Raw genomic sequence first — 72089 nt, 5'->3', positions numbered from 1 at the left:
GAGCTTTTACATATATAAGAATATACATGCCTTTGAATAACATGATCCCCTATAGCACATGCATCCCCTTAACTTATAACATTCTAAAAGGTGGGAAGTTCCTTTCTTTGTGTTATAGTCCAAAACTCCAAATCTATGTCGTTTGTACAGAATAAAACTATAAAAGTGATTTTGTTTGGTTCAGACTGAATATAGCAACTCTTCTTAAAAACAGCTGAAAAGGTATTGTTGGAAAAAAAAAGTTGGTTCGAGAAAACAAAATATCCCTAAAATTCTTGACGTTATACTAATCCCTTATATATTAATAGAAGAATATTTGAAAATTAAGTTATAACATGTAGTTTGTATTAATTAAAAAAATGTTCAGCTTAGTTGTCAGTTAATTAGTATAAGAATTAGTACGACGTGGCAGCTCCGTATTCAATTGAAAAAAAGTTGGTCCAAAAGATATGCAATGATTTTTTTAGGATATATTAAAAACTAGAGGCACATTACGCCAGCTTACGGTTTTGATACCGAGCGTGAGAAAAAAAACCATTTAATGCTGTAACTGTCAATATTAATGTGAGATTGGTTAAGTAAAAGAAACAACCCAGGAATTCTTAAGTTAATGCAATAAATAAAGAATAAATCTTTATATATAAAATAGACTTTTCTCTCTTCTTATGACATGTGGAAAGGGAGTTTGTTGACATGTGTCCACTTTTTTGTCTTTTTACATTTTAGATCCTTCTTCTTTTAGATTATTGCAATTTGGTTCACTATTTTCTAATTATACACTATATAATCCTTCTCACACTAACCATCATCATTTGAAGTTTGATAATCTATTTTAATCTATTTTATTGTTCAAAAAATTGCAAAAAAATAAAGAAATAAGTAAAAAAATATAAATGTATTTTAAATATTTAATTTATTCACAGCTAAAAATAGCATAAACTTTCGCGATTTTATTATTTTTTACTATTTTCTATTATTTCATTTACAACTATATATTTATCTTAATATAACACATAATCTAAATATAAAACTTCCATAATCACAAAGAAAAAAAATGTCAAAGTAATACTAACTCAATAAAGGTCCAGAACTCAAAGGCGATCAAGAACGAAAACTAGCTTACCCCACTTTATCATAGAGTGTCTTGGCCAGAACAATCAAAAGTCAGTAAAATGTAGAAATATAATCTTGAGATAAAACAATCCCTCAAACACAAATGAGCGTGATCAATGACCAATGCAAAGAATCAAGAAAGCGGGTTAGAGGAAGAATAATCAACAGAAGGCCAAAATCACCACAAAGCAGGAAGAGACATACATAACGAACGATAAGTACAACCACCAGCTAAGAGGTAAGAAGCACCTCACAAACTAAACAAGCACAAACAAGACGCCTATGCCGGTGAAGAACCACAAAGCTCGGGATAGAAGGGACCAAATCTCCAAGAGACTAATACTGCACACTTATACTAAGGGGAGCAAAGGAAGAAGAGAACAACATGAGTGAGGGAGAACATAAGCCAACCCCCGAGAAACATGAGCCCAGACTTGAGACCAGAAACAATTTTCCAAATCTACAGAGCATACTCGGAGGAGAACATTATCCAAACCTGGAGTGGCAAACATGGCGAAAGAGAAAGTCACAGAGACGCAAGCAGCGATGAAAGCTGCAACGAGATGAGGGAACATAAATGGAAGGGTAGACAAAACGAAATCATCAAATCGTGGAGTCGTCCTCGAGCTATAGAAGTCAAATCACCAAAAACCATATCTTGAAAACCAAGACGAGAAGGGAGTATCAATGGTAAGCCAACGACGAGGAAAATAACTTTAAAGACGACTAAACTCTGACCCAACCCAAAGAGATGCAGTTCATAACATCAGCTAAAATCTAAGGAAGAAGAGGAGCATCCAATATTGAATGGAGCAGCCTAAAATGACGCTAGAAACAACTGCACAACTGGGAACTCCTAAACCCGATTTACAACAAATACCAGAAATCTCAAAGTGAAGAAGGCGATAAAGAACAAGAGCATGAGGTAAGTCTTTTCGGTGATGATGAGAAACACTGCATACCAGAAAGGTAAACAAAATACATAGATGTTGAAGGCTCAATTTCAAAATATGGGAAAAAGACAAAAACATCTTGAAAGTTATAATGTTCAAAAATATGAAAAAAATAAAAGATAATTTTGACGCTGAAACTGTTAATCTTAAAATCAACAAATGCATAAATGCAAATTTAAGTTATTGAAATTTATTATATTTTTATATTAGAGACTCACTTCACTACTATACAGAAAAAACACATTATTGAAAAAACAAAGACAAAATATATTAACATATCACTATTACTACTACATAACACAATAAAAACACCAAATAACGTTCTTAACAAATAAAAGTGATCATCTAATTACATTATCCAAAAAATCATACTTTTAACAACAATAAAACAATATTCCGCGCGAAGCGCGGACACCCATCTAGTATCAAATATACTAAACTTGATAGACACTTCGATAATAGGGGATTAAGGAAAAGATTTATCACCAAAGCAAAAATTAATTACATTTATTTGGGAATTAAAGTAAATTATAATAAATGAAAATCTTAGTAGTTAATGGTGAAATATAATAGTTTAATAATAAAAATCGCAAATAATAAATTACATGGGTTTCTTTCAAAAATGACTCAAAATTTCATGTCAAACACAAAAATAATCTATGTTTTTTTTTGAAACTTTGTTTTTCCCTATTCACCCTAGAAGTTCTAGTTATTCACGAAAATGCCATTATTTTTTTTTCGAAAATAATGCTTTTACCTTACCATCCTCATCTTCACCAAATATTTACAACTTTGCCATTGACATCAATGCCTCAACCACCATGAACTACCAAATTGAGAGTGTTAATGACCTAAAGTTTTGATTTTTTCTCTTCCTTTCTCATTTCCTATCCACACAAACCCTATACCTTACATTTTCTTTCAAAATTCATCAAAAAACTGAAGATTTTGATTACAAATTATGTAACGTTCATAAGCTCACGATTATTGGTGATTAACGAGTAGGTAGCTGTTCTGGTGAAGTTCCGGGTGATTGGAGAAACCATGCAAGTCATCTCACGAGTTCAAGGTATGAAAGCACGAACCATATTTTATTTTTCAGATCTGTTCGACGAAGAAGACTTTTTTAGAAGTCTTATGGTCAATGCATAGGTTAGTTTTGCAATTGACCTTTTGTGTGTTTTTAATAGAAGACTTCCCTAAAAGTCTTCTAACTTTCATTTTTAAACAAACAATTTTGAAATTCCCAGAGAAGACTTCCTTAGAAGTCTTTTAAATGTTAGAAAATTTCTCGGATAAACATGTTACTTTTAAATTTGACCGAAGTTGGTCAGAAATTTGACTTTTTGTAGAAGACTTCCTTAAAAGTCTTCCTGGAGAAAACTTCTACAGAAGTCTTCTGAAAATCTTCCCTAAGTCTCCTCAATGCCGGAAGATGTCTGCGTAAGTTACTTTTGCAATTGAAAAATAATAGTAAAAGATTTAATATCAATGAAAATATTTCTTTAGTTTTGGGTTTTGGTCAAACCTTTGCCCGCGAGAGAAGACTTCTAGAGAAGTCATCCGACGGAAGACTTCTAAAGAGGTCCTCTCTCGAAAAGTCAAATATAGTCAATTGCAAAAGTAACCCAACAGACTTCTTGCGACATTGAGAAGACTTCTGGAAGACTTAGAGAAGACTTCTTTTGAAGTATTCTCCAGGTAGTCTTCCCTAGAAGTCTTCTACAAAAAGTCAAAATTCTGACCAACTCGGTCAAATTCAAAAGTAACATGTTTATCCGAGAAGACTTCTATAGAAGTCTTCTCTGGGAATTCCGAAAAAAATTCAATTTCAAAAGTAAGCCAATATTTATAAAGGAAGACTTCTGAAGATGTCTTTTGTTGAGTAGGCTTCTTAGGAAGTCTTCCTTCGTAAATTTCCAATTGCAAAAATGACCTAAACAGAAGACTTTTTTTGAATTTTACACAGAGTAGACTTGTTTTAAAGTCTTCCGTGGATGACCTACAAAGAAGTCTTCTTCGTAAATCCTTACTAAACTTCCAATTTATCCAAAATTAAAATGAATTTTTAATATTTTCTTGCTAATTCATGTTTATTAATCAATATTGGGACTAATGAGTCGAATTTATAACTTAAATGGTGATAATTATGAAGTTACAAACATTGATGTTTAATAATGTTTCTAGCTAAACGGAGAAGTCTTCTGTAAGTCTTCCTCATAAGTGTTAAGTAACTTCAAGAATATCAAGTCATGTGGTTTAATGTGTCTTTTTATATCATAAGATATAATTTTTAACTTACCTGAAATATACAAAATTTTGAACTTTCACTTAAAATTCAAGTTTGATCTTTTGTGAATTTGACTAGATTTTTTTTTAAGTCTTCTCTCTTAGTTTTAGTAATTTGACTACGTTTTCGTGTTGTTGTATTTTTGTTATGAGTGGGTAGAATAGTTAAAAAAAACTTGTGGTATGTTGTATCAATAACTTCAATAATATCAAGTACTTTTGGCAAAACATGAATATATTTAGAAAATTCGTTTGATTAACATTTCTTTAAGTTTACAAAAGAATTCACAACTAAATAGTGCACATACAAATCATAAAACAGACGATAAACAAAACTATTACACATAGAACTAGATATCATTCCTCAACATAGATCAGCTTGGACTCCACTTGACATCATTCATTTGTACCACTCTGGACATAAGACTTTGGAAGACTTCCCGAATACTTCGTGGGAAGTCTTCTAGCATAAAATACATTAGAAGACTTCTCAAGAAGTCTGCGAAGAGTCTTCCGATAGTTTATGAGTCTGCCAGGAGTCTTCCGAGATTTTCTGAGAGTCTTCCAAGAGTCTTCTGAGAAATCTTCCAAAGTCTAACTCATTTCTGAAAAAAACTGCATATTCAAACTTTGGAAGACTTCCTGGAGACTTCGTGGGACGTCTTCTAGCATTTAATGCATTAGAAGACTTCCCAAGAAGTCTTTCGAGAGTCTTCCAAGAGTCTTCTGAGAAGTCTTCGGAGAGTTTTCCAAGAGTTTTCCAAGAGCCTTCCGAGAAGTTGTGGGACATAGTCTTTTCCTAAATAATACAATCAACAACGCAATAATAGCTTAATAATAAATTGAATATCACATATAAATATGGTTAAACTTGGTTATTGAAAGATATAAGAAAATATCGCAAAACATATATTTGGCAACAGTGAAAAAAAACATACTTCCAAAAATCTCTATCACCAAGGCAAAAATTAATTACATTTATCAGGGAATTAAGGTAAATTATAATAAATGCAAATTTTAGTAGTTCATGGTGAAATATAATAGTTTAATAATAAATATCACATATAAATACATTTATTTGGGAACAGTTTTTAACGATTAATGATATCTTGTGTATTTACATAGTTTTAGCAATCATTTTAGTTCTCAATTTGTCCATTTAGATGCATTTAGAGTAGATTTAGGTGCATTGCATATACATTTGTCTCTATTAGGTGATGGAGATGCTATTTGGTGAGTTTGGAACCTTTGGAGATGGTTTAGAGACAAGAAAGGTGTTTTTGGTTCATAACACGAGTTCCCAACTGTCCCAGCGGCCAAATGCAGCGGCCAAGACAAGCCGCTGGAGAAATCCACTACTCCCTGCCTGATATCTGGAAGATGCAGTGGCCAAACGACAAGAAACATGCCGCTGGAGTGTGCAGCGGCCAAATGACATGTCAAAAACCAGCTGCGACACTTAGAAAAATCTGCACTTCTGTTTTTACCAACTTTTTACCCAAATTATCTTGGGTCAACCTATGCTTGTTGGGTCGACCCAGCTCATTTTTAGGCCACTATAAATACTTTTTAGACCTTATCTTAGGACTTATCTTGTTTTCTATCTAATCAAAAGCCACTTTTTGGTGAAAGATCTAATCTTGATCATAATTTCTTATCTTTGCTTGATTACTTTAACCATTAATCATGTTTAGATTTGGATCAACTAATGATCTAGTGTCTACCATGATTATGAGTGAGTAGTCTTCTTTGGATTCATGGGTTAGGATGATTTAGGATGATTAAGTGATTATCTAGAATGTTTAGAGTAGATTAATGTGTTTCCTTGCTTGATTGAATGATCTTAATGCTAAGCTTGAGTTGGCCATTCTGCTTTAGAACTCTAGACATTTCATTGCCCGGAAGGTGTTCGATGAAATGTCTGAGCCAACTCATCAAGCTCTTAGCTTACCCTACCAAAGGGATTTGATGTTAGGGGAGTTAGGAAAGTTGAATGATCTTTCCTTAATGATTGCTTGATTGACACAAACCAAAGGAATTAGATGTATGATCATGAGACTAAATGAGCTTTTATCTTGGAAGAGAACTTGCTTAGAATTGATATCTAGACTTAGGGGAACGTGTTGATTGAAACCTTGCCATTTTAGATTTAATCTTAGTCATCTGAAATCAAAATCCTATGCCCATGATTCCTCCTTATTCCAATTGATTGAAAATTGCTGTTTAGTTGCTTTAGAAACCTGTTAGATTGATTGAAACCACTCATCTTATTGATTGCATTTAGCTTAATTGAAAACATGAATTCTTTTTTATTCAAAACTCTTAGAAATGGATTGACATCTTAATTACTATGATGATTTGATTATTGGACCCTTGAAAAGTCCATTTCAAATTTGGCGCCGTTGCCAATACTAAGTTGATTTTGACATTGAGATTTGGTTCTTGCTTGAGACTAAATCTTATTTTCTTATATCTAATTACATATTCTCTTTCCTAGCCTTTTGTATCTCAGGTGCATGAACTTGTGGAGCAGAGGCCCAACAGACCTAGTTCCAAAAGTTGAAGACATTAAAGCACTTGAAAGGGAGATTGCAAGGAGGAGAAGAGAAGAAAAGCAACAAGCTCACTTAGACAGATTGGGGTTTGTGATGCATCAACATCAGAAACAGCCTCAAGATGGAGAGGGCATTGGCCAAGGAGCTGCCAACCTTAGGCCACAACACCCACAGCGCCAAGCTAGAGCTATTGGCACACATGATGAGCCCAATATCCATGGGCATAGAGCTGGCATCAGAGCACCAGCTGTGGAAAACAACAACTTTGAGATCAAGTCAAGCTTGATAAACATGATCCAGAGCAACAAGTACCATGGTCTTGCCTTGGAGGATCCACTAGAACACTTGGATAACTTTGATAAGCTGTGTGGAACAACAAAGATCAATGGTGTCTCTGAAGATGCATTCAAGCTAAGGCTGTTTCCATTCTCTTTGGGAGACAAAGCTCACACATGGAAGAAGAGCCTTTCAAGAGATTCAATCACCACATGGGATGAGTGCAAGAAAGTTTTACTCACCAAGTTCTTCTCTACTTCAAGAACTGCTAAGCTAAGGAATGAAATCTCAGGATTTCATCAAAGGAATCTTGAAGGCTTTGGAGAAGCATGGGAAAGGTTCAACAGCTACATCTCTCAATGTCCTCATCATGGCTTCAATATGGAGAGTTTGCTTAGTACTTTCTACAGAGGTGTTTTGCCTAAATTTAGAAGCCAGCTTGATACTGCTAGCAATGGTTTCTTCTTGGGGAGAACTGAAGCAGATGCTTTGGAGCTTGTAGAGAATATGGCTAAGAGTGATTCAGTCTACAGTGATGAGCATGATAGAAGCAACAGAGGCAGTGGAGGTGATGATACAAACACAAAGAGAGAGTTGAAGGCTCTACAAGATAAGATGGATTTGCTTCTTTCAGATAGAGCCAATAAGAGAAAGTAAACTTTGTTGGTGAGAAGAAACAAGAGGAGACAGTTGTGGTTCATGAAGTTGATGGTCTAGAAGGTCAAGAAGAGCTATGTTTTGTGAATGCTAAAGGGACATGGTACAAGAAGGAGCCTAATTTTCAGTACAACAACTACCAACAAAAGTCCTTCTACAACAACCAACAAGGTGGTTACCAAGCTAGGCAAAACTACTCTCAAGGCTTCTCCTCCAAAGGAAATCAGTCTACACAAGGCCAAGCCGGATCTTCTACTTCTGCTCCACAAGAGAGTAACACTGATGCAATGTTGAAACAGATCTTGGAGTCCCAAACTAGAAGTGAGAAGCACATTGGATATGAGCTGAATAACCTTCACACCAAAGTTGATGGAAGCTACAATGACCTCAACAACAAGTTCCTACAACTCTCCTCTCACTTCAAGGCTTTGGAGAATCAGTTTGCCTCTATGCCTTCAACCTCCAAGAGCCCAATGGGATCTCTACCAGGAAAATCAGAGCAGAATCCCAAAGAGTATTGCAATTTTATCCTCTCTACTACTTCTGAGATTGAGTTGAGTGATCATGAGAAAGAGAAAGATCAGATTGAAAGGCTCATGTATGGAACAGAAGTTGTTGCCAAGGCTGAAGCACAGATTGTGGAGAAGGTTGAACACAAGATTGTGGAAAGGGTTGAGATACAAACTGTAAAGAAGGTTGAGGGAAAGGTTTTGCAACTAGTTAGACACAAGGCTGAGAAACCGGTTATTGGGAAAGCTGTCACGCAATTGAAGGAGGTTCAGCTAGAAGAAGCTCATGTGGTTGAGCAATCACCTTATGACAAGTTCCCATTTCCACAAAGGTTCCTCACTAAAGCACAAAAGAAGGTGATCTCCAAGTTCAGAAAAGACATGGGAGATGTAGGAGTCAAGCTTCCACAGATATCAAATATGCATGATGCTCATGTCCAAATGATGCTCGTCAAGGACATTCTAGCTCACAAAGAAGAAGTAGGAGAGCTCTTAAACATCTCTACTATGCAGCTTGATCCATCAGTCACACCAAAGTCTATTCCAAAACTAGAAACCCAAGGGAAGTTCACCTTGTCTTGCTCCCTTGGTAAGTTCACACTTGATGATGCTCTTGTTGATTCTGGTGCAAGTGTGAATGTGATCTCAATGGAGATGGTGAAGAGTCTTGGGATTGAGAACATGGAGCCAAACACATCTTCACTCATGTTTGGAGACTCTTCTTCAACAACTCCATTAGGCTTAATCAAAGACTACCCTATGAAGATTGAAGACTGCACCATCCCTATTGATCTCACTGTTTTGAAGATGGCAACTTAGAAGAGAGTCTCATTGATCCTTGGCACACCATTTCTCACAACAGTAGGAGCTTGCATTGACTTTGCCAACAAGAAGGTGACACTCCTCAATGTGAACAAAGTTGTCTCCTACCCAATCAAATCTCCAATGATGAATGTTGAGTACTGTGGAACCATCACTTGTGGAGAACCTTCAATTGAAAAAATTAAGGATGAAATGGTTGTTAGTGGAAAAGAAGGTCTTGATGGAGAGTCTTCTAAAAAGATGTGTGATGAGCACTTGGAAAGTGCTACAAAGGAGGAGGTGAGTAGAGCCACAAAGGCTGCTCATGACAAGAAGAAGATGATGAAAGAACCTCACCCTCCACTTTTTGATATGATGCCACACACTCTCACTCTTCACCCAATGAAGTTCAAGGATGGAGCTATTGAGTACAAGATCAAATGCAAGGGGAAGTCTACACCATTCTCAAGTGAAAAGGCCATCATCACTCCACAGCTCCAAGATGATCCAATCAAGCTTCAAGAGCTTCTCTCTCAAGTCCTCACCATCACTCTTGAAAGTGGGAAGGATCCTCCTTCTCCACTCTCCGCTTGAGGTACCACTCCAACCTTTCCATTGTATATACCAGTTTTTCTTTGCATTTATTCTTTCTTTTGGGTATTTTTTTCAACTTACTAACACAGAGACTGTGTGAAGTAAGTTTGGGGGAGGTACCAAGTATTTGATCAAGTTTGCTTTGATGATATTGCATTGAGTCTTGCATTGTAAATACATATTTGCATAGAAAAACCAAAAAAATTTGAAAAATTTAAAAAACACAAAAAAAAGCATGTAGTTGCATCACTTGCATTCTTAGGATTGAGTCTAGAGCATATAAGTTGCATTCATGAATAGGGAGAAACCTTGTAAAGAACACATATCTAGAACTCAATTTGACATCCTAGCTAAACATATCAAGTAGCTTAAGCCTCTCTTGAAAAAACTTGTAAGCTTCGAGCCTTGAAAACTCTTCTTGAAACATGTTGCTTGCTTGATGATTGACATTGTTCTTGAAACCAACTCCAATGAACTAGGCTTAATGAACTTAATTTCTCTTGCATATGGACATTTGCATACTTGATCATGGATATTATACACATTTGGGTTATCTTTCTCTTTTTGTACCAATCTTTGTTAACCCAAATGGCACTCCATACCCATTAACCCTCACCATTCTTTGAAGCCAACATTAATTTGCTTGAGTGAGGCCTTTTATTGATAGCATGCCATGTGCAAAATATTGAGAGTATTAGGAGCGACAATGGGGTTGTTCTCATCTTTGGCTAGCATTAGGACTTCATTTGAGCTAGCCTGTAGGATGGTTTTTGGGTTTGTGAGCTTAAATTCTTTTTATCTTGGGAATGAGAGAGATTGAGCGAAAGAGATGAACCAATAAGAGTGTTTAAAGTAAGAAACCCCTAGGGACAAAGAAAGTTAGAAAAGAAAAGCTCTAAAGTATCATTAGAACCCCCTCCCAAATTAAAAAAAAAAAGGAATCAAAGAAACTATAGTTGAGTGGGGGAAAAGAAAAGAAGAGAGCTAAGTCTAAAAGTTTAAATTCAAAAGAACAAGTCCCTAGTTGGTTAAATCAAAGGAAAGAAAGGAGAGTACAATGGGTGAGAGATGAAAGTGGGAGTATTTTGGGTTTGAGAATGAAAGAAAAGAAGGGTAGAACTTAAAGCTACATAGGAAAGGGGTAGAATGATGAGAACAAGCATTGTATGCATGAATTACTCTTTTTCTTAGCTAAATTTTGCATAATGATCTTGCTCCTATTCTTGAGTGTGAGTCACTATAGATAATGCAATTGAAGCCCATTTTTTTCACATTAGACCATCTTCTCTCACCAAGCGAAATGATTGAGATCAAATATCCATTTGCAAGAATTCACCTTGTGTGTGTGTGTGTGTGTGTGTGAATTGTTGGGGTCGAAAACGGTTACGACGTAGTTAACGTCCAAATCCCCGAAGAAGAAAACGAAAAACCTTCCTCGACAAACACTTTTTCGAAATAGATTCTTCTTTACGAAAAGCTTTGCGGAGGAAACGCAAGTCATCGGACAAGAGCTCGAAAAGGATCGTTACGCAGCGACCGAACACGTGCTCTGCTCGGTCGCTACGTAGCGACCGAGCTTGAGTCGAAACTCGGTCGCTACGTAGCGACTGAGCTCGAACCGAAGTTTGGTCGCTACGTAGCGATCGAGCGCTCGGTCGCTACGTGGTGACCGAGCTCTTCCGAAACGTCAATACGACATTAGACCATGCATTCTCGTCTACCCTTCGATGTTATCTCGCGAAGACCGTAGCGAACCCATTTCACATTCCCCGCCATTCTAAGTTATCGATCAAACTTTACCGTAAAAACCGCGGAAATTTCGTTCTTTATCGAAAGAAGCCGTAATAAACGCTTCGAGTCGGAAGACAGCCCAAAGGGACCTAAGACATGACTCGAGACCCAACTTACGATTTCTTAACCAACAGCCCGTAAGCCGCATGACGGTTTACGCTTGGTTCGCGAGGAAAGATAAATGTCAAGTTTCCGCGGATAAATACGAAATTTTGAAGATAATTATGAAGATCGGAAAAAATGGAATATCTCCATTTTTATGCTATGGCGGCTTAAGGGCAAGAAGGGGAAAAGCGTAAACCGACCTTGGAGCCAGTATATAAGGAGTCCTAGGCGAGAGGCATTGGAGAGGAGTTTTCACAGCAAACTTAGCACTTAGAGCGATTTTAGGCAATTTTCCGTTTTTGTTATTCGAGCTGCGACTCAATTAGGTTTTTGTCGTCTTAGGGTTTTAGAACTAGGAATCTCGCCGACATCTCTCGTAGCCCAGGCAGTTACCTTGTTATAAACGCTCAAACGCAGATTCAGAATAAGAACTATCTTGCTCTCTTTTTCGATTTTTTATTTTATTATTGTTCTCGTTTCGTGTTCTGATTGCTTGCCGTGTGGTATTAGCAGATATCCGAGACCTCTGAGAAATTAGGGTTCTCCTACTTTCCTAATTTAAACGAAAATCGATAGTGCGAATTTTGGTTCCCATAGCTTGGCGCTAGAAGCAGGGGGGTACAGATCAATCTAACTCTCAACCATATCACGCTCAACCAGACATGTCAACTGACGACACAGATAACGTGCAGACTCCTCTTAACGGAGCATCACTGATCTCCACACTTCCGCAACGGGCGTATCCGCGGCCAACGCACCAGCCAACGCCGCGGCGCCCGAGGAGTTTAAAAAGATGTTCGCCACCTACGAAAAAAGGTCGGAAGAATAGGATAAGTTCGTGAGCACCTTGACCAAAAAAGTTGAAAATTTAACGGCAATGACTCGAGCAATCCGCCCCCGCGGAACCACTAAAGTCCGCGGGAAAAGACTCGACTTTGCAACCCCACTCAACAGGCCTGGAGCCGCGCAGGAACGACCTTCGGGTCAAAACCCTAGCGAGAAATCTCCCATTGAAAAGGGAAACTCTGAAAGCCCTCCGCCTCCCGCGAAGGCTTCAGAGGACAACGGAGTCGAGCAAGTTGACCTGGATCCTAGTGATGTCTCCAACAATACTGATGAGGACGTCGACAGACATCCAAGGAGGACCAGAAGCCGATTCACTCGGGAAAGCTCTCCGTTCGACAAACCAATGACAGAAGAGGAGGAAATCCTCTATTGGAACGAACAAGAAGAGCTGGTTGAAAAGCAAACTGAGCTCACTCGTAGTAAACGCCGACAAACACGGAAATCTGCTGGCGAGACGTCGGATATACGCGATCTTCGCGACTATATCACCAAGACTGAGGCAGAAGTAAGAGCCGTAAAATCCCAAATCCATCACGCTACCAGCGCGGCCCCCGAGATCGACAGGCTGCTGGAAGGGGCTCGGAAGACCCCTTTCACCACTCCCATCTCAGATACGAGGGTATCCGATCCAGGAAAAATCAAAGTACCGAAGTATGATGGTACGACCGATCCGAGAGCGCACCTTCAGGCTTTCAACATCACGATGGGAAGAGCGAGGCTGAAGGACGGCGAAAGAGACGCCGGCTACTGCCGCCTGTTCGTCGAGAATCTAGAAGGAGCAGCCCTCGAATGGTTCGCGCGCCTTAAGTGAAACTCTATCGGAAGTTTACGACAGCTCGCATCGGAATTTCTCAAGCAATACTCTATGTTCATAGATTGAGAAACTTCCGATGTCGATCTCTGGAGTCTGTCCCAGAGGGAAGACGAACCCCTCCGCGAGTTCATCAGCCGATTCAAGTTGGTAATGTCCAGGGTCAGCGGGATAAGCGACAAGGTGGCCATCGATGCGCTCAGAAAAGCGCTCTAGTACAAGTCGAAATTCAGAAAATGGATATCCTTCGAAAAACCGCGGACGATCCAAGACGCCTTCCACAAGGCGACGGACAACATCATGATCGAGGAAGAAACGAAAATCTTATCGCAAAAACATAAGTCGGCGAGATCATCCTCGAAAGATGTAGACCCAAAAACGAGGAAGAAGAACCCTCGTAACGACAAGTATGTCCATCACGAGGGGGAAGAACTTTAAGGAGCGCACAATTACGCGATCGGCTCAGACCAGGGCCAAACCACGGGTAATACGTGGACTCGCAATCAAGGATATGATGAAAACACCTTCTGCGAGTTCCACCAGTCCCGAGGACACTCCACGACTAACTGCAAGGTCTTGGGAGCAAGGCTGGCCGCGAAGCTACTAGCCGGAGAACTCTCGGAAGTGACCAGCGTGAAAGATCTCATCCTCGAGACCGATCGCCCCCCGAGGCCGGACAGAAATCTTCCCGCGGAGAGATCTCCTATAAGAAACCAATCTGGGGATAAACGCGGCAGTAGGCCAGACGACAAAGGGAACGATAACAATCGTCGTAGAGTCAACATGATCATCGAAGGATCGCAATTCTACAACGATACGGTTTTGGCCATCAAGGCTTACCAGCGGAAGGCGGAGTCAAGCGCAAACTGGCCTACATGGTCTCCTACCCGAGATGATCAGAACTACTCAATCACCTTCACAAAGGAAGAAGCCGGCAGGATCGATCAACCTCACTGCGATCCGCTCGTCATAGACCTCGTCATACGAGATCTGGAAGTCGAAAGAGTACTCATTGACACGGGAAGCACGGTCAATGTAATCTTCCACGACACTCTCAATCGGATGAGCATCAAACTCGGAGAAGTAACTCCAACTCCGAAATCGCTCACAGGCTTTTCGGACGAAGTATCGATGACCCTCGGATCGATTCAGCTACCAGTCATGGCCAAAGAGATCAGAAAAATCGTCGATTTCGCGGTAGTCGATCATCCTGCCATCTACAACGTGATCATGGGAACCCCATGGCTCAACGCTATGCAAGCCGTTCCATCGACGTACCACCTGGGTGTCAAATTCCCGACCCCAAACGGAGTCGCAGCTATCTGGGGATGCCAGAAACAGTCGCGACTGTGCTTCCTCGCGGAGCACAAGTTAAGACAGATGGCGACCTCTGCAACAGCAAATCGCAAACGCACGAAGATTGATAAATCTTCGACCGACGACGTTTCAAGAAAAGACGATTTAACATCGTCTGCTGACGCAGACGCTTCGGGTGTCGAAACTCAACATGAGTCCAAAGCTGACACTACAACTCAACCGGAACATCCGGAAGAGAACACTGACCCAGCCACGATCATCACGATCAAGGCGGTCAGCACGGTGACAACCACCGAGTGAAAACGCTCGCGGCATAAAACAGAACTACGAGATGGCTTGATCCTCGAAAGAGGTACGTAGGCAGCTCGTCGAAAGACGAGTTCAGCTATCCCCCTCTCTAAAAAGGGGGGAGTGGGTGCGTATACTCGTATACTTCCACATAGGAAAAGATGCGTTATTGTAATCGAATTCTATAGAGATTTCAAAATTTTTTACGATCAATATGCGTCACTCCTTTTTAAGACACTTGCAAAAGTCTCAGAACACGCCTAGAAAATCTACAAACGTTAATACTCTTGCCAGCAGCCTCGTACGGCCCAAAATCGCAAAGCAATCTCACTTCAGCACCGAAAATATACGTATAGTCTTCGAAATAACTACGAGACGTCGCCAAGTTAAAAATCGAGATGATACGAACAAATTGTCCGAACGCGACCAATACGAATCTTACACTCCGTTCGTCGATTGGCCCCGACAAACACATCAGCCGTCTTTAACAAACGCAATTTGATCACTCTTTTGATCTTCGAACGTCCAACACAAGGACGAAAGCGCGCTACAAAAAAAATCCGAAATTTTGGTCTAGCACTTCCAGTTGGCTTAAAAATTGTCTCTGGAAAGATGCTCGATTCGTACCATACAAGTCGTATAAGCCGAGAACCTATCGCGGACTTTAAATCGGTACGAATCAGGTATAAATCGCAACAGGAAAACTGATAGCCGGCTAGTCACCGCACTAACTTTAAAACCGAGAGTAAACCTAGATCTTTCCCTAAACCCATCGCATTGGTCTCAGACATCTCAAAGACATGATATCTAAACGATAAGAGATCCTAAAACATGTCTCTTCGTTCATATCTCAACGTTCCTGAAAGATTGTAAATAATTTTTACGAAAACTCACGTAACAAACTAACAAATTGAACGCCTCAACAAAGTTAAAAATGAGACGACAACTCATGTTTACTTCAAACCCACTCTAAACAAAGTAACTCAAACAAACATCCATTATATAAACTGCATAGCGGTAGGGGTTCAAAGCCACCAACGGCCAGTCCCGACAAAAACGGCTAAAACAAGCCCATACAAAGTTCGAAGGCCACACTCGGCCAGATATATATGAACAAAGGCCACACTCGGCCGCTAAATACTAGATAAAGGGAAAAACTCCTTCCCATCAAAACACTCACAGATCAAAGTTAAAATTCCCGGACAAGGAAGCTCCGAATGCATCCGCGGGATAGTTCACTTCCTCATCGTCACCGGCAAAATTAGTCGTGGTTTCTACAGTATCAGGAGAAACCGGGATGGGATCCCAGAATCCCTGAATCTTCCCATCGATCGGAGGAATGATCTTCTCAGCGTGAGCATGATCCTTCATGCCACCCTTCATTAACTCCATCTCCCTCTCGAAAACGTAGTCATCCGCCTGCGTCTTCCAAAAGCTCCCGACGGAGCCAAGACACTCACGGAAATCGCCCAGCGAGTTGAAAGCATCCTTAAGATTCTCGTACTCAACCTGGAATTGAGAAGCACGAGTCTTCATTACCTCGGCGATTTCCCTCTTGCCCTTCCGTTCCGCCCTACGAACAGCCCTGGCATGATCACGAGCGAGTTGAGCATCTCGCGCCAACATCTCGTCTCGCATGCGAGCAAGATCCTTTTCCGCCTTCTCCACTTTAAAGCGATAGATCATGGCCTCTCTATGGCTGGCCTCAATGGCCAATCCAAGCAAGTTCAAGCCCTATAAAAGCGATTGACACGTTATAAGCAAAAAAAAAAAAAAAAAAATTCTTAAAGTTTATACCTCGTTGATGATACGAGATCCTTCCGCGACGACTTTCAGCCTCCCCGACTCGCTCGTGGCCGGAGGAGCATCGAAGCCCGACGGAAGACCAGCGTAGAAATCATCAAAGTCCAGAATAGGGACCTCACTCGTACCGCTTCCATCGCCGAAAGCAAGGTCCGGATCCCATCCTGGAAGCATGCAATCGTCCACCGAAAACTCCAGGTCACCGAGGTCAATATCTTTCCCCTTCGAAGAGTTCAGCCCCATCGCAATCGTGGGAGCGGCGTCGGGACCTTGGTCTTCAGGCTCGCAATCACTCCTTGTTTCTCCGCCCAAAGCAGGACTAGGATACACAAACCTCAGCGTAAAGGAAGTCCAGAAAAAAAGACCATTCCTGAGCAGATCCCTCACCGTAATAATGTCCTCAGGAAACGGAGCAGGAGGGTTGATAAAGAGACGATCATTCGGCAACCTCCGAAACAATGGGATACAACTCTCCTCAACGGACGCGGCGTCTACACGAACGAAGAAGAAAAACTTCTTCCACGGGTTGAAGTTAGAAGTAAACCCCTTTACTACTGACATGAAGTTCCGAGGAACCAGCCTGTACGTGTCTGTATCCTTGATGATCTGTAACCGAAGAAGCGCTTCGAAGTGATTGACGGTGAGGGAGAGACCATGCTCGTAGCTTAGGATCAGGATCCCTATGAGGTGCTGGATACCAAGAGGATTCAATTGGCTTATCGCCATCCCGAAACGACCCAACACACGGACGATAATCTTGGGGATCGGGAACCACAAACGGCAGCGCACTACGAATGCTTCGTAACAAGTAAAGTACGCCTCCGGGGGACTACTAGCGCATTCTCCTTGACGAGGAACCCTGAATTCAACCGCGTCCGAAATATGGTTGAATGACCGCATGACATCGAGGAATTCACTAGTACTCCTACTTGGTGCACCTGCCTCCACCGGGCGACGGTTCATAACCGGGAACGATTTTTCTTTGGGAGGTGTAATCGAACTGTAACACGCCATCCACCATGCTTCGTTATCGGTTGGGTCTACCGAATGAGGAACGAATTCCATCTTCGGCACTCGAAGCTCTTCAGAAACGTTCGCGGGCAAGGACCCTTTCTTCGAACTCCTCTTCTTACTCGACATCTCATGTTTTTCTTTTTAATCAAGAAGGAAATGATAGAGGGAAAGAGAAAGAAGAAAGAACTTTTCAAGAAAACCTCTCTATGAGAATGAGTAAGATTGTGAAGAAATTACCTCCCTTCTTATAGGCATGAGAAATTACTATTTACTTGCGGATTTTTGGACACGAACTTCGCCCAAATACACCAATCTCGTCCGAACTCGCCATACCGCGCATTGGGATCTCACTAGAAATCCACCCTCCCAACGAGCTGGGGGGCTAACTGTTGGGGTCGAAAACGGTTACGACGAAGTTAACGTCCAAATCCCCGAAGAAGAAAACGAAAAACCTTCTTCGACAAACACTTTTTCGAAATAGATTCTTCTTTACGAAAAGCTTTGCGGAGGAAACGCGAGTCATCGGACAAGAGCTTGAAAAGGATCGCTACGCAGCGACCGAACACGTGCTCCGCTCGGTCGCTACGTAGCAACCGAGCTCTTCCGAAACGTCAATACGACATTAGTCCATGCATTCTCTTCTACCCTTCGATGTTATCTCCCGAAGACCGTAGCGAACCCATTTCACGTTCCCCGCCATTCTTAGTTATCGATCAAACTTTACCGTAAAAACCGTGGAAAGTTTGTTCTTTATCGAAAGAAGCCGTAATAAACGCTTCGAGTCGGAAGATGGCCCAAAGGGACCTAAGACATGACTCGAGGCCCAACTTATGATTTCTTAACCAACAGCCCGTAAGCCGCATGACGGTTTACGCTTGGTTCGCGAGGAAAGATAAATGTCAAGTTTCCGCGGATAAATACGAAATTTTGAAGATAATTACGAAGATCGAAAAAAATAGAATATCTCCATTTTTATGCTATGGCGGCTTAAGGGCAAGAAGGGGAAAAGCGTAAACCGACCTTGGAGCCAGTATATAAGGAGTCCTAAGCGAGAGACATTGGAGAAGACTTTTCACAGCAAACTTAGCACTTAGAGCGATTTTAGGCAATTTTCCGTTTTTGTTATTCGAGCTGCGACTCAATTAGGTGTTTGCCGTCTTAGGGTTTTAGAACTAGGAATCTCGCCGACAGCTCTCGTAGCCCAGACACTTACCTTGTTATAAACGCTCAAACGCAGATTCAGAATAAGAACTATCTTGCTCTCTTTTTCGATTTCTTATTTTATTACTGTTCTCGTTTCGTGTTCTGATTGCTTGGCGTGTGGTATTAGCAGATATCCGGGACCTCTGGGAAATTAGGGTTCTCATACTTTCCTAATTTAAACGGAAATCAACAGTGCGAATTTCGGTTCCCACATGAATGAATGTGAGAGTTGGCTAAGGAACTTGTTGGTTGAATGACAATGTAACTTGGGTAGAGACAAAAGATTCTTGATAGGCCTTGAGAAGCTAGAGTGCCCTAAGAAAGTTGATCATGCTATTTGCTATGTTTTTTTTGGGATGTTACATTGAAGGTTAGAAACTGTGTCTTTTGGTTATGAGCTCCCATTTTCAAACTTTTCTTCTAATTGACCTTGAAAGTTTACTTGTGGACAAGTAAAGTTCTAGTTTGGGGGAGTTGATATCTTGTGTATTTACATAGTTTTAGCAATCATTTTAGTTCTCAATTTGTCCATTTAGATGCATTTAGAGTAGATTTAGGTGCATTGCATATACATTTGTCTCTATTAGGTGATGGAGATGCTATTTGGTGAGTTTGGAACCTTTGGAAATGGTTTAGAGACAAGAAATGTGATTTTGGTTCATAAGACGAGTTCCCAACTATCCCAGCCGCCAAATGCAGCGGCCAAGACAAGCTGCTGGAAAAATCCACTACTCCCTGCCCGATATCTGGAAGATGCAGCGGCCAAACGATAAGAAACATGCCGCTGGAGTGTGCAGCGGCCTTCTGCAGCGGCCAAATGACATGTCAAAAACCAGCTGCGACTAATGATCTAGTGTCTACCATGATTATGAGTGAGTAGTCATCTTTGGATTCATGGGTTAGGATGATTTAGGATGATTAAGTGATGATCTAGAATGTTTAGAGTAGATTAATGTGTTTCCTTGCTTGATTGAGTGATCTTAATGCTAAGCTTGAGTTGGCCATTCTGGTTTAGAACTCTAGACATTTCATTGCCCGGAAGGTGTTCGATGAAATGGCTGAGCCAACTCATCAAGCTCTTAGCTTACCCTACCAAAGGGATTTGATGTTAGGCGAGTTAGAAAAGTTGAATGATCTATCCTTATATGTTTTGATTATTGGACCCTTGAAAAGTCCATTTCAATTAACTAAATGGGTCATATTTATAGTAAAATATGTTTTGGTTTAAAAATTGTTGCATACCCAAAATCAATATGAACCATCGTCATTTTTGTTTAAAATTTTGTCACAATAAAAATATAGGGTCGGGCAAAGAATCCAAATCCAAAAAACAGAACCAAGGCCGATCCAAAAAATAGAACTGAACTTTAACCAAAATTGGTTAGATATCCGAATGGATTCAAAATTTTGGTATCTAGAGAACCGGAACGGAACCCGATCTAAACCAGAATATTTTAGGTATCCGAATATATCTGAACAAGATTTATATACTTAAATATATTAATTTTTTAAAATTTAATATCTAAAGAATATACAAAATATATAAGACGTTTTTAAGTTGGCCAAAATACTTGAAAATATATATAAATAGTTATAAGTACATGTTTAAAATAGCTAAACAATAATTATAGTACCTAAAATACTTAAAATATCTATTGATTTTCTATCCAAATATTTAAGCTAAACCAATTTTTATGTTAAGTTTAAGTATTTTGGCATACATTATTCAAATTTATATGTTTTATATTATTTTTATTTTTAGATTTTGAAAAATTTTAAGTATATATGAACTTTAATTTTTGAAAAATAAATAAATAGGTTATCCGAACCCAAACCCGCAAAGATCCGAACCGAAGCAAACCCTCAAAGATCCGAATCGAACCAAATGGTACTCGAATGTCCACCTCTAATCAAATGTAAAAAAGGTTATTGATAACAAAATGTATATTGTTATAATATTTAAGTACAATATATTCTTAAAAAAATTCACTCAGTGCAGGAGGCAGATTATCATCTAGGATATTTTCACGGTCAATAATACAATCAACGACATAATAATAGTATAATAACAAATTGAATATCACATATAAATATGGTTAAACTTGGTTGTCGTAAGATATCAAAAAAAATGTCGTAAAACCTATATTCGGCAACACTGGAAAAAATCATACTTTTGACAAAAAAAAAAACATACCTAAAAAAACTTGCTAAGTGTCTCATTTTTCAAATTTATAAACTCAACCCGTGCAAGGCGCGGATCTTATCCTAGTTAGTAATTACTGTGTGAACGAACAAAATATTTACTTTCTTAGAAGAAGAAAAAAAATTGAAATTAGATAAATATCTTAAAGGAAGCAAAGTTTTACAAATAATCATCACAATTGTCAATTCTAAAAAAGAAAAATAGTAATAGAAACGGGGAATGCTATAGTAGTGCTATGAACAAAGCTACATTTGTTTACATGTTAGGCTGAATGGTCCAAACATCGAAGCATTCTTAATCCTGCTTTTCGCAACAAGTTCCCTTCGTGGGTCCCAAGAAATTGAGTAATGTTCTTGATGCTTGGCATCCTAGTGAATAATAATGATCCATTTGCGTACGCTATTATATCTCCATAGAAGACGGTTTTCTTTGCTGCAAGGCTGGGAACAACTTATGCGACGTTACATCGTTCCCAAACTTCAGCTGGCCTTGCAAAAAGCTTCAGATAACACCCAGAATTTAGACCAGTTCAGTGTTGTTATGAAGTGGGCATCTGCAGTACCAATACAGGTAATGGCTGATTTTACGGAGAGGTTCTTCTTCCCCAACTGGCTGGATGTGTTGTACCATTGGTTGCGTTCCAAACCTCAGTTTGAAGAGATCCTCCATAAATGGTATTTTATGATTCGAAAGTGTTATTCCCGCAAACGACAAGATCCTAAAACCAGTTAAAACGTGTTTTAGTAATGTTGGTGGAAGATATTGAAGGAGTTGAAGTATCTCAGCCAAGGGCAAGGGCACAAGAGCAGACACACTTTGAGCCAGCTCGAGCTAAGGCTAAGGGTCAGATGGATAGCAATGAGGTGCTGAGTTTGAAAGAAGTCTTGGAAGTATTTGCTTTTCAAACCTAAACCGAATAGAACGGACAATGGTCTTCAGATTTATGGGTTTGGGAATGTGATTGTGGTTATAGACTCATGGCTCGACTGGTTTAAACGCACCGGTTGCGGTTGCGGGTGCGGGAGTTTGCGGATGCGGATGGTTGCGGTTTCAAGCGTTATTAAGCGTTTTGTATGACTCGTACAACGTTTTAAAATTGTTGCGTTTGCAGGATATTTATGACTGGTTGATTATAAGATATTGCGGCGGTTTAATAATAAGTTACCCATATTAACATATTATAACATTAAAAATATATAAAAACATACTATTGTAATAAAAAATAATAATTATCAGTATAATATGATTAATAAAAATATTATGTTTATTTATAAAAATTTAAATTAGTTGAAAGTTATAATTTTAATAAAATTTGTTTTGAAGATTTATATTAAAAAAATTTCAAAAATATTTTATTTCGTTTTATATATGTGTATATCTTTATATATGTGTGTATATAAATGTTTAAAAATTCTAATAAATAGTTAGTTTAAAGTTTTAATAAAGCAAATTATGATAATGTTTGTGAATTTTAATTAATATATAAAATATGTATATATTTTTATTTATAATATTTTCATTTTAAAATTTTAATTTTAAAATTTTAAAATATTTTTGAAAATAATTTTAAAATTTTAAAATATTTTTGAAAATAATTTTATATTTATTTTTTCACCCGCAACCGCAAACGCTAGCTGGAACCAGCTTTTGATTTTAAGAAGTTCGGAACGGTTTGGAGCGACTTATAGCGGTTTGTATGATTGTTTCGAAACGCTGTCTACCGCTACCAACCGCAAAAGCTGCGTTTGCGGTCGTAGCTAGAAAACCAGTCAGGACTCAGTGAACCAAGATGGAGGCTGGCTGCTTCTAACTCCTGATAACTTATTTAGGATGCACATCAATACAAGAGATCTTATAAAATTCTAAAGCTGACTACAATAAAGTTCAATAGCGGGAAAAGGCTAATGTAATTTTATATTGAGAATGAACTATAAAACAAATCATGTGAAAATCTGATGTTACTGAAAAATATTTAGTTAGACTAACTGTATAATAAACTGAAATAATTGTTATTTCACACTCTATTTTTTATATTATATCATGGAGTTATGGGGAAAATGAGCATTTAATACCCGAAGTATTTGAAATCGGCAGTTTTAATACTCAAGTATTGCTTGCGCATACTTATTCCCCAACTAATAGTTGACTGCGCAAAATTGAGAACAAAATAGTCAACTGTTAACTGATGAACGGAAAAATAACGGTTTCCGTCAACTTTTTAACGGTGGAATATTTTAATCATGATTTTGCGCAGTCAATGATTAGTTGGAGAACAAATATGCGCATATAATACTTAAGTATTTAATTTGCCGATTAAAAATACTTAAGGAATTAAAAACAACACTCTTTTTTTTTTAGAAAATCATAATTTGAAATATTCTCAAGTTAGATATAACCAATATACGAGAGTTTTATCTATTAGACAATTATATGTTGTACATTGGATCTCTACTTTAGATGATCATATATAATTATATGTATTTTACACATTCATATATTGTATATCAGCAATACAATGCAAATGTAATTATCTTATGTTATTTTTTATGCTTTTATAAACTAAATAAATCTTTTTCTGAGATTAAATATCTTGAATATTATTTCAAATTATGAACCTTTCTAACTATGAATTATTTTAAAAATCATCTAAAGTGATTTAAACATGAAGTACATCAACAATACGATGTAACTGTAATTATTTTGTATTATTTTATATGTCATTGTAAAAAATCAACAATCTATTTCTAAAGGTAAATATCTCGTATAATGATTTTATTTAACTTGAAAATATTTTTACTTATGTGTTTTTTTAAAGGGATTGATGTTAGTGACTTTCAATCTTATACGAAATATAAAGAAAAAAATGAATTTTTAATTCCTCAAGTATTTTCAATCGGAAAATTAAATATTCAAGTATTATATGCGCATATTTATTCCCCAATTAATCATTGAGTGCGCAAAATCATGATTAGAATATTCTTCCGTTAAAAAGTTGACGGAAACCGTTATTTTCCGTTCATCAGTTAACAGTTGACTATTTTGTTCTCAATTTTGCGCAGTCAACTATTAGTTGAGAAATAAATATGCGCAAGCAATACTTGAGTATTAAAACTGCCGATTTCAAATACTTCGGGAATTAAATGCCCATTTTCCCTGGAGTTATGATGACTTGTAACTTTTTAATAACGGCAGAGATTGTGAGAGTGTAAGAGACCTGTAGAAACTTTGGACTTTACAAATTCCAATTTGCATAAAACACTCTCTTGGGAGAAATTTGCAGTACGTAGCTGTTAAGGAAGCCCACAAAGGACACATGATGGGAGAAGCAACGCATCGCTAAAGTAGTCTCTAATAAACCAAAGGAATAAGATTACTTCTATGCTAGTAATCCTCAAGAATGTAACAATGCAAATCCATCCACTTTAACAGAGAGGAGAGTTCCTGCTTTAGTTTCTGTACAGTACGAGATGTAATTAAAAGAATCGATATTCAAATCAGGTTTAGCTAGATTAACACTTGGTTTTCTAACCAATATCTCCGCATCTGAAACTTGTCTCTTATGTTATCCCTAAACTTGTCTCTTATATAACAGATCCATCACTTGTTTTCTCATTCATTCAGCCAATGCATATGTTTAAGAAAAGCACCACTGTCTTCTAAAGCGAGTAACAGCCACGTTCATTCGCCTTCAGTTTGGTCTTTTAAAACTCTTGGCAAGTGTTTTTTTCTTTATCTTCCATGTCAAAATCAGGGGATCTTACTAATATTTGGGCTTTCACATATAAATAAATATAATTATGTTTGCTTCTAAGCAACAAGTTCTAGTGTAGCACAATGGTTAATTTCAAATTGACTCTAGAACAAAATAGTTTACCCATTGTTCAACCCCTCCTTGAAATCCGGGAGCAGAATTTATTTTTATTCATTAAGTTTACTTATGGATCTATTTACTAGGCTTTTTAAAGGCTCACATACAGATACTGTCTAAGAGCAGCTCCATTGGGATGACTAAACGCAAGATGCTTAACAAAACTGAATAAAAAATAAATCAAAAAACCCAAATTAAGTTAGTACCGCTTTTAAAATTGGGATTTTAGTTTTGGTAAGGAGCTCTGTCGTTGTCATGTCCCCGATCCTGGATAGGATCGTCATGACGGACTGCGGTGCGAGGAAACGCACCAGTCAGGTCATATGACCTAAAGACAAGTATATCATGGCCTAAAGGTAAGGTCAAGGGTATCAGGAAGCTAAGTCATAGCTAATCCAAGAAGGAGACAAGCTCAAAGGAGCTGGACAAGCGAGCTGGTAGCTGGACAAGATCCAGGTGAAGCTCGATGAAGTGAGTGATCAGAATGGATCACGGGAAAACTAAGTCTAGGTCTGGAAATTGACCAAGGGACTTAGAAGGATTGAAGAATATAAAGGAAACAAGCTGGACACAGTGTATAACAGTTGGGCGATGCAGTAAGCAAGCTCGACCAGCTAGGTGAAGTGTAGTGCAGCTCAGTGTAGCTCACTGAAGAGTGTGTCAGCTCCCTGAGCTAGATGGACTAGCTCACTCAGCTGGGACAGCTGGGGATCAGCTCAACTCAGCTGGACTGAGTGTTCAAGTCATGGGCAGTTGGGCCGGGTCTGGACAGTGGCCGAGCCATGTGGGTGACCCGTGTGTGCCGATGGGCTGGTAGGCTCTTGGGATTGAGCCAGGGGCGTGGACAATCAGTCTGGGCCTTGTTTGGCCTTGTCCAGGAGTGGATTGGCAGTTCCAGGGCGTGTGGTAACTGCCAGAGGCGAAAGGGTGTGATCTGGACCATTGATTAAATCAATGGCCAGGATTGAAACCGAAGGGATGGTTAAAAAGTAACCACCAAAAAGTAACCACCCCTTTCTTCTATAAAAGTCAGGCAAGTCCGTGCCTTTGCAGGCACACCAGGGGCTTCCTTCTACACCCTGAAACACAAAGAAAACCAGAGAAAAAGAGAGAGAGAGTCGGATTGCTCCATCCAAGATCAAGAGTGGTGTGAAGGCAGCAAAGAGGCAGTTTTGTGGGCAATCACAAGGGGAGTTGAGAACGACCCTTTGATGGTGATTGATCATGGATGATCATGTCCTAGGCTTCCTCTGTGTCCTGGGAACACACTCAAATGGTCAGGAGGGAAGGGAGAAGGCCGGACTCCACTCTCAATGGTATGAACAGCCTTAAGGGCAGATGTGTGTAGAAAGGCAGTTTCATGGGCACTGAAGGGGGAAGTGATGGTCGACCCTGTGATGATGTTTGATCATGGATGATCACATCCTGGGCTTCCTCTGTGTCTTGGTAACACACGCAGATAACCAGGAGAGAAGGGAGAAGGCCAGACTCCACTCTTACAGGCCAAGACAGCCTTGAAGGCGGATGCAGTGTAGAAACTGGTTTCATGGAAGTTCCATGGATGGGAAGTTGGTGCGACCCTTGAATAGATCTTATCAATACTGGAGGTATGTGATAGGACAATGATGGAGGCGTTCCCTGGAGGAGCATGGCCGTCCATGATAAGGGAAGGCACATGATCTAATCAGATCATGTATAAGGTAACCGGTTTTATGATTACCTTTTGAATTACAATTCTGTTGACTGTGGAATTGATCATGGCCAAGTATGGTAAGTCCTTGAGGAATATATATATTATGAATGATTATGGTGTAGTCTGATGTATCAGACTTGATGACACTGAACCATGGCTTGGCCGGTTCAGAAGAACCCTCCATGGCCTTGGTTTGGCAGCTAAGTCCGGATCTCCTACTTCCTGATGGATTTATGGCGATCTGAGTTTGGAATCCTCTTAGTGGTGAATTATCATGAATTATCATGGTATTTGGGGATTTTTATCTAATTGATTTCGAGATGGTCAAGGTGGCCGGTGGGGCTGTTCTAGGTCAAGATCTATAGGATCGAGATCGGTTCTTGGAATTCTGACTTGACCATTCTCTTAGTTAAGATTTATCATGAATTATCATGAATCCTAATGAGTTTTTAGGGATTGATTTAGAGATGGTCCCTCGGGCCGGTTTGGTTGATCTTGGCCGAGATCTAGGGGCTGGAGGCCGGTTCTGGGAAATCCGATTGGACCATTCTCTTAGTTATGATTTATCATGAATTTTCATGAATTTTAATTGATTTTTGGATCACATTTGAAATCGGCCAGATTTGGGTTTAATGAGAAAATGATCGGTTAGTTATGGAACCAGCCATGCAATGATAGATCCTTGTGTTAGGTTATCGGATCATATGCTTGTGTATTGTGAAATGTTTGTCACTTATGATTATTGATCATAAGGAATGTTAGTTATCAACCTTGGGTTGGTAAGCTATGTGCAAAGCATTGGCTATGTTTTTGGAGCAGGTTTGCTTGCGGTCGAAATTGCACCTGAGGGCATATTGGGGTCAGATCCTTGTGTTAGGATATCTGATCATATGTTTGTGTGCTGGAACATATTGTCACTTATGATATTAATCATAAGGAATTGCTGGTTATCAACCTTGGTGTTGGTAAGGCAGGCCGTGTGTGATCTGATCATGGGTAAGGATGGACGACCTGATCCTTGGATGATGGATCAAGGTGTCTGATCTGATTGATCAAAGGATGCACCGGTGGTAAGAGCAACACTAATCAGGTTCAGTGGGACATGGTTCCATGACTGATTAGGAAGTGTGAAGACTCATCAGTTCTGAGTCATGTGGGGTGGTTGGTTGATTGACTCAGGATCTGATGGGCATTGTTAGTCCATGAGCTGGACTTGGTATCATAAGTTGATAAGGCAAAAAGGATGTGGGACAGTGCATGAGCCGGTAAGGGCCAGATGCATGTCCTTAGCTGTTTGAAGACTTCTCAAGGGTTACTTATGTCTGTGGGGATGGTTGGCTGAATGACTAAGTACCCAAGAGAAGAGTTTATGAAGGTATAAGGGAGTTGGACGAGTGGACGGGGAGCTGGGCAAGGCTACCTCGCAGCTCGATCAGCTGGTTTATGAGTTCATTCAGCTAGTGTAGCTGGGCCGATGAGCTAACAAGCTCCGTGGATGTGGCAAAGGTATGATCTAGCAATGTTGCATAGATCTAGATAGAATGGTTAAGTAGATATTATTCCGCTGCGTATGTGTTGTATTGATCTAGCTAGGGAATGACTAAGGTAGTCTTGAGCTAGGATCTGAGTTAGCCCTCGCCAATGGGCGATATTTTAAATAAAGGGCAAAATTTTTAGAGGTTCGGTCTGGGTATGGACTGAGCGACGTGAGGCATCGACCGCGGCCTAGTCGGCCGGGATCGGGTCTTACAGTCGTGGTGTCTTCTCATTGGACCGCCCATCAATGGTCTCTCTCTCCTTCGTGGCGACTCGCGAAAAGTCGATTCATTCTTGACTTCTCTGTCTTCTCTCTCTCGAATCTCGGCGACTCTGAAGCGAACCTCATCTTCTGTCTGGAGCCTCGTCGTCTCTCTGTCGAGCCTCTTCGTATCTCTGTTGAGCCTCGTCGTCTCTCTCTCGAAGCAAGCTCGTCTCTCTCTCAAAAATCTCGACTTCTCAGTCTTCTATCTCTCGAATCTCGGCGACTCTGAAGCGAACCTCGTCGTCTGTTTGGAGCCTCGTCTTCTCTTTCCCGAGCCTCGTCGTCTCTCTGTCGAGCCTCGTCGTATCTCTGTCGAGCCTCCTCGTCTCTCTCTCGAAGCAAGCTCGTCTATCTCTCGAAAATCTCGGCGTCTCTCTCGAAGGTCGGCGTCTCTGAATCAAATATTGTCGTCTCTCTCTCGAGTCTTGTCTCTGTCCCGAACCTCGTCGTCTCTCTGTCGAACCTCGTCGTCTCTCTCCCGAACCTCGTCTGGAATCTCGTTTCGATCTCCTTATCGGTAAGAAATCATCCGTTTGATTTGATCTTTATGTTGCTACTGTCTCAATTTTGGTTTATCTCCCATCCCTTGTCTTTTGTAAAATTAATTTTTTAGATTTTTATGATTGTTTCATAATATTGAGGACGGTGAAATCTGTTAGATTACTAGTAGAGTTTTGTTCGACTGTTGAATAGATGAAATGATTGTTTCTGGATCTGATATGCTTAATATTTCCTCTGTTTTGTATTAATTAGCGATGGTGGGATTGATTGTTTGTGGAATCGATATGCTTAAGTTCTGACTTCAATTGTCTTAATAAAATTGGTTAAGGCTCTGTGGTTCACATGATCAGAAGAAGCTTTTTTAGTTTTCTGTTGTTGTTTTCGTTCATCTCATTACAGAGAACAAGGTTTTAATTAAACTTGGTCTATTGGTTGTGCGAGGGTTGAGGATGTGCTTGGAAGAAAGGTATATGAAGAATCACATCAAAGCTTATGTCTTTCATTTCACAGTTGATAAGAGGTAAATTACTTCAAAACTTTTAATGGTTGTTAGATATAGGTGGTTGTTAGTAAATGGAACCCGAGAATTAAATGGTTGTTAGCTTTGATGATGGTTAGCTTTGATGGTTGTTAGTAAGTGGTTGGGAATTAAATGGTATTTAGTTTTGAAGTGAGTTGTTTGCGTGGGTGTTTTAGTTTTAGGTATAGATATACTAAAAAAACATTAACAACAACAACATTAAAACTTCAACAACTTAAAAACTTCCCTTTAAAACTTCAACATTTACAACACATATAAAGCATCCGCGAAAGCTATTAAAAAACTCCATCTACTTTCCTTCTCCAAAGCCATTATGGATCCTTATACTCAACATTGTAGCTTTCAAAACCTGTTAAACAGTCAACAACCAATCACTCAAAACCCTTATCAGCCTGTCCCTCGTGAGCCAACTGCTGAAGTCTCTGTGTCGGATGCCTCTATGTTCGGTTCACAATGGGCCGAAGATGGAAACGAAGATGCAGGGATCTTGTCTGACCGTAAAGAGAGAAGAAAATGGTCACCAACAGAAGATGGGGTGCTGATAAGTGCTTGGCTGAACACCTCGAAAAACCCAGTGGTTGGAAATGAGCAGAAAGCAGTTGCGTTTTGGAAACGCATTGCTGCTTATTTTGCTGCGAGTCCAAAGCTGGATGGCGCGCAAAAGAGGGAGCCAACACACTGTAAAGCGAGAAGGATTAAGATAAATGAGGGCGTGTGTAAGTTTGTTGGTTGTTATGAAGCGGCAACGAAGCAGAGATCGAGTGGACAGAACGAGGATGACGTTATGAAGTTGGCTCACATGATTTTCTTCAATGATCACAAGGCCAAGTTCACACTAGAGCATGCCTGGTTAGAGCTACGCTATGATCAGAAATGGATTGCATTGTCTGCTACCAAGGATAAAGTTCAGTCAAAAAGAAGGAAGTTGGATGACCAGTCATCAACCTCAGTTCATGTAAGCCACGGAGAGGATGAAGCAATGGCTCGGCCAGAAGGTGTTAAAGCAGCAAAGACAAAAGGAAAGAAACCAGAGAGGAAGCAAGCGACTTTGGAAGCGGAAGAGAAGGAGAAGATGGAGTTTCAAAGCTTTTGGGAGATTAGGCAGAAAGATTTTACTTTGAAGGCAACTCTTAACAAACAAAAATTGCTTGAGAGCCTAGTTGTCAAGTCTGAGCCATTAAGTGAACTCGAAATGCAATTAAAAAATAAGCTTATTACTGATCTGTTAGCTTGAGTCTTAAGTTGCAAGTCTGTAGGTTGTTTCTGTCTTAACTCTTTAACTTAATTGCATTTGGATGTTTGGATGTTCGAGTCGAGTCTGTATGCTTTACTGTCTCTGTATGATTTATGGTTAATGGATGTTTATGGTTATGCTTGTTATGTCTCTGTTTTTCATAAATTGAGACTTGTTTTTGCGTGGCTTTGTTAGTTGGAACTCACCACGTTTTGCTTGTGTCTATTGCAGGTGGAGAATAAAGCAAAGACTTAACAACTTCTTGTGACAAAGGAGCCATGACCGAAAACAACTTGTAACACAATAAGCCAAGACATAAACAACTAGCTGTCTCTATTTTTTAATAAATTGTTTTCTATAAGTTGTGAGTCTGAATGTTTTCTATAAGTGTGTGTCGTAAAAACCAGTGGCAAACATATCATTTCTCTTATCCAAGTCTCCCGTTTGGGTTTGTAAAAACAAGTGTCTCATTCTTTCAAACATATCATTTCTGTTTGTTTCTAAGAACAAGTGTATTCCATTTGTCTCCAAAATCTTTTACCATTTCTCCCGTTGTCTTACCATTTCAAAATTTCTTTGGCATTTCTAAATTCAAATTTACATTTCTAAATGGATGCTTCTTCTTCTAATAATTTTGACGACTTTATGGATGAAAAGTTTGATCATATTTTCGATCAACAATTTGATAATCTCCGCAATCGGGCTGGAAATCATCAAGAAGCATCAAGATCAAAAAAGAAACGAGCTTACATTGAAAGACAACGAGAACAAGGGCACATACAGTTATGGAACGACTATTTTAGTGAAGATGCAACATATCCTTCTCACATGTTTCGACGCCGTTTTAGAATGAACAAGTCGTTGTTCATGCGTATTGTTGATCTATTCTCCGCTGAAATCCAATACTTTCAACAGAGAAGGGATGCTACTGGAAGGTTCGGTCTCTCTCTGTTACAAAAGGCAACGGCAGCAATTCATATGATGGCATATGGTTGTCTAGCTGATGCGGTCGACGAATACCTCCGACTTGGTGAGACTACCGCGCTTTTATGCTTAGAACATTTTGTTCAAGGAATCATAAATTTATTTGGAGATGAGTATCTAAGAAGACCCACTCCAGAAGATCTTCAACGACTACTCGATATTGGAGAGCTACGCGGATTTCCCGAGATGATAGGCAGCATTGATTGTATGCATTGGGAGTGGAAGAATTGTCCGACCGCATGGAAAGGACAATATACACGTGGATCAGGAAAGCCAACAATTGTTCTAGAGGCTGTAGCTTCACCAGACCTCTGGATATGGCACGCATTTTTCGAACCTCCAGGTACATTAAACGATATCAATGTTCTTGAACGATCACCAGTTTTTGATGATATATTACAAGGTCGAGCTCCGAAAGTTAACTACACTGTCAACGGACACGAGTACCGATTGGCTTACTATCTCACAGATGGTATTTATCCAAAATGGACTACTTTTGTCCAATCTATTCCACTTCTGCAAGGTCCAAAAGCATCTTTATTCGCTACACATCAAGAAGCTGTACGTAAAGATGTCGAGCGAGCTTTTGGAGTCTTGCAAGCTCGATTTGCCATAGTCAAATATCCAGCTCTTTTGCGGGATACAATAAAAATTGGAAAGATAATGAGAGCATGTATCATTCTACATAATATGATCGTAGAAGACGAACGGGATGGGTACACTCAGTTTGATGTTTCAGTTTTCGAAAATTCGGATTCAAGCCGAAGTTCATTAGTGAATTTCTTGTTTTCTACAGATATACCTTCAAATCTCGGCAATATGATGAGCATTCGGAATCAAGTTCGTGATAGAACAATACATCAACGATTGAAAGAGGATTTGGTTGAGAATATATGCCAAAATTTTGGAACAAATCAAGATTTCAACTAATCTGTTTTTCTCGTTTACGGTTTGTATTTGTATTTTTAATATGCTTTTGTGTCATTTTTAATAAAAATTTTATGTATCATTTTCTTTCAAATCATTCAATTTTTTTTTAAAAAAATATTATTTTTAAGTACCCCATTGAGGTTCTACCAATGGAGGATGAAAAAATTAATTAGATTAATAAAAGTACTTAACCTTTCAAATCACTACATTATACACTAATTTAATTTTAAGTATCCATTAGGGGTCCTAATGGATGGAGGTGGTCTAATAGTATACTAATTATCAAAACACGTTTTCTTAAAACTCTTTACGCGGGGACTGTTAGGTATGAGCCTGACCCTCCCAAAAGGCCCACATGATAATTGTCCTGAAACATGATCAAAACAGGTGAGCTCGGCTCGTCGACTCGCGAACCAGTAGTCGGCTCGACTACTGACTACTTTTAGCCAACAGAGCGAATGACCGTAAGTCATCAGCTCGACGACTCGGTTTAGCTGCCCGACATCTCGGCCCAATCGTCGAGAAGGCCCGTTAGGTCAAGGCGAATTAGGTCAACAGGAGACCGTCTATAAAAGGAGGAGAAGAGGCAACGACGAGGGGATCCGCAAATTACGACATTCACTTTCGGCTAGATCTAGGGTCTCATATCTTATCATCTCGCCAACTTGTACGGTTCGACGAACTAGCTTTCGCCGGACTAATTCAGATCACTCTCTCTCGCCCTTTTGTAACTCCGTTTCGACTCCTAGATCTATTAAAACGCGTTTTTGTCTTGACCCACCGATGAGAACTCGTCCTTTTTTCTTTACTAGTTTATCGACAGTCTCGGTTCAAACAGTTGGCGCCCACCGTGGGACAGAAAGAGTAGCGTCAGCAAAGATCATGGCTCGATCTGACTCGCCGTCCGAATACGAGTCACCTATGACTGAAGGCGCTCCGACAGCAGCGGCCTTCGCAGATACCATACTCGAGAGGATGGCACAGCAAGACGCCGTCCAGAAGGCGACGAACGAACAACTCGCCGCCATCGCCGCCATCTTGGCTCATTTGGCCAGAAACTCAGGAGATCCAGCCTTGACTGTCCGAAAACAGCTGTTCGACACTTACTGAACAGCCGGCGCAGAAAACACGACGAACACAAACGCCGCCCAGGTTCAAACACCCGGTGGCGTAGATCTCGTTACCGTCCGGGAACTCGCCGAGCTTAAGCAGTCGTTCCTGGACATGAAAGACTGAATGCTTGAAGGACCTACTTCGGCGCCGTTAATCGAATGCGTCCTCGCCGAAACCCTAAAAACCCCCTTTTCTCGGCAAATCGCCGACGTACGGTACCGACCAGCCGAGAATATCCGCCTTTTGAATTAGGCAGACCCGACTGACCATATCACCGCATTCAACATCGCGATGGGTCGAACTAACTTTTCCGACGAGGAAAGAGACGCTGGCTACTGTCGGCTCTTCGTTGAGAGTCTTCAAGGACCAGCCCTTGGATGGTTCACTAGACTAGAACGAGATTCCATCAACGATTTTCATGACCTGACGTCCGCGTTCCTCAAGTAGTACATTATGTTTACGAGACAAGGAGCGACCCTATCCGACCTTGGGAACCTATCTCAAGGAGCGAACCAAAGCCTCCGCGACTACATGGAGAAGTTCAAAGTTGTCGCTTCGAAGGTTCATATGCCGGACAGCATCGCCGTTGACGCGTTGATGAATACCCTACACTTCAAGTCCCTGTTTCGCGAAGATCTCTACAGAAACCCCACAAAGTCGCTTCAAGATGCTATCGCGAGGTCGAACAAATTCATCCGGATGGAAGAGGACACAGCGGCGATATTCAAGAAAATGAATGCGGCCGCTAAACCGACGACTGCTCTAAAAGCTCCTGAGGCACGCCAAGAACCCCGACAGCACGCCACAGGCAACAAGTCTAATCAGCAGAAAAGCTTCATCTACGTCGTGGAAGATAAAAACCCGCCCCGGGGTCGACTGTCGTCGTACTCGAGAAGGGTTGGAACGTCTGGAAGAATGACGAGAAGCCGCAAACCTCTTCGACGCCTTCATCTTCAAATCCCGGCCCGACGAAGCCAAACCTATGTTGCAGCTTCCATAAGTCCAAGGCGCACGATACGAGGAACTTCAGGCACCTGGTCGATGCGCTCTTCTCATCTTACGAAAACGGAACAGCCAACGTCGAGCTTCCCAAGCCTAGGCAGAACAACACCAAGAGCTGGAGAAAAAACATAGAAAAGAAAGCTCATAAAAATCAAGACAAGGCCGGAACCCTCCCAAACGTGCAGAAGATGACAAACCAGAGGAGCAGGACGAAGACGAGGGCGAAGCACAAATCGAAGAAGAGAAACCTCGTAACCGTCGACGCGTCCAAGTTATCCTCGAACGACCAAGTTCCTCCTCTGGTGAAGAAGAGGACAGCAAAGGCCGCAATTCGCACGAATCCTCCAACAAATGACCAAGTGAAAACGGCAGACCGGGAGTGTCGAATGACTTGAGAAACAAGATCAGGCGAAAGTCGCAGACAATCGACCGTGTGTGCGACTCTAAAAACGATCTTCGTTCAATCATCGAAGAGTCCAAGGTTAAAAGAGTCGACGACTCCAGTGTTCAACCCCAGCTCAAGCCACGAGTCGTCAACCTACGCGATCAGCTCAACTCGAAATCAGAAGACCTCAGGATCAAGCTCAACCGACCTACACGTTCTGACTTACGACGAAAGCTAGAGGTCACGAAAGCCAAGAACGGTGGTGCACACGAACATATTGTCGAGGACTCGTCTAACGACCTAAGGGTCCATCTACAAAACAGACGGGTCGAGCGCTCTCCCTTCTTAAACGTGATTATGGGAGGCTCGCCACCTTGCGGTGACTCGGTTCGGTCAGTCAAGGACCATCAACGACAGGCAGTAACCTCGAAGAAATGGCCATTGAAACCTGAGAATGATCCCTCGATCACTTTCTCATCTGACGATGCCATCGGCGTTCACCTACCTCATAACGACCCCCTACTCGTCAAAGTAGGAATCACGAAGTGCGACGTCGCCAAAGTTCTAGTCGATACTGGCAGTTCGGTTGATCTGATATTTCGCAATACAGTTGATAAGATGGGAGTCGATTTGCGCGATATGAAACTATCGTCTCGCTCCGTCACCGGATTCAACGGGACTTCCGAGACGATGATCAGAACGATCAAGCTCCCAGTCTACGCGTGTGGAGTAACACGCACCATCAAGTTTTCCGTTATCCGAACAAAGGCTCCATATAACGCAATCCTCGGGGTTACATTCAATGAAGGCAATACCATCGACGTATCATCAGTGCGTGAAGTTCTCAGGACCGAACGGTCAAGTGTAGACAATTCGCGGTGACCAGCAGGCGGCACGTGACCTACTGGTTGCAACGGTGAAGATGCAACAACCGACCCCTCGCATCAATGCAGTAGGAAAGCAAATCCAACCCAAAAAAGGTTAGATTCTAGAAGTCGCGATCGACGGATCAGACCAAAGCAAAGTAATCCGAGTCGGCGCTTTCCTCTCCGAAGAAATGCAACGCGCGATAATCGAATTTCTGAAGCAGAACGCATCAACGTTCGCTTAGGCGACGTCAGATATGAAGGGCATAAGCCCCGCCATAACGTCCCATGAGTTGAATGTAGATCCAACCATCAAGCCTATTCGCCAAAAGAGACGCAAGCTTGGTCTCGAACGAAGCAACACCGTCAATGAAGAAGTCGAGCGACTCCTCGCAGCCGGTTCAATCGCCGAAGTACGATACCCAGAGTGGTTGGCAAACCCGGTCGTCGTCAAGAAGAAGAACGGAAAGTGGCGCGTCTGCGTCGACTTTACCGATCTAAACAAAGCATGCCCCAAAGACAGCTACCCACTTCCACATATTGATCGACTGGTCGAGTCGACCGCTGGAAACGAGCTCTTGACTTTCATGGATGTCTTCTCAGGATACAATCAAATCAAGATGCACCCAGACGATCGAGAGAAGACAGCGTTCATCACCGATAGAGGGACATACTGTTACAAAGTGATGCCATTCGGCCTTAAGAACGCCGGTGCGACTTACCAACGACTCGTCAATCGAATGTTCACCAACAAATTGGGGAACACGATGGAAGTCTACATCGACGACATGCTGGTTAAATCACTCCGCGCGGCGGACCATCTAAATCATCTAAAAGAATGCTTCAAAACTCTGAATGAAACTCAACCCGGCAAAATGCACATTCGGCGTCACCTCAAGCGAGTTCCTGGGATACATCGTCACCCAGCGAGGAATCGAGGCGAATCCCAAGCAGATCACAGCCATACTTGATCTCCCTAGTCCAAAGAACAGCAGAGAAGTTCGGCGACTCACGGGAAGGATTGCAGCATTGAACCGCTTCATCTCTAGGTCCACGGGTAAATGCCTCCAATTTTACGAGCTACTGCACGGAAATAAACGTTTCGTCTGGGACGATAAATGCGAAGAGGCATTCGGACAACTCAAACAGTACCTTACGACTCCTCCCGTGTTATCGAAACCAGAAGCCGGTGATACACTCTCTCTTTATATCGCACTATCCTCCACCGCGGTCAGCAGCATCCTTATCTGAGAGGATTGAGGAGAGCAGAAGCCCATCTTCTACACGAGTAAGCGGATGACCGATCCGGAAACACGATACCCCACCCTCGAGAAAATGTCTCTTGCAGTTATCACGTCAGCGAGGAAGCTGCGTCCTTACTTCCAATCGCACACGATCGAAGTACTAACGAATCAACCACTCCGCACAGTAATGCTGAACACCAACCAGTCCGGACGGTTATCGAAGTGGGCTATCGAGCTCAGCGAGCACGACATTGTGTTCAAAAATTGAACAGCAGCAAAATCCCAAGTCCTCGCTGACTTCCTGATCGAGCTCGCACCAGAGCTAGAGCAAGACCTAATCCTTCCAAGTCAGAATTGGATAGTTCACGTTGACGGATCGTCAACAAACAAAGGATCAGGAGCAGGAGTCCAACTGCAGTGTCCAACAGGCGAGCTAATCAGACAGTCATTCAGTTTCGGCATCGCCGCTTCAAACAACGAAGCGGAATACGAGTCATTGATCGCAGGACTACGACTTCCTAAGGCAGTCAAAGGAAAACGCCTCAGTGCATACTGCGACTCACAACTCGTTACCAGTCAGTTTAGCGGCGACTACGATGCTCGTAACGAACGAATGGACGTGTACCTTAAAGTCATTCAACCACTCGCTAAGGACTTCGAATTCTTCGAACTCACCAAACTCCCTAGAGGAGAGAACGCGTGCGCCGACGCCCTCACCGCCTTGGGCAGCAGGCTGCGCGATCAGGTGAAACGGACCATTCCCATCCACAAGATCGACAAGCCAAGCATTGAGCTCCCGCCTAACGAAGTAATCGTCGTAGCACCCATAACCGAAGCGATCAACATGGACGAGGATCCCGCAGCGGAACAAATTGAAGCTACCGACTGGAGGACAGAATTCATCAACTATCTGGTCGATGGAAAGCTACCTCCCGAGAAATGGATTGCAAGACGACTCAAGACAAGGAGTGCCCACTACGTCATCTTGGATGGAGAACTCCATCGATGGACTGCAACCAAAGTACTCTTGAAGTGCATCAACGGCGAATAAATGCACCTTGTCATGGCCGAAACGCATGAAGGCGCTGCAGGAAATCACTCCGGAGGTCGAGCACTCGCTTTAAAAGTAAAAAGCCTCGGCTTTTACTGGCCAACAATGAACGCGAATTGCGAGGCGTACGCTCAAAGATGCGACCAATGCCAGAGACACGCTTCGACAATCCATTCCCCGACAGAGCTGTTACAGACAATGACGGCACCATACCCTTTTATGCGATGGAGAATGGACATAATCGGCCCTATGCCGAGCTCTCGACAGAAACGCTTCGTCCTAGTCCTAACTGACTACTTCACAAAGTGGATCGAGGCAGAAGCTTTCGCCAGCATAACAGAAAAATAAGTTCAACGGTTCGTGTGGAAAACCATCATCTGTCGCCACGGCCTACCTTACGAAATAGTGACTGACAATGGCTCCCAGTTCATATCGAGCAAGTTTCAAGAGTTCTGCGAAAGATGGAGAATCCGACTCAACACATCGAGTCCGTGGTACCGACGAACTCGACTTGAAAAAAGGATGATGGGCCTACGAACTCGACGGTGTTCTCTGGTCGCATAGAACGACTCCTCGAGGAGCAACAAAATCAACTCCTTTCTCAATGACCCACGGAGTCGAAGCTATGGCCCCCGCCGAAGTAAACGTAACCAGTCTATGTCGGTCAAAAATGCCACAAAACGTTGAGCTTAACAGCGACATGTTTCTCGACGCTTTAGACGCTATCGAAGAACAACGCGACCAAGCCTTGCTCCGCATCCAGAACCATCAGCATCAGATCGACAGCTACTACAACAAGAAGGTCAAGTCTCGACCCCTTGAGCTGGGCGATATCGTACTCCGCAAAGTGTTCGAAAACACTAAGGAGCTAAACACATGCAAGCTTGGGACTAACTGGGAAGGACCATACAAGATTGCCCAAGTCGTCAAACCAGAAGTCTACCGACTCGAGGCATCGACTGGCGAACCTGTTCCCAGAGCATGGATACTACTCTTGAGAAACGTATCTAACGATCGAGCATCTGCCATTTTCCCTCGATCAGACCTCAAAACCAATGAGTGAATGACAATCAGTCACTTTCACTCGCAAAAAAAAAAAAAAAAAAGAGTGAATTCGCATCAACTGCCACTTTCGCTCACCAAAAAGAAACTACGAGTGGCTTGTTCCTCTCCCAGAGGTACGTAGGCAGCCTTAACCGGTCCAGCTATAACCAAAAAAAAATCAAAACAGATTCCCTCAACAAGAGGAAGCACGAATCGTTTTGGCGATGCTTATGCACGAACATGACCCTGTCTCTCGGACGAACGTACTAGCACTCGTGCCCACTAACGAGCAAGTCCTGATCAGACACGTGCTCCGGGGACTCCCGGTCGTATCACGGTCACAGCCGATACGATCGAGACGACGGCTTTCAGTCACCTCATGACCCTTTAAAGTTGGGTTTGGCCGACCCAATATTCTGGGGTTACTTTGAGGACGATTGAGAACCGCTGTCGCTCGAAAACAAACGATTCTCTTCGAAATCGAAGATTTCGATTTTTCAATGACTCGAACTGACGGCATAACGCGTCAAGACTCGATGAACCGAACGATTGATCCTCCGGTTTACTTCGAAACACTGACCGGATCGCCAAGTCCAAATCGTTATAATCTAAAGTCCGAAACAAAATTCATCGACTCACCGAAAGGCAACTAGCATTTCTGAGTCCAAGAAATCATATTTCACGACTAAGGCAAACTTCGTTGAAAAACTTCTAACTCTAGAAACAACCTTAAAGACTTACTAAAGGTTCGAAACGAGAAACAAAGTCACAAAGTAAAGAAGTTTGAAGCTACAACAACAAAAGCCTCGCAGGGCTAAAAACAGAAAGCTTAAGAGAAACAACAACAACACATGAAATCAGTCTTCAGCGTGATCAAATTCTTCTCTGACGACTTGAGCTCCAAGCTGATCAGAGGCACTTCCGGTCCCATCTATCATCGGATCAGACGGGTTCTCAACTTCGTCGATGTTGCCTTGCTCCTTGGCCGAAGACTCCCCAAAGTTCCCCTTTGTCCCTTGTGGATTGCTGTCGGGAACCTGTTCTTCGGATTTCTCCCCGCCGTCTTCCTCAGCTGAAGAATCGAAGAGTTCGAGCAGATCCACGGGATTCGATCCTGCCCCATCTTTTCCCAGAGGATGAGTCAAAGTCGCATCGCTAGCTCCAAGCGCTGGAGTCGACGTTTCTTCGTTCACCACAAAGTTGGATGCGATGGGAGCTGGGACCGGAACAACTGGAGCAATCGTCGGTCCAGAAGCGTCCTCAGCCCTTTCAACTCCCACGACGTCTCCTCGTTCTCGAACGGACAATTCCTAGAGCTCTCTCTCAGTTGGGTTGTTCGTTCCCTCGATCGCTTGATCACCCTGAGAACTCGTGGGCGTTTGAAGAATGGCTGCAGTTCTAGCGTCGATCAGATTCGCGTTCGACCCATATGGATCAATCGCCGCCGAGACGTTCTCGTTAAGAAAAGGAGACGGGAGGTGAAGAGGAGATAGGCAGAGAAGCTCTTCCGGGATCCCGCCGACGGTCAGGCTATTGGCCTGCTCTTCAAACTCTTTCTCCCGTTTGGCGAATAAGTCGATCTTCTCTTGCGGGATATCGATCCCACTCTCCTTGAGCGCTTCGAGGCATCTCTTCGTCCCGAAAGCCTGGCTCTGCAGAGACCTCGCTGTCTCAAAGTCGCCACGACTTCTCTCGAGGTCTCGGATCTTAGAGAAACGCTAGTTGCATTTCGCGATCATGTCTGTTTGAACGCGGACTCGCTCCTGCGTCACCTCGTAACTACGAGAGTCTCGAAGCCGGTTGATTTCCTTCAGATGTCTTAGAGCCGTGGTAACCTTCTTTCTCTCCCAAGTGGTAATACGGTTTTTGCCTATTGCAAGTGTTGTAGTATAGTGGGGTGAATGTCGAACCAGTCCTAGTGATGTGAATCAGTGAGAATACAAGTCATTTCTTAAGCTAAGCAGATTCAATAGTGGTGAGTGTGTGACAAGTAGCAATAGCAAACAGAGCAATACAACAAGGTTTTAATCAATTTAGACAAGTGAATCCATGGGTATTGGGAATTGACTTCAAGTAACTAAGATCCAATCTAGGCGACAAGCTTTCAATCAGAGTAATCTCTTAAGTCTAAACACAATTTTAGACAAGTCCTATGTCTAGGTAAATGTCCATTTGCTTAGAAATCATTAAACATCAAATGTTTTTGGCTTAATTCAATCAAGCAATCTTTAAGTTCAAGTTTAATAACTATCTAGCAATTTTAACATCAAGTGTCCTTGGCTAATCTCACTAGAGCTTAGTTGAGATGATTCAAACACTTCATCTAATCATGTCTGATGAGAAGTGTTTAGAAATCAGGTTTAGAGTGATCAAGACTAAACAAGCATTAAAAATACTCAACAAGCAAGTTTATACAAGGATCTAATACAATAACACCATAGATCTTCACTAAGTTACTCTAATCTCCCTAACCCATGAATTCTTAAGGAAACTACTCACTACTCTTCATGATAAACCCAAGAATCAAAGATGATTTGGTGTTAATCATGATTGGTGATCAATCAAACAAATACAAGAAAATAAGAAGAAAAGATACTAAAGATTCAAGCTTTTCTCTTGGTAGAGTTTTTGTGTTCTTTTTCTGGAAAAACAAGATAGATCCCCAATTTTTGTCTGAAAAGTAGTTATAGAAGACTAAAACTCGAGCTGGGTTAACCCAACAAGCCTGGGTTGACCCATAAAAACATAGGTTGAAAGGTGTAGTTCCCAAAGGTGTCTTGTAAGATGCCCTATAAGCCCACAATGCATCATCAAGCTTGATGGACCAATCTTTTCTTGTAACCCCCACAATCTTCTCCAGAATGGACTTGATCTCCATGTTGGAAATCTCAACTTGACCACTTGTTTGGGGGTGGTAAGGAGTTGCAACCTTGTGCTTCACACCATTCTTCTTAAGGAGGTTTGCAAACAGTTTGTTGATGAAGTGAGACCCTCCATCACTGATCACAACTCTTGGAATCCCAAACCTTGGAAAGATCATGCTCTTGAACATTTTTAGAACCACCTTTGCATCATTGGTTGGACTTGCAATTGCTTCAACCCACTTAGAGACATAATCTACAGCCACCAGTATGTACTTGTTGGTATAAGATGAAGGAAAAGGCCCCATGAAGTCAATACCCCAGACATCAAACACTTCAACTTCTAGGATGGGGTTTTGAGGCATTTCATTCCTCTTGGTGATGTTTCCTCTTCTTTGACAAGAGTCACACCTTGAGACAAAGTCTTGGGTGTCTTTAAACATGTGAGGCCACCAAAATCCAGCTTGTAGCACCTTTGCAACTGTCTTAAATGTAGCAAAGTGGCCTCCATAGGATGATCCATGACAATGTGTAAGGATCCCATCAATTTCTTCTTCAGCCACTGCCCTTTTATAGAGTTGATCTCTACAAAGTATGTAGAGGTAAGGCTCATCCCAATAATATCTCTTCACATCCTTATAGAATTTATTCTTGGCATAACCTTCAAGATTCAATGGCTCTTTTCCACTAGCTAAGTAGTTGACTATATCAGCATACCAAGGACCCTTCTCATCAGCCGCCTTCACCTCTTCAAGTTTCTTTCCTTTCTCACAAACAGCTACCACTGCATGAATAGCCATCATTTGCTCTTCTGGAAGTCTGTCATCAATAGGGATTCCACACTCCACCTTCAACCTGGACAGGTGATCAGCTACTCCATTCTCAACTCCAGGCCTGTCCTTGATCTCAAGATCAAACTCTTGTAGCAGCAGAATCCACCTCAATAGTCTTGGTTTTGCATCTTTCTTGGCTAAGAGGTGTCTCAATGCAGCATGATAAGTGTAGACAGTCACCTTTGACCCAACCAAGTAGCTTCTGAACTTCTCAAATGCAAAGACAATGGCCAATAGCTCCTTCTCAGTTGTAGAGTATTTAGCTTGAGCTTCATCAAGGGTTCTACTTGCATAGTAGATCACATGTGACTTCTTGTCTCTCTTCTGGCCTAGGACTGCTCCTACAGCAAAGTCACTTGCATCACACATGATCTCAAAGGGGAGATCCCAATCTGGCGGTTGAACTATGGGTGCACTGATGAGTGCATTCTTCAGGTTTTTGAAAGCTTCCATACATTCCCCATCGAAGTGAAATGCAGTTTCTTTGCATAACAGCCTGGTCAATGGTCTAGCTATCTTAGAGAAATCCATGATGAATCTTCTATAGAAACCGGCATGACCCAGAAAGCTTCTTATATCCTTCACTGTTCTTGGTGGAGCTAGACCAACCATGACATCTATCTTGGCTTTGTCCACTTCAATTCCTTTCTGAGAAACTTTGTGTCCAAGAACAATCCCTTCCTTGACCATGAAGTGACACTTCTCCCAATTGAGAACCAGGTTAGTGTCCTCACATCTCTGTAATACCCTGCAAAGATTTGACAAACAAGTAGCAAACGAAGAACCGTATACAGAAAAATCATCCATAAACACCTCCATTACATCCTCAATAAGATCAGAGAAAATTGACATCATTGCTCTTTGGAATGTTGCTGGTGCATTGCACAGTCCAAATGGCATCCTTCGATATGCAAAGGTACCATAAGGACAAGTGAATGTCGTTTTCTCTTGGTCATTTGGGTGTATAGGGATTTGGAAAAATCCAGAGTATCCATCAAGGAAACAATAATAAGGATGGTTAGCTAGCCTCCCTAACATCTGATCAATGAATGGTAAAGGGAAATGATCCTTTCTAGAAGCTGTATTCAGTTTTCGATAGTCAATGCACATCCTGTGTCCAATTATTGTTCTTGTTGGTATTAACTCATCATTTTCGTTCTTAACAACTGTTATGCCACCTTTTTTAGGAACTACATGCACAGGTGAAACCCAATTGCTATCAGAGATAGGATAGATCACACCAGCATCTAACAATTTGATTATCTCTTTTTTAACAACATCTTTCAAATTAGGATTTAATCTTCTTTGGTGTTCAATTGACCCAACCAAGTAGCTTCTGAACTTCTCAAATGCAAAGACAATGGCCAATAGCTCCTTCTCAGTTGTAGAGTATTTAGCTTGAGCTTCATCAAGGGTTCTACTTGCATAGTAGATCACATGTGATTTCTTGTCTCTCTTCTGGCCTAGGACTGCTCCTACAGCAAAGTCACTTGCATCACACATGATCTCAAAGGGGAGATCCCAATCTGGCGGTTGAACTATGGGTGCACTGATGAGTGCATTCTTCAGGTTTTTGAAAGCTTCCATACATTCCCCATCGAAGTGAAATGCAGCTTCTTTGCATAACAGCCTGGTCAATGGTCTAGCTATCTTAGAGAAATCCATGACGAATCTTCTATAGAAACCGGCATGACCCAGAAAGCTTCTGATATCCTTCACTGTTCTTGGTGGAGCTAGACCAACCATGACATCTATCTTGGCTTTGTCCACTTCAATTCCTTTCTGAGAAACTTTGTGTCCAAGAACAATCCCTTCCTTGACCATGAAGTGACACTTCTCCCAATTGAGCACCAGGTTAGTGTCCTCACATCTCTGTAATACCCTGCAAAGATTTGACAAACAAGTAGCAAACGAAGAACCGTATACAGAAAAATCATCCATAAACACCTCCATTACATCCTCAATAAGATCAGAGAAAATTGACATCATTGCTCTTTGGAATGTTGCTGGTGCATTGCACAGCCCAAATGGCATCCTTCGATATGCAAAGGTACCATAAGGACAAGTGAATGTCGTTTTCTCTTGGTCATTTGGGTGTATAGGGATTTGGAAAAATCCAGAGTATCCATCAAGGAAACAATAATAAGGATGGTTAGATAGCCTCTCTAACATCTGATCAATGAATGGTAAAGGGAAATGATCCTTTCTAGAGGCTGTATTCAGTTTTCGATAGTCAATGCACATCCTGTGTCCAATTATTGTTCTTGTTGGTATTAACTCATCATTTTCGTTCTTAACAACTGTTATGCCACCTTTTTTAGGAACTACATGCACAGGTGAAACCCAATTGCTATCAGAGATAGGATAGATCACACCAGCATCTAACAATTTGATTATCTCTTTTTTAACAACATCTTTCAAATTAGGATTTAATCTTCTTTGGTGTTCAATTGAAGTTTTAGATTCATCTTCTAGATGTATCCTATGCATGCACAAAGATGGGGAGATTCCTTTAATGTCATCAAGTGAGTATCCTAGTGCTATTCTATACTTTTTAAGTTCATTTAAAAGCATAGACAATTCATTCTCAGTCAGCTCACTACTCACAATGACAGGATATGTCTCATTAGGTCCAAGGAAAGCATACCTTACACCATGGGGAAGAGGTTTAAGCTCCACTTTTGGTGCCTTGAGCTCACTCCAATCAGCTTCATGGAGGTTCTCTTGAATGTCTGCTGAGGCAGCATGTTGAGTCATTTGTGGCAACTCCATGAACTCATCTTTTGCATCCTCCTCAAGGTGAACATCTAGCCTTCTTACTAGCTCATCACTCTCTTTGTTTTCAATCATTTGGGTCTCTCTTTCAATGGTCAGGGCATGTTGAAGAGAGTCCTCAATCGCTAACTCCTCAAGGAAATCATCAGCCAAGGCATCTATCTCATCAATGTAGAATATTTCTCCTTGAGTTGTGGGCTTCTTCATCATCTCCTTGATATCAAAATCGAGAATGTGATCTTTTCCAAGGTGGAGATCAATTGTGCCATCTCTCACATTCACCATTGCTCCAGCAGTTGCCAAGAAAGGTCTTCCAAAGATCAAAGGATCTCTAGGCTCTTCATCCATCTCAAGCACTACAAAGTCAGTAGGCACTTCACAATTTCCTATCTTGACAGGAAGATCTTCTAGGATGCCAATGGGGAGCTTGACAGATAGATCAGCTAGCACCAAAGAGATCTTGCACTTTTTATATTGTGTAAACCCAAGCTTCTTGGCAATGGATAGTGGCATGAGGCTGACACTTGCTCCCAAATCACATAGACATTTCTCAAATGTCAAAGGTCCAATGGCGCATGGCAGGGTGAAACTACCAGGGTCTTCTAGCTTCCTTGGGACAGTCAGTCTCTGAATAATGGCACTGCACTCATGAGTAAGAATCACCATCCCTTCCATCTCTTTCTTCTTTTGTTCTACAGCATCTTTCAAGAACTTGCTGTATTGTGGAACTAGCATAAATGCATCAATTATGGGCATGGTGAGCTGAACTTCACTCATTTGCTTGTCAAACAAGGCTTTGTACTTCTCTAGGAGTTGCTTCTTGAATCTTCCAGGAAAGGGAAGCTTCGGCTCATAGGGAGGAGGAGTGAACAATTTCTCCTTTGTTGATGTAGCAGCCTCATTTTTGTTCTCAACTTTCTCCTCTCCCATCTTTCTCTTGCCCTTAGCTTCAACTATCTTCTCCAAGATTTCTTCATTAGTCTTCTCATCCACAATCACCACATCATCATCTACATTGATGACCACCTCCCCACCTTGTTTCTCATTATCCTTAATGAGAACTTTAGGAGGCAACTCTCTTCCACTCCTTAGGGTGATTGCCTTCATTGTCTCCTTTGGGTTTTGTTCAGGCTTTCCAGGTAGGAACCTTGTTGGCGACTTGAGCTGGCTGTCATAGAGACAAACTGGTTCTCCAAGGCTTTGAACTTGTTGTTTAGATCATGGTAATTCCCATCAATCTTGTTGTGGAGATTTTTCAGCTCATACCCTAATTGTTTCTCACTTCTTGTTTGTCCCTCCAATAATTGTTTCAGCATAGCTTCAGTACTACTCTCTTGTGGAGGTTGTGTTGATGATCCAGTTTGGTCTTGTGCAGGTTGACTTGGTTTTGGTGAGAATCCAGGAGGGAAGTTCTGTTTGGGTTGGTAACCACCTTGGTTGTTGTTGTAAAATGGCTTAGGCTGATTGTTGTAGAATGGTCTTGGCTGGTAGTTGTTGAATGGCTTCTGTTGGTTGTTGTAGAAGGGTTTCTGTTAGTAGTTGTTCTGGTATTGATAGTCAGGCTCCTTCTTGTACCATGTACCCTGAGCATTGACATAGTACATATCTTCTTGGCATTCTACTCCATCAACTTCAGCAACCATATATAACTCTTCTTTCTTGGTCTTTTCTGATAGTAGCATGTCAATCTTGTCTTGAAGTGCTTTCAGCTCTCTCTTTGTGGTCATATCTTCTCCTCCACCACCTCTGTCTCTTCTATCATATTCATCATTGTATACAGAGTCACTCTGTGCCATGTTCTCCAAGAGTTCTAAAGCATCTTCGACAGTCCTCCCCAAGAAGTTTCCATTGCTTGCAGTGTCGAGTTGGCTTTTGAATTTAGGCAAGACTCCTCTGTAGAAAGTGCTTAGCAAGCTCTCATTGTTCAAGCCATGGTGGGGACATTGAGACAAGTAGCTTCTGAATCTCTCCCATGCCTCTGAAAATCCTTCAAGTCCTCTTTGTTGAAAACCAGAGATCTGATTTCTAAGGTTGGCAGTCCTTGTAGCAGAGAAGAACTTGTTGAGGAAGGCCTTCTTGCATTCATCCCAAGTGGTGATAGTATCACTTGAGATGTTTTTCTCCCAAGTGTGAGCCTTGTCTCCCAAAGAGAAGGGAAACAATCTGAGCTTGAAAGCATCCTCTGAAAATCCATTTGTTTTTGACAAGCCACAGTACTTATCAAATCTGTCAAGGTGATCTAGTGGGTCTTCCAAGGCAAGTCCATGGTACTTGTTGTTTTCAATCATGTTGATGAGGCTAGACTTGATCTCGAAATTATTGTTGGCAACTGGGGGTGCCCTAATGCCCAACCTATTCCCATTTATGTTCGGTTGATCATATGTACCTATGGCTCTAGCTTGGCGTTGTGGTTGTCTAGGTCGAAGGTTGGCAGCTCCTTGACCATTGCCCTCTTCAGCTTGAGGTTGTTCTGGAACTGGTTCCATCATAGGTTCAGATCTTTGTATCTGAGCATCTTGCTCTTCTTGTCTTAACCTTCTCCTGTTCTCTCTTTCAAGTGTTTTGATATCTGTCAAGGGAGTAAGATGTGTAGTGCCTCTACTTCTTAGGTTCATGCACCTGCGATCACAAGTAGATGAAGAAGTAGAATTAGTAACTTTAAAACAAAGTTAAACTCAGTCTCAAGCAAAGACTCAAACTCAATGTCACAATCAGACCAGGATCGGCAACGGCGCCAATTTGGTAATAGGGTTTTTGCCTATTGCAAATGTTGTAGTATAGTGGGGTGAATGTCGAACCAGTCCTAGTGATGTGAATCAGTGAGAATACAAGTCATTTCTTAAGCTAAGCAGATTCAATAGTGGTGAGTGTGTGACAAGTAGCAATAGCAAACAGAACAATACAACAAGGTTTTAGTCAATTTAGACAAGTGAATCCATGGGTATTGGGAATTGACTTCAAGTAACTAAGATCCAATCTAGGTGACAAGCTTTCAATCAGAGTAATCTCTTAAGTCTAAACACAATTTTAGACAAGTCCTATGTCTAGGTAAATGTCCATTTGCTTAGAAATCATTAAACATCAAATGTCTTTGGCTTAATTCAATCAAGCAATCTTTAAGTTCAAGTTTAATAACTATCTAGCAATTTTAACATCAAGTGTCCTTGGCTAATCTCACTAGAGCTTAGTTGAGATGATTCAAACACTTCATCTAATCATGTCTGATGAGAAGTGTTTAGAAATCAGGTGTAGAGTGATCAAGACTAAACAAGCATTAAAAATACTCAACAAGCAAGTTTATACAAGGATCTAATACAATAACACCATAGATCTTCACTAAGTTACTCTAATCTCCCTAACCCATGAATTCTTAAGGAAACTACTCACTAATCTTCATGATAAACCCAAGAATCAAAGATGATTTGGTGTTAATCATGATTGGTGATCAATCAAACAAATACAAGAAAATAAGAAGAAAAGATACTAAAGATTCAAGCTTTTCTCTTGGTAGAGTTTTTGTGTTCTTTTCTGGAAAAACAAGATAGATCCCCAATTTTTGTCTGAAAAGTAGTTATAGAAGACTAAAACTCGAGCTGGGTTAACCTAACAAGCCTGGGTTGACCCATAAAAACATAGATATTTTTCTCCGTAGTGACCATAAAAGGTCGCTACGTGTGGCCGCTAGGATACTTAGACGATTTTTTCTGCATTCTTGAACTCATAGCGACCTCATGAGGTCGTTATGGCTGGCCGCTGTAGAAGGCGCTTGAAGTCCTGAACGCATAGCGACCTTATGATGCCGCTAAGGCAGACCGCTATAGAAGGCGCTTCAACTCTAGCGGTCTCTCTAACCCGCTACACACTCCCGCTACGGTACTTAGGCGCCTCAGCTCTATCTTCTGTAGCGACCATCTTTTGCCGCTACGACTGGCCGCTAGGAGCCTTCAACGACTCATCTTCATTCTTTGGACTCAAAATCCCTCCAATGGTCCTCTAACTCATCCATGGTGCTCTCCAACACCTGATATGTACAAATGCAATGATATGCAACCTAAATGTGCCTAAATGATGCTCTAAATGACCAAACCATGCAAGAATAAGAAGTTAAAAACATGTAAATTCACAAGATATCACCAAGCAGCTTTCTCTTTCTCCAGAGTGGCTTTTTCCCATTTGAGGCCCCTAACCTTCTCACCGGCGGTCTTGAACTTATCCTTCAGCTCCCCGAACTTGTCCTTAAACTTCTCCTTTTGAGCCCTCTTCTCTCCAAGTAGCCGACTGTGCTCCGCTGCAGCCTTATCGATTGTCGCCTTAAATTCACTCGTCTTACGATTGAGAACAGCGTCCTTCACTCGCACGAGCTTTTCGGCTTGCTGCAGCTTGGAGATATTTTCCTTGAGAGACGAGTCATACATCTCGACCACGTAATTCACGCTCCCGTCGCTCTGCACAAACGAAAGAAAAGGTTAAAACTAGAAACAAAAAGAGAAGGGGCAAGACGAGGAAAGCAATCCTTACCAGAACCTTAGTCCTCGCTGCGTCGACATAGGCATCTTTGAAGATGAGGTCTTTAACCGGCGGCATGTCTTTTACGCCACCCCGGATTTGCCGAACTAATTCAGCACATTCCATCGGAGCGTAAGCGAGTGGCGTGTCGCCATCGTACTTAAACTCCACGTGATCCGGGAACTTGACTGGACCCCCCTTCGAGGACGAGCCGCTACGCCTGGCCGCTGGAGGAGATTTCTCGACGGAAGCAGGCACGCTTCCCTCACGAGATGATTGCTTCTTTCTCCCTAACGGAACGTTCGGAGACTCGTCCAACTCAGCGCTATCTCGAGCCGCGGCGTCACGGTTAGAGCTATCGAGAGAAACGAGCTCTCGACCTCCTGCATCTTCGTTGGGCTCCGACCGCTCCCCAACGGTCCTCTTCTTCTTCTTCTTCTATTTCTTCTTCCTTTTCGTTGGGGGCTCATCAGGTTCAGACCCAGCACGAGCCTCAACAGAAGCAGACGAACTGGGAGCAGACCTCTTCTTCTTATTGTGGTCAGTCACCGACGGCTCAGCGATCCCTCGACCAGAAGACTCTTGCGCAAGTTCTTCCTTCGAAGATTCAACGTTAACCGGATCTGCGGTCAGTGCTGACGAGGTTACAAGAGGTAGAGACTCAGAGAAAGTCGCCCCACCCGGAGTCGCAGAAGCAGCCACCTCACCAGGAGTCGCGGAGGACGTCTTCTTTGCCCCGCCCAACTTCTTCTTGATTAGTGCACTTAGATCTGGAAGCTCTTTCATCTCCCTAGCCGCGTTGATCGCCTTTTGCTCCGCACGAGTGAAAATAGAGAACCGCCGTTTGTTCCTAGTAATTAACGGAAGAAGATCAGATCTCCAATCCCCTGCGAAAAATCGATGAGTCGAAGTCTAATGGACACAGAGCAAGAAATAAGTGTACAAACATACTAAGGAAACTTGCTTCTCAAAATTCTATCAACGACTCGTCGGATCCCCTCGACAGTAATATCTTTCCAACTTATTTGAGCAAGTGATGCGACAGCTCGAGCGCTAGCTACAAAATCCTCAGGATAGGTGGATGTATCCGGATGTTCAACTGCAAACAAACACAAAACCATCAGGAGGGAACATATGAGCCTACGGCAAACTATCAACAGCATTCTACCAATTCCATGACTCCATAAAAATCGAAAGGAGTCGCCGGGCGGCTCCTCGAAGGCGAAATTGTCCGATTTAACGTAAAAATAGAAACACTGCCAGTTGTTTATCCTATTGGGATGGTCAACGATCACGTTGTAGTTAGGCCTCATCTGGATCGAATACAGTCCATCTCCCATCGACTTAGGATATGTCAGCTCCTCGAAAGTTCGCACGCTCATCGACACATCGATCTCCGCTGCCACCACCGCTAACGCTACCGAGAGAAGGAAAACACCGTTTAGGAATTGGTTTATCGCCGCGTCACGACGTCTCACATATGACGTGACGAGTCTAGGAATCGGAAACCAAAGTCTGGTCTCGTTCTAAAAGTAGGACTCGTACACGCATTGAAATCCCACCGGAGGAGACCACGGTCTCTGAGTCCTCGTCGGAATCAGAAAAGTAACCCCGACTCCTCCACATGCTCTCAGCAGCATCTTCACACTGCTAGGGGTCGAACGAGTCTGCTCGACATTCTCCCATGCTTGTCCCTCCACGACAGAGGAACGCATCAGCTCCGGAGCTAGCGTCGGAAGATCCTCGAAGATGTTCCCAGGGTGATAGCAACATGGGACAAAACCGGGAAGAGAAATTTCTCCCTCACTCGCTCCACCTTGACCGTCTCTCGCAATTAACGCGGTCGTCTTCCTCTCCCCATGAAGTTGACGCGCCGCATCAGCGACAAGGACCCGATAGGGCGTGTCCATGTTCACTGTGTCCATCATGGCATCGCGATGAATCATCTCGAAATCAGAAGAAGAATTCGACTCGATGACTCGCGGAGGACTCGATTCAGGTCCTCTCGCCACCGTCTTCCCTTTCTGTTCTCTGGTAAGCCTACCACTCGACGACATTCAGGAAATCTAAGGACTAAGAAAATAGAGAGAGAAGCAGAGAGAAAGAGAGAGAAAGTACTTGTGGGTTCGATGAAGAATGAAGAAAATGAGAGGCGAGAGGGGTATTTATAAGGAGAGACTGCGCACCCCGAGGCGTCATCATTAGACCTAGATGGGCTTATGTAGGCCCATTTAGGCACGTGAAGTTCACCATGTCTCGCGACGGTTCGACTTCTCGAGGTAAACCGGAATCGGTTCAGAACAAATCCAGCGGTCGAACCAATCAAATGAAACCACAAATCACAAGCAAATGAGTCGTCCGTGTAATCGAGGAGTCGAGCGGGATCGCGAGTCCAGAACAATTGTCTTGTAAACCCTACTTCCAGATTCGCTGAGTCGGCTACGCTACTCACCAGCGAACTGGGGGGGCTTACTGTTGGGTATGGGCCTGATCCTACCAAAAGGCCCACAAGATAATTGTCCTGAAACATGATCAAAACAGGTGAGCTCGGCTCGTCGACTCGCGAACCAGTAGTCGGCTCGATTACTGACTACTTTTAGCCGACAGAGCGAATGACCGTAAGTCATCGGCTCGACGACTCGATTCAGCAGCCCGACATCTCGGCCCAATCGTCGAGAAGGCCCGTTAGGTCAAGGCGAATTAGGTCAACAAGAGACCATCTATAAAAGGAGGAGAAGAGGCAACGACGAGGGGATCCGCAAATTACGACATTCATTTTCGGCTAGATCTAGGGTCTCATATCTTATCTCGCCGACTTGTACGGTTCGACGAACTAGCTTTCGCCGGACTAATTCTGATCACTCTCTCTCCCCCTTTTGTAACTCCGTTTCGACTCCTTGATCTAATAAAACACGAACTCGTCCTTTTCTCTTTACTAGTTTATCGACAGTCTCGGTTCAAACATGGATTATCTTAAACTATGCTGGCGTCACGCAAACACGAAGGCACAGTGGTTTACAAACCAGTGGGTTTTCGAGGTGAAGGAAGCTAAGGCTGAACTTGACGATGGAGTATTGTGGCTCACCGTTCCAAAGATTCCGAGGACAGAGCCCGAGACAAGATTACAAGCGACATGTTTCGATGAGAGCCCGAATGTCTTGTCTAGACTCATGATGGTGTCTAGGGTTTATGGTCGGTCTTCTCTTTTCGGCAACTTTTTTTTTTTTTCTTATCGGCAACTTTTATTTTCTCTTTTATGGTTTTGAATAATAGGGCATGTATGGCGTGGACTTTGTTGCAGTTTGTGTCTATCTATATGTTAGTTTACATTTTTTCTACGTATATCATCTCATGAATGTCATAGCCGGTTGGTTATAAAGAATCTATAACGCGATATGTTAGGGTTGTTTCAAAAAGTAACGAACTTTAACTTGTAGTTCAAACAATCCATGAATCTAAAAAGTTTTAATAAAACCATGTAAATAAGTTGAAAAGAATTGGATCTCAACAAAATGGATGTAAATCTCTTTAGACGATAGAGGAGAGAGTTTCGTTGCTAAAAAGGACACGTTGCATTGCTAGGTAGATCTTTCTTTCTTTTTGTCGTATATATGCGAAAACTTAAATGGAGGGAGTAAAAAAAAAAAGATTGACAGCTCTTTTAAACGAAGAAAATCATTGACGTCAGCGACTCAGCGTCTTGCATGCTTTAACCATCGTTGTAAGAAACTTCAAAGAGAGAGAGAGAGATTGCCTAATTTCTTGTTTGTTTCTGTCATTAAATGGTTTCATGAGTAGAATATGGTGCTTTTTTAATTTCTTCTCTGTTATATCGAATGATTATTGCTATTTAAACGTTTCTTTGAGCCTACGGACTATATATACCAGCTTTCTCCTCATAATGAATCCCCAAACAAAAACAATACTAACATTTTTATAGTTTGTTTGTATAATCTTTTGAACATATATAGTGTTCATCAGGAGAAGATTCTTATAGTGAACAAACAATAAAAGTAATAAAGGATAATCATCATATATTTCTGAACACTCCCAATAAAGTTTATATATTTTTAAGGAATACACTGTGAAATTGAATTGTATATTCAAAGGAAACCGTAAATAAACAGGATAAATATTTAAAAACAATTTTCATCAAAACATAAAAGATAAAGTATTTTACAAGCTGTTAAAACTCTTTAAAAAAATACGTTGAACCACTATTTTTAAAATTGGTCTTTGTCGTTATGTGAAACCAAAGAGAGGGAGAGGGAGAGGGAGAGTAGAAAAATTGACAGCTCATAAAATGTTTTACCATGGATAATCGGTACTACGTCACCGCTGCTTTTAATGTTTTTTTTCACTCAGTAAAAAACATTAACACAAAGGTAAGTAAATGAAGCAAGCGAAGACCAGAGTGCTGTATTTCAACAAAAATCATCACAGCGAACAAGAGAGAGATCACATAGAAGAAGAAGAAGAGATATGGCTCAGACAAGAGTTCTTGACATGTCGAGAGTTCCTTTCATCCCAGGTCTCTTTCTTTCTCTTCGATTACTCTCCCTTACTTTACTTGGTGCAAAAAAAACAATAAAGTTTCCTCCTTTATGAGTTTGCTGCTTTGTTAATCTTTGCTAGTCTCTTCTTTTGTGGTTCTGTTGGCGTTATAACCGAACACACAGGGAGGATACACGCGACCAACAACGAATACCAGAGATACGGTCCGAAGGGTTTCATGGAGATCAAGATCCTCGAAAACGACAACCTTTACGTCCGTGTCGACTTGCCCGGTGTTCCAGACGACGGGGTCCGCCACAGAGTCGACTCCGTGAGACAAAAGGTTGTCTTTTTCTCCGGTGAAGAAACTCTCAGCGACAAGAAAAACGCCCGTGAGTACGCCGGAACCGCCGGTTTAGGGTGTGACTGCTGCGAGATAACCGGGGTAGATGCGAAGATGAAAGATGGAGTCTTGAGGATGATTGTGTCAAGGGTCAAAGTCAAAGACCATGACAACAAGTGTACTCACTTTCTCCCTCCCAACACAGGTTCGAATCCACTCAAATAAAGATCACACCTTTTTTTGCATATTCCATTAAATGCGCTTTAGTTTTAGTTTTTTTGTTTACAGGTAAATCAGGGAGATACAATATGGATGATATGAACATCATGGCTGAAGTGGAGGACCATCCATTTGTGGTGAAAGGTCCTAAGCGTTCAGACCACTACAGTACACAACGAAGAGGTGATGGAAGTGTCTGCGTTTCATTCGACTTGCCAGGTGTTTGTAGTGATGATATATTGGTGCTTCCCAATGAGAATGAAGTCAAGTTCTACGGTGAAAACAAGGAGGTGTACGAGCACGACGAGAGTTGCCGTATCTTCATGGGAGCCGTCAACGGTGCTTACCTTTGTGCTCCTGGTGTTCCACTTCTGAGCCACCACATCGCTTGGGATGCTGAGTTTGGTGTTCTCAAGGTCCGTATTTCACCTCCTGGCAGCAACAGCGACTAGTAGTAGTCTAGTTACACGGTCTCATCTCTCTACTTCATTTCACGTGTTGTCTCTGGGAGAACTTTTAGTTGGCTGCTACTAAGTCTTTTGTGTTTTAAGTTTGGACAATAATAATGTGTCTTGTTTTGGTGTTTGTTATGGAATGACTTACTTGGTGTCCACGTATCACTTCCACTTGACATAGTTCAAAACGAGAAGAAGTTCACTTACTTAGTATAGTTAAACCACAAACCTAGCTAACACTCATATATCCTCCCTGTAAAACGCATATAAAAGACTTTCAGAATAGATGTCTAATTACACACTTAAAACTAAATGGGATTGGAATTCAAACCTATAAAATGTGTGCCACGCTATTGAACAAAGGGATCTATAGTAACCTAAAGTCTTTGGATAAGTCATGAATTTGGTGAGGTTGCTCGCTGGAACAGAGGTATACAGAGGAAGGAAGAATGAACAACATCTACTGCAGATAATTTCCATTTAGAAGCAAAAGATAACATAAGTGATTCATGAAGATATGAAGATGGAAACTATGAGAAAAATACACAAATAAAATAACAACTGAGGAACCTCATGACAAGTGTTCTTGAGGGCTCGGCTATTAGTCTTGTCTAGTCCTCCAGCTTATGAAAACTCTATATTCCCTCACAGATTCACAGAGTCCTATGCTCTCCTGTAGTTGAACATCATTACTAAGTCCCTAATGGCAGAGCAAGTCCACAAGGTACAATCAGAAAATGTCCCAAAGTGAACAATTTTGATAGATTCAACATGTTACGGAAAGATGGTATCACCACAGTAGCCAAGGAGAGCATGTGACACAAATTTATTATAGCCTTTCAGTGCCAAAACATGATTAAAACTGAATTAAGATATTTTAAACTGTTAATGGAGTAATATACAAAAATTATCCCAAAATAAACCATTAATCTACATAACGTGGTTTATGTATATTCACGTCTTCATGAAGAAGTTCCATGCAAGGATGAGAGGTCACTGTCTTCGTCCCCATCACCACCTTTTTCAACATCGTTAACACCATGGACGATCCATTATTATCAAATTTTTAACTGGTAACACGGAATTGGTCTGGTGCGCGTCAATTGGTCAGACAATGACCACTTTACTAATAAGTCGGTCTGCTGTTCTAGATCAGGTTTAGCTAGATTATCACTTGGTTTCCTAACCAATATCTCTGAATCTGAAACTTGTCTCTTAATTATGTTAGAACATCCATAAGCTTTGCTTTACTTTCTGTCATGTATGATCATATAACAGATCCATCATTAGTTTTCTCATTCATTCAGCCATGCATATGTTTAGGAAACGCACCACTGCTCACTGCCTTCTCGAGCGAGTAACTCTTGGCATGTGTCTTTTTTTTTCTCTTCCATGTCAGAACCAGAACCAGGGGGATCTTACTAATATTTGAGCTTTCACATTTAAATAAATATAATTATGTTTGTTTCTAAACAACAAGATCCGCTGTAGCACAAAGGTTAATTTCAAATTGAATTGAGAACAAGGGTTTACGCCTTGTAGGGTTTACGCCTTGGTCAACCCCACCCTCTTTGAAATCCGGGTTCGATCCCGGCAGCGGAATTTTTTTAATTCATTAGGTTTTGTTTATTCTATTCGTTATACTAGGTTTTCTAAAGGCCCACATACAGATACTAATAATATACTAATTGTTATAAATCATTAAGTGGATGACCCATAACCAAGACCAGAAGAAAGTCCAGTCGGCCAAAAGGAGGTTCAGAGTCGGCCACTACAGTTTTCCTTTTCTCTGTTTTAGTAGTTTTCCTATTTCCAGTTGTATTAGGTTTTGGATACTTTCATTTTTCTTATACTTTGTAATCTTATTATATAAAGCTTGGTTATTCAAAGTTGATAATTAAAATGATCGCGACACATGGCAACTATATATTTTATGATTGTGACATGTGTTAATCTATCTAATAATTAAATATATATATATATATATATATATTAAGATATTAATAAAAACGAATTTTATTAAAAAGTAATTTAAATATTATTTAATAGTAATTTTCCTTTTTTAAAATCCTAATCAAAAGATTATTGCAAAAGATTATTTTTATAATAATTTTCCTTATAATATTGTGACATGTGTTTAAATATATATATATTAAGATATTAATAAAAACGAATTTTATTAAAAAGTAATTTAAATATTATTTAATAGTAATTTTCCTTTTTTAAAATCCTAATCAAAAGATAATTGCAAAAGACTATTTTAATAATAATTTTCCTTATAATATTGTGACATGTGTTTAAATATATAATAATTAAAAATAAATATAATAAGATAATAAAACGAATTTTGATAAAAACTACTTTTAAAATTATTTAATAGTAAAATTTTTTAAAAAAAAATATTTAGTAGTAATTATTTTAGAAATTTTCTTTTTCCAAAATCTAAAAAAAAATATTTGAAAACAATTTATTTAATATAATTTTCTTTTTCTAAAATTTTAATGAAAATATAATTATAAAATATTATATTGAGTTTGGTTCATCAAAATTGCGATATGTGTTAAACTATCTTATAATCAAAATATATATACTAAAATAATGAAAATGATTTTTCTTAAAAAATAATTATAAATATTATTTAATAGTCTTATTATTATTATTATTATTATTATTATTATTATTATTATTATTATTATTATTATTATTTTAATAAAAAGGTTGGTTCTTCAAAATTGCTAATTTACATGATCGTGACAATGTTAGTTATATATTTGAAAATGTGATATGTGTTAAACTTTCTCATAATCAAAAATATATATACTAAAATTAAAAAAACGATTTTTTTCTTAAAAAATAATTATAAATATTATTTAATAGTCTTATTATTATTATTATTATTATTATTATTATTATTATTATTATTATTATTATTATTATTATTATTATTATTTATAATGTTTGTTTTAAGAGATACTAAAGATATTGAATTATAAAAGATAAATATTAACTTTTAAGAAAAAATGTTAAACAAAAATGAATTGTAAAATCCTACAAGTACAATAAATTATTTGGTAAAAGAAATGAATAAAAACTAACTTTTAAATAAACAATATTACTTTTTAAAAATCCTAATTAGAAGAAAATTTTAAAAGTACTCTTGTTATTGTCTTATAAGTAACTAACTTTCACTTTTTAGTAGATAATTTTGTATGTTAAAGAAGTATGACCAAAAATAGCTACAAATGTTTTACATCTATATTTAGGTTTAAGCTTTCACATATTATTTTTACAAAGCACAATAGTATTTACATGAAAAGTATTACCTCAGTATCTTTTTTTAATTTCTTGATACAACTAACCTTTTTATTATCCTTATTACATCTTATGATGCTAACATAATTTTATATTTTGATGTTGTTATTGTACATGAATATGTGTAAATATGATGAATATGTGTTTGTATGTATAAGACAAAATATATAAATAATAAACAGGGTGAACAAAAAAATATATATATAAATAATAAAAAGAATTTTTTTTATTAAAAATAAAATAGTTGTATAAAAACCTAAAAGAAAGAATAATTTTAAAATAATTAATTTCCTTTTTAAAAATCTACATAAAATAAATATATAAAAATAATCTTATTTTTCTTATAATTAACTAACTTTACTTTTTAATAATTTTTTGTTAAAAAAATATAAACCAAAATTAACTTCAAATATTTCACCTGATATGATTGTGACATGTGTCGATTAAAAAAATAGATTGCGAATATGTCAATAAAAACTGTCATTATGTAAAAATAACTTCTTCTTTTCCTAAAATCCTAAATAAAAGAGATTTCTACCAAAAAAAAATTATTTTCTAATCTTAATCAATTAAGAATTTTTTTCTTTTTAAAAAAAAAATTCTGACCAGAGTAAACTATAAAATTTTATTTAATTGTAATTTGTACTTATAAAAATTTATGATAAACATGATAGTAAAAAATATTTAATTAACAAGAAAATTTGTAAAAAATATTAGTGATATTGGAAAAAAATAAATTTTTAAAATGGCAACTTTTAAAAATAGTTAATATTTACTGGAAATAATTATTTGATAGAAATTTTATTTTTATAAATCCAAGAAAAATATAATTGTAAAACATTATGTAATATTAATTTCCTTTTCTAAAATCCTAAAAAACTGTACAAGAATATTTGATAGTTGTTTTTCTTATTTATATAAAAACCTAAAATAAAAAAAATTATTTGATAATATTTTTAAGAGAGTATTTGAAGATGAACATGATACTAAAAATTATTTAATTAACAAAAGATGTGTAAAATTAGTATTGATACAAAATATAAATTTTCTTTATTAGTAACTAAAAATAATTATTTGATAGTAATTTATTTTTTCTGAAATTCTAGAGAGAAGATAATTGTAATAGGTTATATGATAGTAATTTTCTTTTTCTAAAATCTTAAACAAAATTTTAAAAGAGTATTTAATATTATTTTCTAAATTGTAAATAAAAACGAGATTTATAAAATAGAATTTTTTTTTTTTAAATACTAATAAAATAAAATTTTAAAGAATTATTTAATAAAACATTAAATTATTACATAAGAACATGTATAATGTTGTCATTGACTCGATTGGTATATTTGACTTTCATCTTTTTTTACTTTTCATTCAGTTTCTTATTTCGGGCTGTGTTCAGTTTAAACGTTTAGATATAGTATTTTATCTAATCCTAAGAACAAAGTTTATAGCAATTCATCTATGTACGATGACTATAAAATACAAATATTAACTTAAACTTATGTGTAAAAATGGTTTTTAATTATAAAATAAATTTCAAACAACATATGCAAAAAACAATCATAAAACTATAATAAAATTATTTATTATTTTATATTTTTTTATTAAATTAAAACATCACACAAAACCCGTTGCAACGCAACGGACTCATATCTTGTTCCTATATAAAGAAACCTTATGATTCATTAATAATAAACAGAAGAATTCTCCATTCTTTTACAACACGTTATCAGCACGATAGACTCCAAAAACCCTGAGACAAAATCAAAACTCCCAAACCCTAAAAACCTAAGCCGGCGGCGACGATCCTAGACGACCTCCGTCTCGTCTCAACTCCGATCAAGCTCAGCTCCTAGACGTTCCCTGTTCGTGTCCAACGTCCTCAGCCTTAGCTCAGCTTGCATCCAGCGCAGATCACGATCCCGACCAGACGCAACCACACCCGCGACAGCATCAGCTCGCGATCGTTCTCGGCACCGCGACCCGATAGGAGCCGTCCTGCGTCCATCCGTCCCAGCTCATCTCAGATCTTAGGAGGTCCGGTTCAGACCTACAAAACAAAGGTATAAAGACTAAATCTGAGAACGTAATGATCAGAACCTAAAACCCCTAATCCATCATTATGGAATCCCATGTTCTTGATCATAACCCTAAAACCTATAACCTAAATCGATAATCTCATAACTAGACATAGAAATCGATTCCTTAGAACTTGTTGATTGTTTTATTGATTGTTCATGATCTGAATTTAAAAAACCCTAGTTCAGGAATCGAAACCCTTAAACCTAATAATTGAATCCGTTTTTTAATTATTCTTGTCTTGATTGAATGTTTGATGATCTGAGGTTTTAGGATTGATAGATTGATTGAATAATCTAATCTCAAATTTAAAATCCTAAAGGCCTTGAAACCTTGAATTCATATTGCTTAAAACCGGCTGCTTATTATTTAAATCAAAACCCTAAATTCATAAATAGAAATCGAATTGGCTAAGGTTGTTTGCATGACATCTAAATCCGAATATGAATTGCATTCGTCTTGATTATCAACCAGCATATAGATTATACAAACTCGAATTGATTGCATTAATAAAGCATATGGTCGTGTGGCCTAATCTCTTTTTCACATATAGAAACATGAATTAGGATTGTTCGCACCATGGTCAAGTAGTTTTCATATGAACGATTCTTTTGATTGAGTTATGGCCGCATAAAGCTTGATTGTGGCCGAGATTCTTGTTTGTCTTATGGTCGAATGATCACATTATAAAACCCTAAAATCTGATTGATAATGTGATCCAGATGTCGGAAATCTCAAACCTAGACTATGCAGCCCTTAATCTCTCTGGAGATAACTATTTGCAGTGGGCGCTAGATACAAAGATCAACCTGAGGTCAAAGGGACTCGGTGATACTATCATCGAGGGCAACAATGAGAATGATAAGAATCGGTATAGGGCTATAAGTATTATAAGCCACCATCTCATTGAAGGCTTAAAAGATCAGTACCTTACAATGGAAAATCCACTAGACCTTTGGACCGCTTTACAGCGTAGATATGATCACCAGAAAACGGTGCTACTACCAAAGGCTAGATATGAATGGAAGAATCTCAGATTCATGGACTATAATTCTGTGGATGAATACAATTCTGTATTGTTCAAAATAGTTTCAATGATGAGACTCTGTGGTGAAGAAGTAACCGAGAAAGAGTTACTGGATACGACCTTCTCTACGTTCCATTCCACAAATGTGTTGCTGCAACAGCAGTATAGAGATAAAGGCTTCACCACATACACTGATCTGATCTCGTGCCTACTTCTAGCCGAGGCTAATAATGAACTCCTGATGAAGAATAGTGAGATGAGACCTCCAGGATCAGCACCATTACCAGAAGCCCACAAGGCTGAACATGAAAAGAAAGATCCCAAAGAAAGCAACCACGTCTATAATGAAAGGAGATCACACGGCAGAGGCCGTGGTGGGTACAAGGGACGTGGTGGTCATGACAACTACTCATATGGCCGAGGGTATGGAAACCACAATAACCGTGGTCGTGGTTCCAGCTATGGCCGTGGAAGAGCCACCTTTGGCCGCGGTCGAGGCGGCATATCCAAGCCGTCTTACTCGACCAAATCCGTTTGTCACAGGTACGGGATGAGTAACCATTGGGCCAAGAATTGTAGAACTCCTAAGCATTTATGTGAACTCTATCAAGAGAGCCTTAAGAACAAGAACCCAGAAGCCCATATGGTTCATGACAATGGGTATGATGCTGATGATGATTTCGACCACGAAAAGGATGATCTTATGGATCATGAGACATCAGATTGTCTTAAAGACTAATTCGAATGTTGTTTGATTGTTTTATGATTTTTTTTGTGTTTCATTACTATTTGATGTTTTGAATTTATAATATGAAGTTTTATTTTAAAGTTTTATAAAAGTCTCTGAGATTATAAATCTTTTATATATAGAAATGAATGATGAGATGAGTATACTTGTGGTGGATAGTGGATCAAGTCACACAATTCTTAGAGACAAAAGATATTTCATAAATCTCACAATGCAAAATGCCAATATACATACCATTGCGGGTGTAGCAAGCCTGATTGAATGTCATGGCCAGGCATATATATTGATGCCTAAGGGCACTCACCTAGAGATCAAAATGCCTTCTTCCAGCTCTAAAAGAAGCTTATTGAGTTTCAAGGACATAAGGATAAACGGTTTCCGCCTTGAAACATGGGAAGAAGGAAGTAAAGAGTTCCTTAATATCATTTCGATCACCCAAGGCAGTAGAAAGATCCTAGAAACCATACCTGCAATGTCTACTGGTCTATACTATGCAAAGATCAGTATGATCGAGGCTAATTCCTGCGACAATTTCACTCTATGGCATGACCGGCTTGGCCATCCCGGTACTAGTATGATGCGAAAATTGATAATGAATTCTCAAGGGCACACATTCAAAGGAGTTATCCAAAACAATCTCACATGTGTAGCATGTACACAAGGAAAACTCATTACTAGGCCATCACCAGTCAAAGTGAATAAGGAAATCATAAATTTTCTGGAAAGGATTCGGGGAGATATATGTGGACCAATACACCCACCTTGTGGGACATTTAGATATTTCATGGTCCTGATTGATGCATAGACTAGATGGTCGCATGTTTGCCTACTATCCACACGAAATTTGGCATTTGCAAGGCTTCTTGCTCAGATCATAAGACTGAGAGCACATTTTTTAGATTTTCCTTTAAAGACTATACGTCTAGACAATGCTGGTGAGTTCACGTCCCAAGCGTTTAATCAGTACTGTATGTCCATGGGGGTAAGTGTGGAACACTCCGTGGCACATGTACATACACAGAACGGCTTGGCCGAGTCTTTTATTAAACGCATACAGCTGATTTCCCGACCATTACTCATGAGGTCTAAACTCCCGGTATCAGCGTGGGGACATGCAGTATTACATGCAGCAGAACTGATTCACATCAGGCCATCTAGTGAGCATAGATATTCACCATCCCAATTACTCACGGGTCATGAGCCAGACGTGTCCCACATCAAAACATTTGGATGTGCCGTTTACGTTTCAATTTCTCCACCACAGAGAACTAAAATGGGACCACAGAGAAGGATGGGAATATATGTTGGATATAACTACCCAACCATTATAAAGTATCTTGAGCCAACCACGGGTGATTTGTTTAAGGCCAGATACGCAGACTCACACTTTGATGAGTCCACATATCCGACCTTAGGGGGAGAGAACAGCCGGTTAGTAAAAGAAATAGAATGGTCTCGACCATCAATATCTTGGCAAGATCCTCGGACTACAGAATGTGATATGGAAGTCCAAAAGATTATACATCTACAAAAGCTAGCTAATCAGTTGTCAGATTCATTTGCTGACCCGAATAGAGTGACTAAGTCATACATACCGGCTTGTAATGCACCTATAAGAATAGAAGTCCAGAGACAAGAACAAGTTGCTATAGAGTCTAAACAACGTTTAAAACGTGGTAGACCTATTGGTTCCAAAGATAAACAGCCTCGGAAGTCCAAGAGAGGTGTTGGATCCGAGAGCATTAAGAAAACTGTCCATGACATTGATGGACCGGCATAACCGACCAAACTGGTCGAGCCGAGTGGGCCGACCATACCAAATGAACCGGTTCGACCAATGGTACCATACAATGAGGTTCGGGACGCTGAACCTCAGGGTACACCAGGTCCGGATAATCAAGAGATCTCGATCAATTAGATAATGTCTGGAACACAATGGAACAGAAAAGATATCGACGTCGATGATATATTTGCATACAAGGTAGCACTTGAGATCATGGATATAGATGAGGATCTAGAACCCACGTCCATATATGAATGCATGCAAAGATCAGATTGGATCAAATGGAAAGAAGCTATAAACGTGGAGTTAGAATCATTAAAGAAAAGAGGTGTTTTTGGCCCTATAAACGTGGAGTTAGAATCATTAAAGAAAAGAGGCGTTTTTGGCCCTATAATCATGACACCAAGAGATGTCAAACAAGTGGGATACAAATGGGTCTTTGTGAGGAAAAGAAATGAGAAAGGAGAAGTAGTGAGATATAAAGCACGGCTTGTTGCACAAGGGTTCTCACAGAGACCAGGAATAGATTATGAGGAGACGTACTCCCCTGTGGTGGATGCAACTAAATTACGATTTCTAATCAGTCTGGCCATAAAAGAAAACTTGGATTTACGCCTAATGGATGTAGTGACTGCATACTTGTACGGACCACTGGATAATGAAATCTATATGAAAGTTCCAGAGGGTATTGAGCTCAAAGATAAGAAAGGTTCTTGAGAACAGCATTGCATTAAGCTGAATAAAGCCTTGTACGGTTTGAAACAATCAGGTCGAATGTGGTACATGATGTGTCGAGTTTTAACCTGATTATCTAACTGCAAGTGCACAGTAAAGTACGCAGTAGTAATGCGGGATCGAATCCACAGGGACCGATGATCACACGTAGAGTTGCAGACAAGTTAATAGCTACAGCGAACGAAGATATATTTTTGATGGTTTTTATTTAATTTTCTTTAGTGTCACAAAACATAAACAAGCTGTAAAAAAATGATTTAAACGATTTGAAAACTATTTTAAAACAAAGGTTGGGCATTGGGAATTCTCAGGGATTTCTTTTTAATCAAGATACAATTAATGGCAGACACAGGGATATATTAAGAACCGTCTAGAACTCAAACACGATATTAGAATTAACCTACTTCCGTAGCGCTAATTCTCTATGTCATAGAAATCTCCACACTAACTTCCGCTGAGTTTCAATTTCTAAACAAGCATTAAGAACAGGTTCAATATGTTCACAAAGCGCAATAACATCAACTTCCGAGGGTTAAGGACACTTTGCTCATCTAAAGTGTTTTCGGAAGTTCAAACAATCACTTTCGGTGCATCAAACAATCTGATATCATGAACTAAGTGATCAATTCAGTTCAAGCAGTAAGAAATCCATTAGATGAAGAACCAAAACGTAATCCCTTAGTCTACACACGTTTTATGAATCAAAACATCAAGAAATCCCCTATGAGAACCCCTAAACCCAACTAGATGACTACTCACACATAACTAAGCAAGAACAACACGATTTTGATGAAGAAAACATGATAAGATTGTATTAAAACAAAGTAAAGGTTCAGAAGATCTTCTCCAAATGGTTTTGAGATGAACTCCTTTACAAATCTTCACAAATCACACAAAACAAGTTACAAAACTCTCAAATCTCTCTCAAGAACTTGTAAATCTCCTTCTTGGTCGTCTCCAATCTTTTCTGAGTCCCAAAAGTCCTCCCTTCCCGTCCATTATTGAAGGGAGTGGGTAAAAAGGAGTGAAAAGCTCATTGGTGCGTGTGGAGCCCGTAGAGCGTGAGATCGACCGATCCTCAGTGGTAGGATTGGTCGATCTAGTGCATGAAACCGCAGCGACAAGTTCTGGTCGCTACGCATGTCGCTACAATTCACGGCTTTTCTTCTTAGCTCTGGATCGGTCGATCCACAGACAATGGATCGACCGATCTATGTCCTGTGCGATCAACACTTCTCATTCGGTCCATTGTTCGGTCCATCTTGCTTCTTAATAAATCCCGAATGCGTTCTTTTCTTGCAAGCTATCTAGTAACCTGCATATTACACTTAAGAACACCAAAACGCATCAAATAGACCAAAACATTAATTAAAACCGACCATTTAATTGCTCCAAAACGAGTTTAAAACCGTTAAAAACACGGAATATCAACTCCCCCAGACTTGAACCTTTGCTTGTCCTCAAGTAAAGAGGATTAAAATTTGGGAGCTCACTAACCCTCGGTAGACCTTACCTTGTGATTTCGCTAACCACTTAAATCAGAGACTGTCAAGGCATTCATTCCAAAACCCCACCAAGACCGCGCAAACCTTTCCATATTTCAGACCTGCAAGTCTCAGTTTCAAGTAATCAACTCTTTACATTCATTAAAAAGGGTGTGACCTTTCCACCAAAGATATTTCCATCAGGTATAACGGGCTCAGTGTTTGGGAGGCTGTTTCGGTGTTTAATTAGGTGAGGCTCAAGTGTTTGTGGGTATCAGCGATAACAAAAAATGCAAAACATTATGCAAAATCGCTGGAGAAACCGAATATATTGATAACCACGTTTTCGAACTGCTCAAATCTCAAATGATCAAAACCCAACAAATCTCAAACTCTAACCCTAAATTTAAACAACGCATCATCTCTGGTACACAAAATAAAAATAAAATGTCTAAATCAAATCTACTGAATGAGATATAAACATGAACTTTTTTTTTTTTTAGAATCTTTTTTTTTTTAGAATCGACCGATTACTTGCAAATGTTTTGTGGTAATCAATCGATTCATATCTGGTTTTTTTTTTTTTTTTTTTTTTTTATGTTTCAGAACGAAAACTTATACAAACCGAAATCGAATATATACACTGCGATGCAATCACACACTTACAACACCCAATTTTTCTATTTACACCTCTAGACACACAGGTCTGTGTCTAACCACCTAAATGGTCAGATCCTACCTAAGCAGTCGGATGAACCATGTCTACCCTAATCTCTCCATTGTTTTTGCACATGTATGCACATATGATCAGTGTGTAAGAATGCATGGAGATGAAATAAAAGGGTAAGGTGTAGGTGTGGTACCAAACTATTGATGAGTCTGGCCATTCAGGATTATTAAAGAGTGGTAAAATGTGGTAAAGAAAATCCTGAATGTGTATATGGTGTACCGTTTCCTGATGTTGATTCCTGGTCAAAAGAAATTAAATTCATTAATGGTCAAAAATAGTTGAGTACCGAGACTTGATAAAAGATTTAAGGAGAGGTTGTTTGGTCAAGTGGTTCCTCGGTTTGTCTGCGCTAACAGTCCTGAAAAATGGCCAATATGAAATGTAATGCACAACACACAAGGAAATAGTCTAATAATCATCACAGGGTCTGATAAAACTGCGTAGAGAGTTTTTAAAACACAAGCAAATCCGATAAACTAAGAAAATGAAAGAAATAATGCAATATGGTACATAAGTAGCATCCTCCCCCAGACTTACTTCACACCGCCTCGGTGTGAAAATAATTCCAAGAGAGATTACCGATCAGGCGTTGCTGTCAGTGCGCCTCTTCGAGCGCCTATCCAATGCTCCATCATCATCAGAGTCCTCCGCTGCCTCAGGTCCAGCAGCGGTGTCGTGAGCGCTTGAGTCGTCATCGCTATGTCTCCTTAGATCGACCGATCCATACGAGTCGGATCGACCGATCATATCCTGAGATCGACCGCTCTACCTCACCCGGATCGACCGATCTCTTACATGGATCGCCCGTTCTGTTTCTGTTGGATCGATCGATCTCTGCCTGATCGTGATACATGCCTGAAAATCATCTAAAAACACAACCAAAAATCAATTCACACAAGAGAACATAATCACAAAAGAGAAAGAAAATCAAACCATGTGGGTTGCCTCCCACTCAGCGCTTGTTTAAAGTCGCGAGCCTGACTATTTTGTTGTCCTTAGGCGAGATCAGGTTCCGATAAAGGAATGTTGGTTCCTTCTTCGGGTTTTGCATCTGTGAAGTAAGGTTTTAGCCTCTGGCCATTGTATGTGAACTTACCCCCATTCTCTTCCAAGACAACAGCTCCATAAGGTCTAACCTCTGTGATGGTGAAAGGTCCGGACCAACGAGACTTAAGCTTTCCAGGAAATAGCTTGAGTCTAGAGTTGAACAGAAGGACTTTGTCTCCAGCAGCGAAGTCTCTCGGGATTATCTTTCTGTCATGCCACACCTTATTTCTTTCCTTGTAGATTTTGGTGTTCTCATAGGCATTCAACCGAATCTCGTCCAGCTCGTTCAACTGAACCATCCTCCTTTCTGCAGCGGTTTTAATGTCGAAGTTCATCAACTTCGTTGCCCAAAAACCACTGTACTCAGATTCCACAGGTAGGTGACAAGACTTTCCATAGACCAGATTAAAAGGAGTGGTGTCCAAGGGAGTCTTGTAGGCGGTTCTATACGCCCATAAGGCGTCATCAAGCTTCACAGCCCAGTCTTTCCTTGTTTTGCCTACAGCCTTCTCCAAAATCCCCTTGATTTCTCGGTTCGATATTTCAACCTGCCCACTTGTCTGAGGATGATAAGGTGTAGCTACCTTATGCTTTACTCCATGTTTCTTCAGCAGTTTATCGAACGTCTTGTTGATGAAGTGAGAGCCTCCATCACTAATAACCACTCTCGGGATCCCGAATCTTGGAAAAATGACTGTCTTGAACATTTTCTTGACAACACTAGAGTCATTTGTCTTGCTGGCTACTGCTTCCACCCACTTGGAGACATAATCAACCGCAACCAGGATGTACTCATTTCCATAAGAAGATGGGAAAGGGCCCATAAAATCAATTCCCCATACATCAAAAACTTCAACTTCAAGGATGAAATTTTGGGGCATCTCATTTCTCTTACTGATGTTGCCCTTCCGCTGACATGCATCACACTTTGAGACAAACTCATGGGCGTCTCTGAAAAGTGTAGGCCACCAGTAACCAGCCTGCAGGACCTTAGAAACCGTCTTGAATGTTGCAAAATGGCCTGCGTATTCTGAACTGTGGCAGTGGAAAAGAATCCCTTGCATCTCATTCTCCAGAACACATCTCCTGAATAAACCATCTGAGCATCTCTTGTAGAGGAAGGGATCATCCCAGTAGTAGTGGTTCACATCTCTCATGAACTTTTCCTCTCATACCCCTTCAGGTTCGGTGGTTCAATTCCAGCACATAGGTAGTTTGCAAAGTCTGCAAACCATGGTAGATCATCCTGAATTTGTCTCATGACACAGCAATCAGCCTGATCCAAATACTCATCCTCCAGCAAGGTGATCACATAGACATTCTCCTCGGGTAATGTATCATCCAGTGGTGTTTCAGCTTCCACTCTCATTCGGGAAAGATGATCTGCCACTCCATTTTCTGCTCCTCTCTTGTCTCTGATCTCAATATCAAACTCCTGTAGCAGTAAGATCCACCTTAAGAGTCTCGGTTTAGCATCTTTTTTCGTCATCAGGTACTTCAAGGCTGCATGATCTGTGTGCACAATTACTTTCGAGCCCACCAAATAGGACCTGAACTTCTCGAAAGCATAAACTACTGCCAGCAACTCCTTCTCAGTGGTAGCATACTTGATTTGAGCATCATCAAGCGTTCGGCTGGCATAATAGATCACATGGAGTTTCTTGTCTTTTCTCTGCCCCAAAACAGCTCCAATCGCGTAATCACTTGCGTCACACATTATTTCAAATGGCAAGTCCCAATCTGGTGGCTGCACAATGGGAGCACTGACTAGAGACTTCTTGAGAATCTGAAACGCAGCGAGGCAGTCAGCATCAAAAACAAACTTCGCTTCTTTGCACAGCAGACGGGTGAGTGGCCTCGCTATCATAGAGAAGTCTTTGATAAACCTCCTGTAAAAACCGGCATGTCCCAGAAAACTCCGAATATCCCTCACTGTCCTAGGAGGCTGTAGGCTGGTCATAACTTCAATCTTTGCTTTGTCAACCTCGATACCCTGCTCTGATATCCTGTGACCCAAAACAATGCCATCTTTCACCATGAAATGGCACTTCTCCCAATTTAGCACCAAGTTCTTCTCCTCACATCTTTCCAGCACCTTGCACAGATTAGCAAGGCAGTCGGTAAATGAAGAACCGTAGACTGAGAAATCGTCCATAAAAACCTCCATAATGTCCTCAATAAGATCAGTAAAGATCGACATCATGCATCTCTGGAAAGTGGCAGGAGCATTGCACAATCCGAAGGGCATTCTCCTGTAGGCAAAAGTACCGTATGGACAGGTGAATGTTGTCTTCTCTTGGTCCTCTGGATGAATGGGTATCTGAAAGAACCCGGAGTAGCCATCGAGAAAACAGTAGTAGGGGTGGTTGGCTAGTCTTTCCAGCATCTGGTCAATGAAAGGAAGTGGGAAGTGGTCTTTCCTTGTGGCTGAGTTTAGCTTCCTGTAGTCAATGCACATCCTATGCCCTGTGACTGTTCTGGTAGGAATCAGCTCAGCCTTCTCATTTGTGATGACAGTGATGCCACCCTTCTTAGGAACCACATGAACCGGGCTCACCCAAGTGCTGTCTGAAATTGGGTAGATCACCCCTGCACTCAACAGCTTTAGAATCTCCTTTTTCACAACTTCCATCAGTTTGGGATTCAGTCTTCGCTGGTGCTCTATGGACGTCTTTGACTCATCCTCCAAGTGAATCTTGTGCATGCAAAGATCTGGAGAAATACCTGTAATATCATCCAAAGAGTACCCCAATGCTTTTCTATACTTTCGCAATTTTGAAAGAAGCAAAGCGGTCTCCACATTATTCAGGTTAGCACAAATAATAACAGGATATGTGGAATTCGGTCCCAAGAATGCATACCTCAGCCCAGCTGGGAGGGCTTTAAGTTCCACCTTTGGAGCATTCTCCTCACTCCAATCTGGTTGGGAGGATGACGGTTTGACGGTTTTATCGGTGCCTGAGTCTTCAAGGCTGACATAGGCGACATGCTTCTCAATCGGTGAGGCTGAATCCAAAATCTCAGAAAATCCAACCACTTCTTGGTTCATGAACCCGAACTCACTCTCCCTTTGGGTCAATGCGACTTGTAGAGGATCATCAGTGTGCAACTCTTCATCCATTTCCTCCACCAGTTCAGTCAATGTATCAACCCAGAAAGTCTGTCCATCAATAGTCGGATTTTTCAGCACCTTCTCCACATTGTATCTCATCGCCATGTCTCCTAGACGTAAGTCTATATGCCCATTCTGTACATCAATCATGGCTCCAGCAG

At 40.5% G+C, this 72089-nt stretch overlaps 2 protein-coding genes, 2 non-coding genes and 1 pseudogene across 4 annotated transcripts; 3 read left to right on the top strand and 2 right to left on the bottom strand.

Moving 5' to 3' along the window:
* Positions 1-7456: 7456 nt before the first annotated feature.
* LOC125582638 lies at positions 7457-7563 on the bottom strand. Its single transcript, XR_007320095.1, has one exon. It is a non-coding gene; the product is annotated as a small nucleolar RNA R71 (small nucleolar RNA).
* Positions 7564-27828: 20265 nt separating this feature from the next.
* On the top strand, positions 27829-30908 carry LOC106414608 (glutathione S-transferase T3-like). The gene has a single exon (XM_048748197.1). The coding sequence runs from the start codon at positions 29846-29848 to the stop codon at positions 30764-30766; it is 921 nt and encodes a 306-aa protein (XP_048604154.1). The 5' UTR covers positions 27829-29845; the 3' UTR covers positions 30767-30908.
* Positions 30909-40242: 9334 nt separating this feature from the next.
* LOC125582453 lies at positions 40243-70293 on the bottom strand (annotated as a pseudogene).
* LOC125582696 lies at positions 47781-47887 on the top strand. Its single transcript, XR_007320152.1, has one exon. It is a non-coding gene; the product is annotated as a small nucleolar RNA R71 (small nucleolar RNA).
* On the top strand, positions 54678-56029 carry LOC106416266. The gene is made up of 3 exons (XM_013857125.3): positions 54678-54891; positions 55040-55402; positions 55486-56029. The coding sequence occupies exons 1-3, from the start codon at positions 54843-54845 to the stop codon at positions 55866-55868; spliced, it is 795 nt and encodes a 264-aa protein (XP_013712579.1). The 5' UTR covers positions 54678-54842; the 3' UTR covers positions 55869-56029.
* Positions 70294-72089: the final 1796 nt, after the last annotated feature.

Source organism: Brassica napus, chromosome C2, assembly GCF_020379485.1.
Source record: "Brassica napus cultivar Da-Ae chromosome C2, Da-Ae, whole genome shotgun sequence".
NCBI lineage: Eukaryota > Viridiplantae > Streptophyta > Magnoliopsida > Brassicales > Brassicaceae > Brassica > Brassica napus.
The sequence above is the reverse complement of the archived record's forward strand: the minus strand, read 5'-3'. Positions and strand labels throughout refer to the sequence as shown.

Bases quoted from the DNA above. Each gene is read 5' to 3' on its own strand.
- LOC106414608 (XM_048748197.1), top strand. From the start codon at position 29,846: ATGGATCCTTATACTCAACATTGTAGCTTTCAAAACCTGTTAAACAGT.
- LOC106416266 (XM_013857125.3), top strand. From the start codon at position 54,843: ATGGCTCAGACAAGAGTTCTTGACATGTCGAGAGTTCCTTTCATCCCA. The intron at 54,892-55,039 runs GTCTCTTTCTTT...CCGAACACACAG, and splicing joins GAGAGTTCCTTTCATCCCAG to GGAGGATACACGCGACCAAC. The intron at 55,403-55,485 runs GTTCGAATCCAC...TTTTGTTTACAG, and splicing joins CTTTCTCCCTCCCAACACAG to GTAAATCAGGGAGATACAAT.